This window comes from Anser anser (assembly GCF_964211835.1).
Source record: "Anser anser genome assembly, chromosome: 23".
NCBI classification, from domain to species: Eukaryota; Metazoa; Chordata; class Aves; order Anseriformes; family Anatidae; genus Anser; species Anser anser.
In genome coordinates, this window is record NC_139744.1 from 7,514,172 (window position 1) to 7,586,260 (window position 72,089).

A 72,089-nucleotide genomic window follows, 5' to 3' on the forward strand; every position below is an offset into this window, starting at 1 on the left:
GGGCACTGGCACCACTGGGGATGCACTGCAGTGAGTCCAGAGAGTGCACTGGCGCAAAAGGGGATGCAGTGCAGTGAGTCCAGAGAGTGCACTGGCACCACAGGGGATGTAGTGCATTGAGTTTAGAGAGTGCACTGGCACCACTGGTGATGCAGTCCAGTGAGTCCAGTGAATGCACTGGCACCACTGGGGATGCTGTGCAGTGAGTGCAGAGAGTGCACTGGCACCACTGGGGATGCAGTGCAGTCAGTCCAGTGAGTGCACTGGCACCACTGGTGATGCAGTGCAGTGAGTGCAGAGAGTGCAATGGCACCACTGGTGATGCACTTCAGTGAGTCCAGAGAGTGCACTGGCACCACTGGGGATGCAGTGCTGTGACTCCAGAGAGCGCACTGGCACCACTGTGGATGCAGTGCAGTGAGTGCAGAGAGCGCACTGGCACCACTGGGGATGCACTTCAGTGAGTCCAGAGAGTGCACTGGCACCACTGGGATGCACTGCAGTGAGTCCAGAGAGTGCACTGGCACCACTGGGGATGCACTGCAGTGAGTCCAGAGAGTGCACTGGCACCACTGGGGATGCACTGCAGTGAGTCCAGAGAGTGCACTGGCACCACTGGGGATGGGTTTCAAGCCAACTGCATTAACCGCTCATGCTTCTTTCTTATGAGACGTTAGTAAACCAATTACATAGCCTTGTCAAGACTAAATCACAGGTAAAAATCCTGTACATCTCATGTGGCCAACCACTCCCAACTAGGATTCCAAGAACCAGGAGGTTCGGTGAAAATAGGGCTAGTGCTATTAGAGGGGTGATTATTAGGGTAAGCCCTAAGCTGTCTTTAATGGAGAAATATGGGTGGAATGGGATTTTGTCTCAGTCTGATACGATTCCTAGTGGGTTATTTGAGCCTGATTCGTGTAGGAAGGTTAGGTGGACTAGGGTGATTCCTGCAATTAGGAAGGGCAGTAGGAAGTGGATGGCGAAGAATCGGGTTAAGGTTGGATTGTCTACTGAGAATCCTCCTCAGGCTCATTCTACTAGAGTTTGCCCAATGTACGGGATGGCTGAGAATAGGTTGGTGATTACGGTGGCCCCTCAGAATGACATTTGTCCTCATGGTAGGACATACCCTACGAAGGCAGTTGCTATTAGGGTGAGTAGGAGGATTACTCCTGTGTTTCAGGTTTCTTTGTATAGGTAGGAGCCGTAGTAGAGGCCTCGTCCGATGTGTAAGTAGATGCAGATAAAGAAGAGCGAAGCACCGTTGGCGTGGAGGTTGCGGATGAGCCATCCGTACTGGACGTCTCGGCATGTGTGAGCTACTGAGGAGAAGGCGAGTGAAGTGTCTGCGGTGTAGTGTATGGCTAGTAGCAGGCCTGTTAGGATTTGTGTGGCTAAGCAGATGGCTAGAAGGGAGCCGAAGTTTCATCAGGCAGAGATGTTGGAGGGGGCGGGTAGGTCGATTAGGGAGTTGTTGATTATTTTTAGTAGGGGATGGGATTTGCGGATGTTAGGGGCCATTAGTGAGTCTGTGTGTTATTAGGATTATTACCAGGATGGAGAGGGCGAAGGATCCTAGGTAGGCCTTAATTAGCCCTGTGTGTATTGAGGTTGCGGCTTTGCTTGCGGCTACTTGTAGTTCAGCAAGGCCCTCTGGCCCTATTTTTTTGAGTCAGGAGAGGTCGATCAAGTGTAGGGCAATGTTTTGTCCCTTTTCTAGTAGGTTTTTGGAGAAGAATCGGTGTACTAGGGGGTTGAAGTACCCTAATGCAGAGGAGAAGTTTATGAGGGGGTTTGGTTTGGGGTGAGTGAGGGTGTGTGTTATGTTCGATAGTTCTAGGGCTAGGATGATTCCTAGGATTGTTATGAGGATGGCAGCGGTTTTGGTGATAAGGGGTATGGTTATTGGGGGGGTTTTGGTTGGTGTGATGAAAGAGGTAATGATTATTCCTGCTGTAATGCTGCCTAGGGCGAGTCGGGTTAGGGGGGCGGTGATTAGTGGGTTGTTTTCGTTTATTGATACTATTGGGGGGATTCGGGTTTGTCCAGCTTGGACTAGGATGGTTATGCGGATGCTGTAGGTTGCGGTGAATGCTGTGGCTATAAGGGTTAGGAGTAGGGCTCAAGTATTTAGGTATGATGTGTTTAAGCTTTCGATGATGAGGTCTTTTGAGTAGAATCCGGCTAGGAATGGGGTTCCTATCAGCGCCAGGTTTCCGATGGTTAGGCAGGAAGTAGTGACTGGGAGTATTTTCTGTAGGCCTCCTATCTTTCGGATATCTTGTTCTCCGTTTAGGTTGTGGATGATAGACCCTGAGCATAGGAATAGTATGGCTTTAAAGAAGGCATGGGTTGAGATGTGTAGGAAGGCTAGTTGTGGGAGGTTTAGTCCGATAGTGACTATTATTAGTCCTAGTTGGCTGGATGTTGAGAAAGCAATGATTTTTTTGATGTCATTTTGGGTTAGGGCGCATGTGGCAGCGAATAGGGTTGATAGAGCACCTAGGCATAGGCAGGCAGTTAGGGCTGTCTGGTTGGTGGCTAGCAGGGGGTGCATGCGGATGAGCAGGAAGATTCCGGCTACTACTATGGTACTGGAGTGCAGTAGGGCTGATACTGGGGTGGGGCCTTCTATTGCTGCGGGCAGTCATGGGTGGAGTCCAAATTGGGCGGATTTTCCTGCGGCTGCGAGGATTAATCCTATGAGGGGGAGGATTGGGGTTTGGTGGGGGTGTACGGCTTGTTGGATCTCTCAGGTGTTGAATGTTGAAGCTAGTCATGCTATGCTCAGGATCAGTCCGATGTCTCCGATTCGGTTGTAGATTACGGCTCGTAGGGCGGCGGTGTTGGCATCTGCTCGGCCTTGTCATCAGCCGATGAGAAGGAAGGACATGATTCGTACTCCTTCCCAGCCTACGAATAGGAGGAATATGTTGTTTGCGGTTGTTAGGAGGAGTATGGCGACTAGGAATATCAGTAGGTAGGTGAAAAATTTTGTTACGTATGGCTCTGAGGCCATGTATCATATGGCGAATTGTAGGATTGATCATGTTACAAATAGGGCGATTGGAAGAAATGTTATTGAGTATTGGTCTATTTTTAGGCTCAGGGGGATTTTAAAGTTTATAATGAATTTTCACTCCCAGTGGCAGGTGACAGATTCTACTCCCGAGTAGATGAATGCGGTTGTAGGGGCTAGGCTAATTAGGAATGCGGTTTTAACAGCGCGGGTGGTGGCTTGTGGGGTGTTTTTAAAGTTTTTAAATAGAAATGGCAGGATGATTGGGGTTAGGAGGATTGTCAGCGTGAGTAGTGTGAGGGAGTTGATTAGTAGTGTGGGGTTCACTACTTTTACTTGGATTTGCACCCAGATGGGTGGTTCCTAAGACCAGTGGATTGCTGTTATCCTTTAAAAGTAAGGGGGCTGAGGTTTTAGGCTCAGATGTAAGAGTTAGCAGCTCTTGTTGGTTAAACCCTCCCCTCGGCAGGTAAGAAGGTTTGAACTTCTATTCTTAGAATCACAGTCTAATGTTTGGTTTAAACTATACTTGCATGAGGGGATTCCGGAGATCAGTTCGGGTTTGAGGATTAGGAGGAATATTGGGATAATGTGGAGTGTTATGAGCAGGTGTTCTCGCGTGGTTGAGTTTTGCATAGATGTGATGTGGGAGGGGATTGAGCCTCGTTGGGTCATTAGTAGTATGAATAAGGTGTAGGAGGCGGTTAGTAGGGTTGCGATTCCTGTTAGGATGATCGTGAAGGCAGATCAGTTGAATAAGGTGATTATAATGGTTAGCTCTGCTATGAGGTTTGTTGTTGGGGGTAAGGCTATGTTTGTTAGATTGGCCAGCAATCATCAGGTAGCTATGAGTGGTAGGAGAGGTTGTAGGCCTCGTGTGAGTAGTAGAATTCGGCTGTGCGTACGTTCATAGTTTGTGTTGGCTAGGCAGAATAGTATGGAGGAAGTTAGTCCATGGGAAATTATTAGGATCATTGCCCCTGAGAATGATCAGTGGGTTTGGATTATTCCTGCGGCGATAACTAGGCCTATGTGGCTAACGGATGAATAAGCGATTAGTGATTTTAGGTCTGTCTGTCGTAGGCAGATTGGGCTAGTCATTAGGGCGCCTCATAGGGCCAGGGTTAGGAAGGGGTAGTGCAGGAGGTTGGACAGTGGGCCCATAAATAGAGTGACTCGTATAATTCCGTATCCTCCTAGCTTTAGTAGTAGGGCGGCGAGGAGTATTGAGCCTGCGATGGGTGCTTCTACGTGGGCTTTTGGCAGTCAGAGGTGTAGGCCGTATAGTGGGGCTTTTACTATGAATGCTATGAGCAGTGCTAGACCTGATAGTATTCCTGTCCATGAGGTGGATAGGGTTGGGTGGGTTAGTTGTAGGGTTGGCAGGTGCAGGGTGCCAATTTTCACGTATAGGTGTATGATTGTGATTAGCAGGGGTAGAGAGCTTACTGGCGTGTAGAATAGCAGGTAGATGCCAGCGCTTAGGCGTTCTGGTTGGTTCCCCCATCGGGTGATTAAGATTAGGGTGGGAATGAGGGTTGCTTCAAATGAGATGTAAAATAGTGCTAGTTCTGTGGTGGAAAAGGCTAGTAGGATGAATGGCTGGACTGCGACTAAGGTTGAGATAAAGATTCGTTTGCGTTGTAGGGGTTCTTGTTGCAGGTGGTTTTGGCTTGCTATGATTATGAGTGGGAGTAGTCAGCAGGATAGTACTAGGAGGGGGGATGAGATTTGGTCAATTCCTGTTCAGTTGGATAAAAATTTGTAGGGGTAGTAGGTTGGGATTAATCACTGTAGGCTTAGGGCAGCGATTAGGAGGCTGTATAAGGTGGTGTTAGTCCATAGAAATTTTGGTGGAGACAGCAGGGCTGTTGGAAGAAGTATGATTGTGGGTAGGATGATTTTTAGCATTGCAGGAGGTTTAGGTTGTGTAGATGGTCGGAGCCATGTGTGCGGGTGGAGGCTACTAGGATGGCCAGGCCTGTGCCCGCCTCACACGCTGAGAAGGTTAGCATGAGAATTGGTACCATGGTGAATGAGGAGACTTGGTTTTCGATGGATCATATTGATAGGCCTACGAATATCGATAATATTATGCTTTCAAGGCATAGTAGGGCGGATACTAGGTGGGTTCGGTGGAAGGCTAGTCCTATTCCGCTGAAAATGAAGGCTGAGTAGAAGCTTAAATGTAGGGGCGACATAAGAAAGTTACAGGGTTGGCTGTAATCTGCTGGGTCGAAACCAGCTATCTTTTTGGTTAGACTAACTTTCTGTTATTCTGCTCATTCTAGGCCCCCTTGAATTCACTCGTAGGCCAGTCCGAGTGTTAGGAGAAGGAGGATCACTACAGTTCAGGTGAGGGTCATTAGGGGGGATTGGAGTTGGACGGCTCATGGCAGGGGGAGTAGGAGGGCGATTTCTAGGTCGAATAGGACGAACAGGATGGCTACTGAGGAAGAATCGGACTGAGAATGGTAATCGAGCAGATCCAAGTGGGTCGAATCCACATTCGTACGGTGAGAGTTTCTCTGAGTCGGGGTTTATTTGGGCGAGTCAGAAGTTTAATGCGGTTAGGGCGGCGCTTAGGATTGATGATAGGGCGAATATGAACATGAGTGCGTTCATTGCTCTCCTCTGGGTTTATACCAGATTCTAGAGATTGGAAGTCAATTGTAATTAATATACTAGAAGAGCAAGATCCTCATCAGTAGATGGTTATGTAGAGGAATAGTCAGATGACGTCTACGAAGTGTCAGTATCAGGCTGCTGCCTCGAATCCGAAGTGGTGGTCTGATGTAAAGTGGAACTTGATCAGTCGGAAGAGGCAGACGGTCAGGAAGGAGGATCCGATGATTACGTGGAGTCCGTGGAATCCAGTGGCAACGAAGAAGGTAGATCCGTAGACGCTATCGGCGATTGAGAATGGGGCTTCGTGGTATTCTATTGCTTGTAGGGCTGTGAAGTAGAATCCCAGGAGGATCGTTAGGGTTAGGGCGTGGATGGCGTGTTTTCGGTTTCCTTCTGTGATGCTGTGATGGGCTCACGTTACGGTAACGCCTGAGGCTAGTAGGATGGCTGTGTTTAGTAGGGGGACTTCTATCGGGTTGAGTGGTTTAATTCCTGTTGGGGGTCATTGGCCTCCTAGTTCTGGGGTTGGGGCCAGGCTCGAGTGGAAGAACGCTCAGAAGAACCCTAAGAAGAAGAATGCTTCGGATGTGATGAAAAGGATTATGCCGTATCGTAGGCCTTTTTGGACTGTGGGAGTGTGATGGCCTTGGAAGGTGCTTTCTCGTACAATGTCTCGTCATCATTGGAGTATTACTAGGAGTATTGAGATGAGGCCTAGGGTTAGTAGTATGGATGAGTTGTAGTGGAATCACATGATTAATCCTGAGGTTGTGAGTAGGGCGGCGGCTGCCCCGAAGATTGGTCAAGGGCTTGGGTCAACTATGTGGTATGAGTGTGCTTGGTGTGCCATTAGATGTTTTCTTGTAAGTATAGGCTTAGAAGGAGCACGAAGACGTAGGCCTGGATTATGGCTACTGCTACTTCTAGGATGGTTAGGAGTAGTAGGATGATTATTGTTAGGATGGATACTGCAGGAAGGGTGGGTATTAATGCAATGGAGGCTGTAGAGATGAGTTGGATGAGTAAGTGTCCTGCTGTAAGGTTGGCTGTAAGGCGGACTCCGAGGGCTAGGGGGCGGATTAGTAGGCTGGTTGTTTCGATCAGGATTAGTGCGGGGATTAGGGGTGTAGGGGTACCTTCGGGTAATAGGTGGGCTAAAGAGGCTGATGGTTGGTTTCGTAGGCCTGTTAGTAGTGTGGCGAGCCATAGTGGGAAGGCTAGGGCTATGTTCATAGATAGTTGGGTGGTTGGGGTGAATGTATATGGAAGGAGGCCTAGAAGGTTGATTGTAAGAAGTATGATTATTAGGGATGTAAATATTATGGCTCATTTGTGGCCATTTTTGTTGAGTGGGACTATTAGTTGTTTTGTGATTAGGTGAAGGAGTCATGTTTGGATAGTAGAAAGGCGGTTGTTGATTCATCGGTTGTTTGGGGACGGGAATAGTAGGGCTGGGAAGAGTAGGGATAGTAGGATTAAGGGGATGCCAAATAGATTGGGGCTGGAAAATTGGTCAAAGAAGCTTAGGTTCATGGTCAGGATCATGGTGTGGGTTTGGTAGTGAGGGAGGTCTTATTTGATGGGGGGTTGGTTGTGGTGAAGGCTAGTAGTTTTGGTTGGATGAGGAGTGCTAGGGTTAATCAGGTTATAATTATGATTGAAAATCATGGTGCGGGGTTAAGCTGTGGCATATCATTAAGGAGGGGGAAGTCCCTCTTTGGCTAGCTTAAAAGGCTAGTGCTGTTGCATAGCTTCTTAATGATTAGGATGATGATAGAAGGGACGATCAGGCCTCGAAATGTGGGAGTGGGGTTGATTCTACTACAATGGGTATGTAGCTGTGATTAGCCCCGCAAATTTCTGAGCATTGTCCGTAAAAAATCCCAGGCCGGGTGGTAATGAATGAAGTTTGGTTTAGTCGGCCTGGGATTGCGTCTGTTTTAACTCCGAGCGTTGGGACTGCTCAGGAGTGGAGTACGTCTCCTGCAGTAATGATCACGCGGATGGGGGATTCTATTGGGATAACTACGCGGTGGTCAACTTCTAGCAGTCGGAAGTGGCCGTTGGGTAAGTCTGGGGTGGGCACTATGTAGGAGTCGAATGATAGGTCTTTGAAGTCTGTGTATTCGTAGCTTCAGTATCATTGGTGGCCGATGGCTTTTAGGGTGAGGTCTGGTTCATCGATTTTGTCCATTATGTAGAGGATTTGTAGGGATGGGAGGGCGAGGAGTACCAGGACGATAGCAGGTAGGATTGTCCAGATCAGCTCTACTTCTTGGGCGTCTACAGCATTGGACGAGAGTTTTTCTGTTAGTATGTGGGCTAAAAGGTAGAGAACTAGGCTGCAGATAGCTAGGGCAACGATTAGGGCGTGGTCGTGGAATTCAACGAGTTCTTCTATGATGGGTGATGAGGCGTCTTGGAATCCTAGTTGGGAGTGGTTGGCCACATGAGATGTACAGGATTTTTACCTGTGATTTAGTCTTGACAAGGCTATGTAATTGGTTTACTAACGTCTCATAAGAAAGAAGCATGAGCGGTTAATGCAGTTGGCTTGAAACCAGCATGTGAGGGTTCGATTCCTTCCTTTCTTGTACTTGGACGAAGGCCGGTTCCTCGAAAGTATGGTATGGGGGAGGGCAGCCGTGGATTCATTCAACGTTTGTGGTAGTTAGTTCTGGTTGTAGGACTTTTCGTTTGGCCGGAAAGGCTTCTCAGATGATGAATATTAGTATGATTACGGCTACTATTGAGATTAGGGAGCCGATGGAGGAAATGGTGTTTCAGAGTGTGTAGGCGTCGGGATAGTCCGAGTATCGTCGGGGTATTCCTGCTAGGCCTAGGAAGTGCTGGGGGAAGAACGTTAGGTTTACTCCTGTAAATATTACCCCGAAGTGGGCTTTTGCTCATGTTTGGTGTAGGGTAAACCCAGTGAGTAGTGGGAATCAGTGAGTAAATCCTGCTAGAGGCCATCCTAGTATAGGTAGAAGGTAAGTAAGGCCAATTTGGGGCTGTAAACTAGGATGATGGCGATTCAGCCTAAGTGGGAGATGGACGAGAAGGCTAGGATTTTGCGTGTTTGTGTTTGGTTCAGTCCTATTCAGCCTCCTAGTGCTGTTGAGGCTAGGGCCATGGCGGTGAGTAGAGCTGGGTCGAGGGATTTGGATGTTAGTAGGAGCAGGGTTAGTGGGGGGAATTTTATGAGGGTCGAGAGTAGCAGGGCTGTTATTAGTGGCGATCCTTGTAGTACTTCTGGGAATCAGAAGTGAAATGGCACTAGGCCCAGTTTAATAGCGATTGCTGCTGTCAGTAGTAGACAGGAGGTTGGGTGGTTTATTTGTGTGATGTCTCATTGGCCGGTGACTCAGGCATTGGTTATGCTAGAGAATAGGACCAGGGCGGAAGCAGCTGCTTGGGTTAGGAAGTATTTCGTTGCGGCTTCTACTGCTCGTGGGTGGTGGGATTTGGCAATTAGGGGAATGATGGCTAGTGCGTTGATCTCCAGTCCTGTCCAGGCCAGAACTCAGTGGTTGCTGGAAATTGTGATTGTGGTGCCCAAGATGAGGCTGAAGGTTATGATTGGGGTCGCGTAAGGGTTCATTAGTAGAGGAGGGGGTTAAACCATCATTTTCGGGGTATGGGCCCGATAGCTTGATTAGCTGACTCTACTAGAAAATAATATAAGGGAAGTATGGAGAATTTTGATTTCTCTTGTGTGGGTTCAATTCCTACTTTTCTAAGGTCAACAGGAAATGAGAGGGCTGTTATACCTCTATGTTCACTTTATCATAGTGACCCTTTGTAGTTCAGGCACATTTCCTTATGTAAGGAGGTAGGCCTGCATAGCAGATAGGTATGCTGATGTGTCAGAGGCACAGAGCTAGTGTGAGGGGTAGGAAGTTTTTTCATAGTAGGTGCATTGGTTGGTCATATCGGAATCGTGGGTATGAAGCTCGGACCCATAAGAAACCAGAAGATAGTAGGAGGACTTTTGTGGCTAGGATGACGGGGAATAGTTCTGTCGGTGGCCCTAGGGCGCTTGGGTTTAGGAATATGATGGCTGTAAGTGTATTTATTAGCATAATGTTCGCATATTCAGCTAGGAAGAATAAGGCGAAGGGTCCTGCGGCGTATTCAACGTTAAACCCTGAGACTAGCTCAGATTCACCCTCTGTGAGGTCAAAAGGAGCTCGGTTTGTCTCTGCTAGGGTGGATACGTATCATATTATTGCTAGGGGTCATGAGGAGAAAATGAAGTATAGAGGCTCCTGTGCGACGGCAAAGGAGCTGAGTGTGTAGCTTCCGCTTAGTATGATTATTGATAGCAGGATTATGGCCAGTGTCACTTCGTATGAAATGGTCTGTGCTACTGCCCGTAGGGCTCCGATTAGTGCGTATTTTGAGTTCGAGGCTCAGCCTGATCATAGGACTGAGTAGACGGCTAGGCTTGACATGGCTATTAGGAAGAGAACTCCGAGGTTTAGATCTGCTAGGGGAAATGGGAGTGGTAGTGGTGCTCAAGTGGTGAGGGCTAGGACAAGGGCTAGTATTGGTATCAGAATGAATAGAAGTGGGGAAGAGGTAGAGGGTCGGATGGGCTCTTTGGTAAATAGTTTCAGTCCGTCCGCAAATGGTTGAAGTAGGCCAAAAGGCCCGACAACGTTAGGGCCTTTGCGGGATTGTATGTAGCTTAGGATTTTCCGTTCTACTAGGGTTAGGAAGGCTACGGCAATCAGGATTGGGATGATGTATAGGAGGGATATAACGAGGCAGCTTAGTGTTGTTATTTGAATCATGGGTGAAGCTAGGGAGAGGATTTGAACCTCTGGGGAAAGGGCTTAAGCCTTCTGCACTTGCCGGGCTCTGCCACTCTAGCTGGTCCTTTTCTAGGATTGAAAGTGGTGGGGGAAGGCCCTCTTCACGGTTTAGTTGGTTTCACTGCTTAGAGGGGGGGGGCGTGCTTGTGGTATTGGCCCCACTTTCCCGGTCCTTTCGTACTGGGGAGAGTGTGTCATAGATAGAAACCGACCTGGATTGCTCCGGTCTGAACTCAGATCACGTAGGACTGTTAATCGTTGAACAAACGAACCCTTAATAGCGGCTGCACCATTAGGATGTCCTGATCCAACATCGAGGTCGTAAACCCCCCTGTCGATATGGGCTCTTGAGGGGGATTGCGCTGTTATCCCTGGGGTAGCTTGGTCCATTAATCAATTATATTGGGTCTGGTCACTGTTAGCACTTTGAGGGGTAGCTCTAGGTAAAGAGGTATGGTCTTGTTTTTGGAGGATTTGTTCTCCTCCAAGGTCGCCCCAACCGAAAAATATCGACCAGGCTCTGCGATGGTAGTGGCCCCAGTGGGGTTGATTGAGGATTCGCGGTGGTCGTTGATTTTTAAGTTCCACAGGGTCTTCTCGTCTTATGTTCACATCCCCGCTTTTGCACGGGGAGATCAATTTCACTGATTATCTGTGAGAGACAGTTAAGACCTCGTTTAGCCATTCATACAAGTCTCGATTTATGGGACAATTGATTGCGCTACCTTTGCACGGTTAGGATACCGCGGCCGTTAAACCTAAGTCACCGGGCAGGCATCACCTTCAATACTTGTTTAATTTGCTGAAGGCTATGTTTTTGGTAAACAGTCGGGCCTTATTAATTTGCCGAGTTCCTTTCACAGATTTTAATCGCTCTTATAGGCGCTCCTGAGTCGGGTTAACAGGGTTAGTTAATACGTGGTCTTGTAGGGGTTTTTGTATCTGTCTAGGTCTGTTAATAATGTTTCTATGTAAGCTTGCGCCGTTAGAGGGGTGTGGCCCTGAGTTACTTATTTTAGCATTAATTCTCCTATATTCATAGGTTGACCTGTTTGTGATAAGGGAATCATCTTATTTTGGTATTTTTAGGTGGTGGAGCTTTGACGCACTCTTTTTTGATGGCTGCTTTAGGGCCCACGGTAGGATCAGTAGTAAGAATTATCCGCTAGTCGAGGTTGTGTCCTTTTTTAATGGAGCTGTCCCTCCATTAAATAGCTCTTAATCATCTCATTAGGGTTCAGGATGTCCGGTAGGGAGGATTAAGGGGGAACTTAGATTCGTTTCACAGGTAACCAGCTATCACCCAGCTCGGTTGGCTTTTCACCTCTACTGACAAGTCATCCCACTCTTTTGCAACAGAGACGGGTTCGCTCTCTTTAACTGCTTGAAAGTAGCTCGCTTGGGTTTCGGGGGGGCAAACTTTAGTTCACTTTGCTTGGTTGTTCTCGCTAAACCATGATGCAAAAGGTACAAGGGTTGATCTTTGCTGTCTGTCGCTTTGATTGTTTCACTGCTATTTCATCTTTCCCTTACGGTACTGGGGTCTCTATCGCGTCTAAGTGTCTTTTCTATCGCCTATACTAAGACTGTAAAATGCTTTAGTTTAATTAGTTTAGTAAATTCTTTAGTTTTGGTGTACTATTTGTGTGGTTGAGCTAGAGGGGGGGCTTCAAGACGATCCGGTCTAGTAGATATCTTTCAGGTGTAAGCTGAGTGCTTTGGTGTTATAGCTACGTCTTGATATTCTAAGTACACCTTCCGGTACACTTACCTTGTTACGACTTACCTCATCTTCAGCGTATTTATGGTATTAGTTATGTGGGATGTGGCTTTTGAGGAGGGTGACGGGCGGTATGTACGTGCCCCAGGGCCGGCTTAAAGTAGGCTCTATTGTCCCACTTTACTGCTAAATCCGCCTTCCAGAAGTGGTTTCACGCTTCTTTCCGTGTGCCCTATGAATAGGGAATGTAGCCCATTTCTTCCACTCCATAGGCTATACCTTGACCTGTCTTATTAGCGGGGTGCTATTGTGTCCACTGTTGTGCTCTCATTCGAGGTGGGCTGGCGACGGCGGTATGTAGGCTGTGTTGGCAAGGGGTGGTTGGGTTAATCGGGGATTATCGATTGTAGAACAGGCTCCTCTAGGTGGGTTTGGGGCACCGCCAAGTCCTTAGAGTTTTAAGCGTTTGTGCTCGTAGTTCTCTGGCGGATACTTCGGTAAAGTAAGTATCAAGATTTAGGGCCAGGCATAGTGGGGTATCTAATCCCAGTTTGGGCCCTGGCTTTCGTGGGTTTAAATCAGTCGTTAGTTCCTAAGATCATCTTAATGGTGTGTTTAGGTGCATCTTGGGCTTATGACAGCTCAGTTGCATTTTGATCTTAGTTAGCTAGGATAGGCATTTTACCACTCTTTACGCCGTGTCAATAGGACGGTTGATTTGGGTTTCTTGTATGACCGCGGTGGCTGGCACAAGATTTACCAACCCTTGAAGTTAGGCTGTTGCTATAACTAAGTCAAGTTTGCACTCATTGCTTAATGTTAATTACTGCTGAATACCCGTGGGGGCGTGGCTTAGCGAGGCGTCTTGGGCTACTACTTGGGTGTGCCTGATACCCGCTCCTCAAGGCCTGTATGGGGGTAGGTGGTCGAGGGCGTTTACACTGGGGCGCGGATACTTGCATGTATATATTTAGCAAAAACCAACCGTAAGGTTAGGACTAAGTCTTTTGTCCGCAGGCATGTTTTATGCCATCTTGGCAACTTCAGTGCCATGCTTTGTGTTAAGCTATGTGGACGGGGGTGTGGTTAGCTGATAGTTGAGTGGTGAGTGAGAGTGAAGTATATGAAATTATTGCTTGTGTTTACTATTTTTAGTACTGGAGTTTCTCTAAGTCCTAGGACTAGGAGGAAATGGTGTTTCATAGTGTGTAGGCGTCGGGATAGTCCGAGTATCGTCGGGGTATTCCTGCTAGGCCTAGGAAGTGCTGGGGGAAGAACGTTAGGTTTACTCCTGTAAATATTACCCCGAAGTGGGCTTTTGCTCATGTTTGGTGTAGGGTAAACCCAGTGAGTAGTGGGAATCAGTGAGTAAATCCTGCTAGAATGGCAAAGACGGCGCCTATGGATAGGACGTAGTGGAAGTGGACACTATTTGTCTGATCCGTACTAATTACCGCCATCCTACTCCTTCTATCACTCCCCGTACTCGCCGCCGGTATTACAATATTACTAACTGATCGAAACCTAAACACCACATTCTTCGACCCCGCTGGAGGAGGAGACCCAATCCTGTACCAACACCTATTCTGATTCTTCGGACACCCAGAAGTCTATATTCTGATCCTACCGGGGTTCGGAATCATCTCACACGTAGTCACGTACTACTCAGGCAAAAAGGAGCCCTTCGGCTACATGGGAATAGTCTGAGCCATACTATCCATCGGCTTCCTAGGATTCATCGTCTGAGCTCACCACATGTTTACAGTAGGAATAGACGTTGATACCCGAGCCTACTTTACATCAGCCACTATAATCATTGCCATCCCTACCGGAATCAAAGTATTTAGCTGACTAGCCACCCTGCACGGAGGAACAATCAAATGAGACCCCCCCAATACTATGAGCTCTAGGATTTATCTTCCTATTTACCATCGGAGGATTAACAGGAATCGTTCTTGCAAACTCTTCCCTAGACATCGCCCTGCACGACACGTACTACGTAGTTGCCCACTTCCACTACGTCCTATCCATAGGCGCCGTCTTTGCCATTCTAGCAGGATTTACTCACTGATTCCCACTACTCACTGGGTTTACCCTACACCAAACATGAGCAAAAGCCCACTTCGGGGTAATATTTACAGGAGTAAACCTAACGTTCTTCCCCCAGCACTTCCTAGGCCTAGCAGGAATACCCCGACGATACTCGGACTATCCCGACGCCTACACACTATGAAACACCATTTCCTCCATCGGCTCCCTAATCTCAATAGTAGCCGTAATCATACTAATATTCATCATCTGAGAAGCCTTTCCGGCCAAACGAAAAGTCCTACAACCAGAACTAACTACCACAAACGTTGAATGAATCCACGGCTGCCCTCCCCCATACCATACTTTCGAGGAACCGGCCTTCGTCCAAGTACAAGAAAGGAAGGAATCGAACCCTCACATGCTGGTTTCAAGCCAACTGCATTAACCGCTCATGCTTCTTTCTTATGAGACGTTAGTAAACCAATTACATAGCCTTGTCAAGACTAAATCACAGGTAAAAATCCTGTACATCTCATGTGGCCAACCACTCCCAACTAGGATTCCAAGACGCCTCATCACCCATCATAGAAGAACTCGTTGAATTCCACGACCACGCCCTAATCGTTGCCCTAGCTATCTGCAGCCTAGTTCTCTACCTTTTAGCCCACATACTAACAGAAAAACTCTCGTCCAATGCTGTAGACGCCCAAGAAGTAGAGCTGATCTGGACAATCCTACCTGCTATCGTCCTGGTACTCCTCGCCCTCCCATCCCTACAAATCCTCTACATAATGGACAAAATCGACGAACCAGACCTCACCCTAAAAGCCATCGACCACCAATGATACTGAAGCTACGAATACACAGACTTCAAAGACCTATCATTCGACTCCTACATAGTGCCCACCCCAGACTTACCCAACGGCCACTTCCGACTGCTAGAAGTTGACCACCGCGTAGTTATCCCAATAGAATCCCCCATCCGCGTGATCATTACTGCAGGAGACGTACTCCACTCCTGAGCAGTCCCAACGCTCGGAGTTAAAACAGACGCAATCCCAGGCCGACTAAACCAAACTTCATTCATTACCACCCGGCCTGGGATTTTTTACGGACAATGCTCAGAAATTTGCGGGGCTAATCACAGCTACATACCCATTGTAGTAGAATCAACCCCACTCCCACATTTCGAGGCCTGATCGTCCCTTCTATCATCATCCTAATCATTAAGAAGCTATGCAACAGCACTAGCCTTTTAAGCTAGCCAAAGAGGGACTTCCCCCTCCTTAATGATATGCCACAGCTTAACCCCGCACCATGATTTTCAATCATAATTATAACCTGATTAACCCTAGCACTCCTCATCCAACCAAAACTACTAGCCTTCACCACAACCAACCCCCCATCAAATAAGACCTCCCTCACTACCAAACCCACACCATGATCCTGACCATGAACCTAAGCTTCTTTGACCAATTTTCCAGCCCCAATCTATTTGGCATCCCCTTAATCCTACTATCCCTACTCTTCCCAGCCCTACTATTCCCGTCCCCAAACAACCGATGAATCAACAACCGCCTTTCTACTATCCAAACATGACTCCTTCACCTAATCACAAAACAACTAATAGTCCCACTCAACAAAAATGGCCACAAATGAGCCATAATATTTACATCCCTAATAATCATACTTCTTACAATCAACCTTCTAGGCCTCCTTCCATATACATTCACCCCAACCACCCAACTATCTATGAACATAGCCCTAGCCTTCCCACTATGGCTCGCCACACTACTAACAGGCCTACGAAACCAACCATCAGCCTCTTTAGCCCACCTATTACCCGAAGGTACCCCTACACCCCTAATCCCCGCACTAATCCTGATCGAAACAACCAGCCTACTAATCCGCCCCCTAGCCCTCGGAGTCCGCCTTACAGCCAACCTTACAGCAGGACACTTACTCATCCAACTCATCTCTACAGCCTCCATTGCATTAATACCCACCCTTCCTGCAGTATCCATCCTAACAATAATCATCCTACTACTCCTAACCATCCTAGAAGTAGCAGTAGCCATAATCCAGGCCTACGTCTTCGTGCTCCTTCTAAGCCTATACTTACAAGAAAACATCTAATGGCACACCAAGCACACTCATACCACATAGTTGACCCAAGCCCTTGACCAATCTTCGGGGCAGCCGCCGCCCTACTCACAACCTCAGGATTAATCATGTGATTCCACTACAACTCATCCATACTACTAACCCTAGGCCTCATCTCAATACTCCTAGTAATACTCCAATGATGACGAGACATTGTACGAGAAAGCACCTTCCAAGGCCATCACACTCCCACAGTCCAAAAAGGCCTACGATACGGCATAATCCTTTTCATCACATCCGAAGCATTCTTCTTCTTAGGGTTCTTCTGAGCGTTCTTCCACTCGAGCCTGGCCCCAACCCCAGAACTAGGAGGCCAATGACCCCCAACAGGAATTAAACCACTCAACCCGATAGAAGTCCCCCTACTAAACACAGCCATCCTACTAGCCTCAGGCGTTACCGTAACGTGAGCCCATCACAGCATCACAGAAGGAAACCGAAAACATGCCATCCACGCCCTAACCCTAACGATCCTCTTGGGATTCTACTTCACAGCCCTACAAGCAATAGAATACCACGAAGCCCCATTCTCAATCGCCGATAGCGTCTACGGATCTACCTTCTTCGTTGCCACTGGATTCCACGGACTCCACGTAATCATCGGATCCTCCTTCCTGACCGTCTGCCTCTTCCGACTGATCAAGTTCCACTTTACATCAGACCACCACTTCGGATTCGAGGCAGCAGCCTGATACTGACACTTCGTAGACGTCATCTGACTATTCCTCTACATAACCATCTACTGATGAGGATCTTGCTCTTCTAGTATATTAATTACAATTGACTTCCAATCTCTAGAATCTGGTATAAACCCAGAGGAGAGCAATGAACGCACTCATGTTCATATTCGCCCTATCATCAATCCTAAGCGCCGCCCTAACCGCATTAAACTTCTGACTCGCCCAAATAAACCCCGACTCAGAGAAACTCTCACCGTACGAATGTGGATTCGACCCACTTGGATCTGCTCGATTACCATTCTCAGTCCGATTCTTCCTCAGTAGCCATCCTGTTCCTCCTATTCGACCTAGAAATCGCCCTCCTACTCCCCCTGCCATGAGCCGTCCAACTCCAATCCCCCCTAATGACCCTCACCTGAACTGTAGTGATCCTCCTTCTCCTAACACTCGGACTGGCCTATGAGTGAATTCAAGGGGGCCTAGAATGAGCAGAATAACAGAAAGTTAGTCTAACCAAAAAGATAGCTGGTTTCGACCCAGCAGATTACAGCCAACCCTGTAACTTTCTTATGTCGCCCCTACATTTAAGCTTCTACTCAGCCTTCAGTTTCAGCGGACTAGGGCTAGCCTTCCACCGAACCCACCTAGTATCCGCCCTACTATGCCTTGAAAGCATAATATTATCGATATTCGTAGGCCTATCAATATGATCCATCGAAAACCAAGTCTCCTCATTCACCATGGTACCAATTCTCATGCTAACCTTCTCAGCGTGTGAGGCGGGCACAGGCCTGGCCATCCTAGTAGCCTCCACCCGCACACATGGCTCTGACCATCTACACAACCTAAACCTCCTGCAATGCTAAAAATCATCCTACCCACAATCATACTTCTTCCAACAGCCCTGCTGTCTCCACCAAAATTTCTATGGACTAACACCACCTTATACAGCCTCCTAATCGCTGCCCTAAGCCTACAGTGATTAATCCCAACCTACTACCCCTACAAATTTTTATCCAACTGAACAGGAATTGACCAAATCTCATCCCCCCTCCTAGTACTATCCTGCTGACTACTCCCACTCATAATCATAGCAAGCCAAAACCACCTGCAACAAGAACCCCTACAACGCAAACGAATCTTTATCTCAACCTTAGTCGCAGTCCAGCCATTCATCCTACTAGCCTTTTCCACCACAGAACTAGCACTATTTTACATCTCATTTGAAGCAACCCTCATTCCCACCCTAATCTTAATCACCCGATGGGGGAACCAACCAGAACGCCTAAGCGCTGGCATCTACCTGCTATTCTACACGCCAGTAAGCTCTCTACCCCTGCTAATCACAATCATACACCTATACGTGAAAATTGGCACCCTGCACCTGCCAACCCTACAACTAACCCACCCAACCCTATCCACCTCATGGACAGGAATACTATCAGGTCTAGCACTGCTCATAGCATTCATAGTAAAAGCCCCACTATACGGCCTACACCTCTGACTGCCAAAAGCCCACGTAGAAGCACCCATCGCAGGCTCAATACTCCTCGCCGCCCTACTACTAAAGCTAGGAGGATACGGAATTATACGAGTCACTCTATTTATGGGCCCACTGTCCAACCTCCTGCACTACCCCTTCCTAACCCTGGCCCTATGAGGCGCCCTAATGACTAGCTCAATCTGCCTACGACAGACAGACCTAAAATCACTAATCGCTTATTCATCCGTTAGCCACATAGGCCTAGTTATCGCCGCAGGAATAATCCAAACCCACTGATCATTCTCAGGGGCAATGATCCTAATAATTTCCCATGGACTAACTTCCTCCATACTATTCTGCCTAGCCAACACAAACTATGAACGTACGCACAGCCGAATTCTACTACTCACACGAGGCCTACAACCTCTCCTACCACTCATAGCTACCTGATGATTGCTGGCCAATCTAACAAACATAGCCTTACCCCCAACAACAAACCTCATAGCAGAGCTAACCATTATAATCACCTTATTCAACTGATCTGCCTTCACGATCATCCTAACAGGAATCGCAACCCTACTAACTGCCTCCTACACCTTATTCATACTACTAATGACCCAACGAGGCTCAATCCCCTCCCACATCACATCTATGCAAAACTCAACCACGCGAGAACACCTGCTCATAACACTCCACATTATCCCAATATTCCTCCTAATCCTCAAACCCGAACTGATCTCCGGAATCCCCTCATGCAAGTATAGTTTAAACCAAACATTAGACTGTGATTCTAAGAATAGAAGTTCAAACCTTCTTACCTGCCGAGGGGAGGGTTTAACCAACAAGAGCTGCTAACTCTTACATCTGAGCCTAAAACCTCAGCCCCCTTACTTTTAAAGGATAACAGCAATCCACTGGTCTTAGGAACCACCCATCTTGGTGCAAATCCAAGTAAAAGTAGTGAACCCCACACTACTAATCAACTCCCTCACACTACTCACGCTGACAATCCTCCTAACCCCAATCATCCTGCCATTTCTATTTAAAAACTTTAAAAACACCCCACAAGCCACCACCCGCGCTGTTAAAACCGCATTCCTAATTAGCCTAGCCCTTACAACCGCATTCATCTACTCGGGAGTAGAATCTGTCACCTGCCACTGGGAGTGAAAATTCATTATAAACTTTAAAATCCCCCTGAGCCTAAAAATAGACCAATACTCAATAACATTTCTTCCAATCGCCCTATTTGTAACATGATCAATCCTACAATTCGCCATATGATACATGGCCTCAGAGCCATACGTAACAAAATTTTTCACCTACCTACTGACATTCCTAGTCGCCATACTCCTCCTAACAACCGCAAACAACATATTCCTCCTATTCGTAGGCTGGGAAGGAGTACGAATCATGTCCTTCCTTCTCATCGGCTGATGACAAGGCCGAGCAGATGCCAACACCGCCACTCTACGAGCCGTAATCTACAACCGAATCGGAGACATCGGACTGATCCTGAGCATAGCATGACTAGCTTCAACATTCAACACCTGAGAGATCCAACAAGCCGTACACCCCCACCAAACCCCAATCCTCCCCCTCATAGGATTAATCCTCGCAGCCGCAGGAAAATCCGCCCAATTTGGACTCCACCCATGACTGCCCGCAGCAATAGAAGGCCCCACCCCAGTATCAGCCCTACTGCACTCCAGTACCATAGTAGTAGCCGGAATCTTCCTGCTCATCCGCATGCACCCCCTGCTAGCCACCAACCAGACAGCCCTAACTGCCTGCCTATGCCTAGGTGCTCTATCAACCCTATTCGCTGCCACATGCGCCCTAACCCAAAATGACATCAAAAAAATCATTGCTTTCTCAACATCCAGCCAACTAGGACTAATAATAGTCACTATCGGACTAAACCTCCCACAACTAGCCTTCCTACACATCTCAACCCATGCCTTCTTTAAAGCCATACTATTCCTATGCTCAGGGTCTATCATCCACAACCTAAACGGAGAACAAGATATCCGAAAGATAGGAGGCCTACAGAAAATACTCCCAGTCACTACTTCCTGCCTAACCATCGGAAACCTGGCGCTGATAGGAACCCCATTCCTAGCCGGATTCTACTCAAAAGACCTCATCATCGAAAGCTTAAACACATCATACCTAAATACTTGAGCCCTACTCCTAACCCTTATAGCCACAGCATTCACCGCAACCTACAGCATCCGCATAACCATCCTAGTCCAAGCTGGACAAACCCGAATCCCCCCAATAGTATCAATAAATGAAAACAACCCACTAATCACCGCCCCCCTAACCCGACTCGCCCTAGGCAGCATTACAGCAGGAATAATCATTACCTCTTTCATCACACCAACCAAAACCCCCCCAATAACCATACCCCTTATCACCAAAACTGCTGCCATCCTCATAACAATCCTAGGAATCATCCTAGGCCCCTCATGTACAGGGCCACACCCCTCTAACGGCGCAAGCTTACATAGAAACATTATTAACAGACCTAGACAGATACAAAAACCCCTACAAGACCACGTATTAACTAACCCTGTTAACCCGACTCAGGAGCGCCTATAAGAGCGATTAAAATCTGTGAAAGGAACTCGGCAAATTAATAAGGCCCGACTGTTTACCAAAAACATAGCCTTCAGCAAATTAAACAAGTATTGAAGGTGATGCCTGCCCGGTGACTTAGGTTTAACGGCCGCGGTATCCTAACCGTGCAAAGGTAGCGCAATCAATTGTCCCATAAATCGAGACTTGTATGAATGGCTAAACGAGGTCTTAACTGTCTCTCACAGATAATCAGTGAAATTGATCTCCCCGTGCAAAAGCGGGGATGTGAACATAAGACGAGAAGACCCTGTGGAACTTAAAAATCAACGACCACCGCGAATCCTCAATCAACCCCACTGGGGCCACTACCATCGCAGAGCCTGGTCGATATTTTTCGGTTGGGGCGACCTTGGAGGAGAACAAATCCTCCAAAAACAAGACCATACCTCTTTACCTAGAGCTACCCCTCAAAGTGCTAACAGTGACCAGACCCAATATAATTGATTAATGGACCAAGCTACCCCAGGGATAACAGCGCAATCCCCCTCAAGAGCCCATATCGACAGGGGGGTTTACGACCTCGATGTTGGATCAGGACATCCTAATGGTGCAGCCGCTATTAAGGGTTCGTTTGTTCAACGATTAACAGTCCTACGTGATCTGAGTTCAGACCGGAGCAATCCAGGTCGGTTTCTATCTATGACACACTCTCCCCAGTACGAAAGGACCGGGAAAGTGGGGCCAATACCACAAGCACGCCCCCCCCCTCTAAGCAGTGAAACCAACTAAACCGTGAAGAGGGCCTTCCCCCACCACTTTCAATCCTAGAAAAGGACCAGCTAGAGTGGCAGAGCCCGGCAAGTGCAGAAGGCTTAAGCCCTTTCCCCAGAGGTTCAAATCCTCTCCCTAGCTTCACCCATGATTCAAATAACAACACTAAGCTGCCTCGTTATATCCCTCCTATACATCATCCCAATCCTGATTGCCGTAGCCTTCCTAACCCTAGTAGAACGGAAAATCCTAAGCTACATACAATCCCGCAAAGGCCCTAACGTTGTCGGGCCTTTTGGCCTACTTCAACCATTTGCGGACGGACTGAAACTATTTACCAAAGAGCCCATCCGACCCTCTACCTCTTCCCCACTTCTATTCATTCTGATACCAATACTAGCCCTTGTCCTAGCCCTCACCACTTGAGCACCACTACCACTCCCATTTCCCCTAGCAGATCTAAACCTCGGAGTTCTCTTCCTAATAGCCATGTCAAGCCTAGCCGTCTACTCAGTCCTATGATCAGGCTGAGCCTCGAACTCAAAATACGCACTAATCGGAGCCCTACGGGCAGTAGCACAGACCATTTCATACGAAGTGACACTGGCCATAATCCTGCTATCAATAATCATACTAAGCGGAAGCTACACACTCAGCTCCTTTGCCGTCGCACAGGAGCCTCTATACTTCATTTTCTCCTCATGACCCCTAGCAATAATATGATACGTATCCACCCTAGCAGAGACAAACCGAGCTCCTTTTGACCTCACAGAGGGTGAATCTGAGCTAGTCTCAGGGTTTAACGTTGAATACGCCGCAGGACCCTTCGCCTTATTCTTCCTAGCTGAATATGCGAACATTATGCTAATAAATACACTTACAGCCATCATATTCCTAAACCCAAGCGCCCTAGGGCCACCCACAGAACTATTCCCCGTCATCCTAGCCACAAAAGTCCTCCTACTATCTTCTGGTTTCTTATGGGTCCGAGCTTCATACCCACGATTCCGATATGACCAACTAATGCACCTACTATGAAAAAACTTCCTACCCCTCACACTAGCTCTGTGCCTCTGACACATCAGCATACCTATCTGCTATGCAGGCCTACCTCCTTACATAAGGAAATGTGCCTGAACTACAAAGGGTCACTATGATAAAGTGAACATAGAGGTATAACAGCCCTCTCATTTCCTGTTGACCTTAGAAAAGTAGGAATTGAACCCACACAAGAGAAATCAAAATTCTCCATACTTCCCTTATATTATTTTCTAGTAGAGTCAGCTAATCAAGCTATCGGGCCCATACCCCGAAAATGATGGTTTAACCCCCTCCTCTACTAATGAACCCTTACGCGACCCCAATCATAACCTTCAGCCTCATCTTGGGCACCACAATCACAATTTCCAGCAACCACTGAGTTCTGGCCTGGACAGGACTGGAGATCAACGCACTAGCCATCATTCCCCTAATTGCCAAATCCCACCACCCACGAGCAGTAGAAGCCGCAACGAAATACTTCCTAACCCAAGCAGCTGCTTCCGCCCTGGTCCTATTCTCTAGCATAACCAATGCCTGAGTCACCGGCCAATGAGACATCACACAAATAAACCACCCAACCTCCTGTCTACTACTGACAGCAGCAATCGCTATTAAACTGGGCCTAGTGCCATTTCACTTCTGATTCCCAGAAGTACTACAAGGATCGCCACTAATAACAGCCCTGCTACTCTCGACCCTCATAAAATTCCCCCCACTAACCCTGCTCCTACTAACATCCAAATCCCTCGACCCAGCTCTACTCACCGCCATGGCCCTAGCCTCAACAGCACTAGGAGGCTGAATAGGACTGAACCAAACACAAACACGCAAAATCCTAGCCTTCTCGTCCATCTCCCACTTAGGCTGAATCGCCATCATCCTAGTTTACAGCCCCAAATTGGCCTTACTTACCTTCTACCTATACACAATCATAACATCAGCCGTATTCCTAGCCCTTAACAAAATCAAAGCCCTTAACCTATCCATGATCACAACCTCATGAACAAAAACCCCAGTGCTAAACGCCACCCTAATACTAGTACTTTTATCCCTAGCAGGCCTCCCCCCATTAACAGGCTTTATACCAAAGTGACTTATCATCCAAGAACTAACTAAACAGGAAATAACACCAGCAGCCATGGCAATTGCCATGCTATCACTGCTCAGCCTCTTCTTCTACCTACGCCTCGCATACCACTCAACAATTACCCTTCCCCCCAACTCCTCTAACCACATAAAACAATGATACACTAGCAAAGCCCCAAGCACACCTACTGCGGTCCTTGCCTCACTATCAATCCTCTTACTTCCCCTGTCCCCAATAATACATGCCATTGTCTAGAAACTTAGGATAACACCCCAAACCGAAGGCCTTCAAAGCCTTAAATAAGAGTTAAACCCTCTTAGTTTCTGCACATTAAGACTTACAGAATATTAACCTGTATCTTCTGAATGCAAGTCAGACGCTTTAATTAAGCTAAAGCCTCCCTAGACAGATGGGCTTCGATCCCACAAAACTCTAGTTAACAGCTAAATGCCTAAACCAATTGGCTTCTGCCTACAAAGACCCTGACGCACCCTAGTGCGCATCGATGAGCTTGCAACTCAACATGAATTTCACTACAGAGCCGATAAGAAGAGGAATTAAACCTCTGTAAAAAGGACTACAGCCTAACGCTTCAACACTCAGCCATCTTACCCGTCACCTTCATCAACCGATGACTATTTTCCACTAACCATAAGGATATTGGCACCCTGTACCTCATCTTCGGGGCATGAGCAGGAATAGTCGGCACCGCACTCAGCCTATTAATCCGCGCAGAACTAGGACAACCAGGAACTCTCCTAGGCGACGACCAAATTTACAATGTAATCGTTACCGCTCACGCCTTTGTAATAATCTTCTTTATAGTCATACCCATCATGATCGGAGGATTCGGCAACTGATTAGTCCCCCTCATAATCGGTGCCCCCGACATAGCATTCCCGCGAATAAACAACATAAGCTTTTGACTCCTCCCCCCATCATTCCTCCTCCTACTAGCCTCATCCACTGTAGAAGCTGGCGCCGGCACAGGCTGAACTGTCTACCCTCCCCTAGCAGGTAACCTTGCCCACGCCGGAGCTTCAGTAGACCTGGCTATCTTCTCACTCCACTTAGCCGGTATCTCCTCCATCCTTGGGGCCATCAACTTTATCACCACAGCCATCAACATAAAACCCCCCGCACTCTCACAATACCAAACCCCACTATTTGTCTGATCCGTACTAATTACCGCCATCCTACTCCTTCTATCACTCCCCGTACTCGCCGCCGGTATTACAATATTACTAACTGATTGAAACCTAAACACCACATTCTTCGACCCCGCTGGAGGAGGAGACCCAATCCTGTACCAACACCTATTCTGATTCTTCGGACACCCAGAAGTCTATATTCTGATCCTACCGGGGTTTGGAATCATCTCACACGTAGTCACGTACTACTCAGGCAAAAAGGAGCCCTTCGGCTACATGGGAATAGTCTGAGCCATACTATCCATCGGCTTCCTAGGATTCATCGTCTGAGCTCACCACATGTTTACAGTAGGAATAGACGTTGATACCCGAGCCTACTTTACATCAGCCACTATAATCATTGCCATCCCTACCGGAATCAAAGTATTTAGCTGACTAGCCACCCTGCACGGAGGAACAATCAAATGAGACCCCCCCAATACTATGAGCTCTAGGATTTATCTTCCTATTTACCATCGGAGGATTAACAGGAATCGTTCTTGCAAACTCTTCCCTAGACATCGCCCTGCACGACACGTACTACGTAGTTGCCCACTTCCACTACGTCCTATCCATAGGCGCCGTCTTTGCCATTCTAGCAGGATTTACTCACTGATTCCCACTACTCACTGGGTTTACCCTACACCAAACATGAGCAAAAGCCCACTTCGGGGTAATATTTACAGGAGTAAACCTAACGTTCTTCCCCCAGCACTTCCTAGGCCTAGCAGGAATACCCCGACGATACTCGGACTATCCCGACGCCTACACACTCTGAAACACCATTTCCTCCATCGGCTCCCTAATCTCAATAGTAGCCGTAATCATACTAATATTCATCATCTGAGAAGCCTTTCCGGCCAAACGAAAAGTCCTACAACCAGAACTAACTACCACAAACGTTGAATGAATCCACGGCTGCCCTCCCCCATACCATACTTTCGAGGAACCGGCCTTCGTCCAAGTACAAGAAAGGAAGGAATCGAACCCTCACATGCTGGTTTCAAGCCAACTGCATTAACCGCTCATGCTTCTTTCTTATGAGACGTTAGTAAACCAATTACATAGCCTTGTCAAGACTAAATCACAGGTAAAAATCCTGTACATCTCATGTGGCCAACCACTCCCAACTAGGATTCCAAGACGCCTCATCACCCATCATAGAAGAACTCATTGAATTCCACGACCACGCCCTAATCGTTGCCCTAGCTATCTGCAGCCTAGTTCTCTACCTTTTAGCCCACATACTAACAGAAAAACTCTCGTCCAATGCTGTAGACGCCCAAGAAGTAGAGCTGATCTGGACAATCCTACCTGCTATCGTCCTGGTACTCCTCGCCCTCCCATCCCTACAAATCCTCTACATAATGGACGAAATCGACGAACCAGACCTCACCCTAAAAGCCATCGGCCACCAATGATACTGAAGCTACGAATACACAGACTTCAAAGACCTATCATTCGACTCCTACATAGTGCCCACCCCAGACTTACCCAACGGCCACTTCCGACTGCTAGAAGTTGACCACCGCGTAGTTATCCCAATAGAATCCCCCATCCGCGTGATCATTACTGCAGGAGACGTACTCCACTCCTGAGCAGTCCCAACGCTCGGAGTTAAAACAGACGCAATCCCAGGCCGACTAAACCAAACTTCATTCATTACCACCCGGCCTGGGATTTTTTACGGACAATGCTCAGAAATTTGCGGGGCTAATCACAGCTACATACCCATTGTAGTAGAATCAACCCCACTCCCACATTTCGAGGCCTGATCGTCCCTTCTATCATCATCCTAATCATTAAGAAGCTATGCAACAGCACTAGCCTTTTAAGCTAGCCAAAGAGGGACTTCCCCCTCCTTAATGATATGCCACAGCTTAACCCCGCACCATGATTTTCAATCATAATTATAACCTGATTAACCCTAGCACTCCTCATCCAACCAAAACTACTAGCCTTCACCACAACCAACCCCCCATCAAATAAGACCTCCCTCACTACCAAACCCACACCATGATCCTGACCATGAACCTAAGCTTCTTTGACCAATTTTCCAGCCCCAATCTATTTGGCATCCCCTTAATCCTACTATCCCTACTCTTCCCAGCCCTACTATTCCCGTCCCCAAACAACCGATGAATCAACAACCGCCTTTCTACTATCCAAACATGACTCCTTCACCTAATCACAAAACAACTAATAGTCCCACTCAACAAAAATGGCCACAAATGAGCCATAATATTTACATCCCTAATAATCATACTTCTTACAATCAACCTTCTAGGCCTCCTTCCATATACATTCACCCCAACCACCCAACTATCTATGAACATAGCCCTAGCCTTCCCACTATGGCTCGCCACACTACTAACAGGCCTACGAAACCAACCATCAGCCTCTTTAGCCCACCTATTACCCGAAGGTACCCCTACACCCCTAATCCCCGCACTAATCCTGATCGAAACAACCAGCCTACTAATCCGCCCCCTAGCCCTCGGAGTCCGCCTTACAGCCAACCTTACAGCAGGACACTTACTCATCCAACTCATCTCTACAGCCTCCATTGCATTAATACCCACCCTTCCTGCAGTATCCATCCTAACAATAATCATCCTACTACTCCTAACCATCCTAGAAGTAGCAGTAGCCATAATCCAGGCCTACGTCTTCGTGCTCCTTCTAAGCCTATACTTACAAGAAAACATCTAATGGCACACCAAGCACACTCATACCACATAGTTGACCCAAGCCCTTGACCAATCTTCGGGGCAGCCGCCGCCCTACTCACAACCTCAGGATTAATCATGTGATTCCACTACAACTCATCCATACTACTAACCCTAGGCCTCATCTCAATACTCCTAGTAATACTCCAATGATGACGAGACATTGTACGAGAAAGCACCTTCCAAGGCCATCACACTCCCACAGTCCAAAAAGGCCTACGATACGGCATAATCCTTTTCATCACATCCGAAGCATTCTTCTTCTTAGGGTTCTTCTGAGCGTTCTTCCACTCGAGCCTGGCCCCAACCCCAGAACTAGGAGGCCAATGACCCCCAACAGGAATTAAACCACTCAGCCCGATAGAAGTCCCCCTACTAAACACAGCCATCCTACTAGCCTCAGGCGTTACCGTAACGTGAGCCCATCACAGCATCACAGAAGGAAACCGAAAACACGCCATCCACGCCCTAACCCTAACGATCCTCCTGGGATTCTACTTCACAGCCCTACAAGCAATAGAATACCACGAAGCCCCATTCTCAATCGCCGATAGCGTCTATGGATCTACCTTCTTCGTTGCCACTGGATTCCACGGACTCCACGTAATCATCGGATCCTCCTTCCTGACCGTCTGCCTCTTCCGACTGATCAAGTTCCACTTTACATCAGACCACCACTTCGGATTCGAGGCAGCAGCCTGATACTGACACTTCGTAGACGTCATCTGACTATTCCTCTACATAACCATCTACTGATGAGGATCTTGCTCTTCTAGTATATTAATTACAATTGACTTCCAATCTCTAGAATCTGGTATAAACCCAGAGGAGAGCAATGAACGCACTCATGTTCATATTCGCCCTATCATCAATCCTAAGCGCCGCCCTAACCGCATTAAACTTCTGACTCGCCCAAATAAACCCCGACTCAGAGAAACTCTCACCGTACGAATGTGGATTCGACCCACTTGGATCTGCTCGATTACCATTCTCAGTCCGATTCTTCCTCAGTAGCCATCCTGTTCGTCCTATTCGACCTAGAAATCGCCCTCCTACTCCCCCTGCCATGAGCCGTCCAACTCCAATCCCCCCTAATGACCCTCACCTGAACTGTAGTGATCCTCCTTCTCCTAACACTCGGACTGGCCTACGAGTGAATTCAAGGGGGCCTAGAATGAGCAGAATAACAGAAAGTTAGTCTAACCAAAAAGATAGCTGGTTTCGACCCAGCAGATTACAGCCAACCCTGTAACTTTCTTATGTCGCCCCTACATTTAAGCTTCTACTCAGCCTTCATTTTCAGCGGACTAGGGCTAGCCTTCCACCAAACCCACCTAGTATCCGCCCTACTATGCCTTGAAAGCATAATATTATCGATATTCGTAGGCCTATCAATATGATCCATCGAAAACCAAGTCTCCTCATTCACCATGGTACCAATTCTCATGCTAACCTTCTCAGCGTGTGAGGCGGGCACAGGCCTGGCCATCCTAGTAGCCTCCACCCGCACACATGGCTCTGACCATCTACACAACCTAAACCTCCTGCAATGCTAAAAATCATCCTACCCACAATCATACTTCTTCCAACAGCCCTGCTGTCTCCACCAAAATTTCTATGGACTAACACCACCTTATACAGCCTCCTAATCGCTGCCCTAAGCCTACAGTGATTAATCCCAACCTACTACCCCTACAAATTTTTATCCAACTGAACAGGAATTGACCAAATCTCATCCCCCCTCCTAGTACTATCCTGCTGACTACTCCCACTCATAATCATAGCAAGCCAAAACCACCTGCAACAAGAACCCCTACAACGCAAACGAATCTTTATCTCAACCTTAGTCGCAGTCCAGCCATTCATCCTACTAGCCTTTTCCACCACAGAACTAGCACTATTTTACATCTCATTTGAAGCAACCCTCATTCCCACCCTAATCTTAATCACCCGATGGGGGAACCAACCAGAACGCCTAAGCGCTGGCATCTACCTGCTATTCTACACGCCAGTAAGCTCTCTACCCCTGCTAATCACAATCATACACCTATACGTGAAAATTGGCACCCTGCACCTGCCAACCCTACAACTAACCCACCCAACCCTATCCACCTCATGGACAGGAATACTATCAGGTCTAGCACTGCTCATAGCATTCATAGTAAAAGCCCCACTATACGGCCTACACCTCTGACTGCCAAAAGCCCACGTAGAAGCACCCATCGCAGGCTCAATACTCCTCGCCGCCCTACTACTAAAGCTAGGAGGATACGGAATTATACGAGTCACTCTATTTATGGGCCCACTGTCCAACCTCCTGCACTACCCCTTCCTAACCCTGGCCCTATGAGGCGCCCTAATGACTAGCTCAATCTGCCTACGACAGACAGACCTAAAATCACTAATCGCTTATTCATCCGTTAGCCACATAGGCCTAGTTATCGCCGCAGGAATAATCCAAACCCACTGATCATTCTCAGGGGCAATGATCCTAATAATTTCCCATGGACTAACTTCCTCCATACTATTCTGCCTAGCCAACACAAACTATGAACGTACGCACAGCCGAATTCTACTACTCACACGAGGCCTACAACCTCTCCTACCACTCATAGCTACCTGATGATTGCTGGCCAATCTAACAAACATAGCCTTACCCCCAACAACAAACCTCATAGCAGAGCTAACCATTATAATCACCTTATTCAACTGATCTGCCTTCACGATCATCCTAACAGGAATCGCAACCCTACTAACCGCCTCCTACACCTTATTCATACTACTAATGACCCAACGAGGCTCAATCCCCTCCCACATCACATCTATGCAAAACTCAACCACGCGAGAACACCTGCTCATAACACTCCACATTATCCCAATATTCCTCCTAATCCTCAAACCCGAACTGATCTCCGGAATCCCCTCATGCAAGTATAGTTTAAACCAAACATTAGACTGTGATTCTAAGAATAGAAGTTCAAACCTTCTTACCTGCCGAGGGGAGGGTTTAACCAACAAGAGCTGCTAACTCTTACATCTGAGCCTAAAACCTCAGCCCCCTTACTTTTAAAGGATAACAGCAATCCACTGGTCTTAGGAACCACCCATCTGGGTGCAAATCCAAGTAAAAGTAGTGAACCCCACACTACTAATCAACTCCCTCACACTACTCACGCTGACAATCCTCCTAACCCCAATCATCCTGCCATTTCTATTTAAAAACTTTAAAAACACCCCACAAGCCACCACCCGCGCTGTTAAAACCGCATTCCTAATTAGCCTAGCCCCTACAACCGCATTCATCTACTCGGGAGTAGAATCTGTCACCTGCCACTGGGAGTGAAAATTCATTATAAACTTTAAAATCCCCCTGAGCCTAAAAATAGACCAATACTCAATAACATTTCTTCCAATCGCCCTATTTGTAACATGATCAATCCTACAATTCGCCATATGATACATGGCCTCAGAGCCATACGTAACAAAATTTTTCACCTACCTACTGACATTCCTAGTCGCCATACTCCTCCTAACAACCGCAAACAACATATTCCTCCTATTCGTAGGCTGGGAAGGAGTACGAATCATGTCCTTCCTTCTCATCGGCTGATGACAAGGCCGAGCAGATGCCAACACCGCCGCCCTACGAGCCGTAATCTACAACCGAATCGGAGACATCGGACTGATCCTGAGCATAGCATGACTAGCTTCAACATTCAACACCTGAGAGATCCAACAAGCCGTACACCCCCACCAAACCCCAATCCTCCCCCTCATAGGATTAATCCTCGCAGCCGCAGGAAAATCCGCCCAATTTGGACTCCACCCATGACTGCCCGCAGCAATAGAAGGCCCCACCCCAGTATCAGCCCTACTGCACTCCAGTGCCATAGTAGTAGCCGGAATCTTCCTGCTCATCCGCATGCACCCCCTGCTAGCCACCAACCAGACAGCCCTAACTGCCTGCCTATGCCTAGGTGCTCTATCAACCCTATTCGCTGCCACATGCGCCCTAACCCAAAATGACATCAAAAAAATCATTGCTTTCTCAACATCCAGCCAACTAGGACTAATAATAGTCACTATCGGACTAAACCTCCCACAACTAGCCTTCCTACACATCTCAACCCATGCCTTCTTTAAAGCCATACTATTCCTATGCTCAGGGTCTATCATCCACAACCTAAACGGAGAACAAGATATCCGAAAGATAGGAGGCCTACAGAAAATACTCCCAGTCACTACTTCCTGCCTAACCATCGGAAACCTGGCGCTGATAGGAACCCCATTCCTAGCCGGATTCTACTCAAAAGACCTCATCATCGAAAGCTTAAACACATCATACCTAAATACTTGAGCCCTACTCCTAACCCTTATAGCCACAGCATTCACCGCAACCTACAGCATCCGCATAACCATCCTAGTCCAAGCTGGACAAACCCGAATCCCCCCAATAGTATCAATAAACGAAAACAACCCACTAATCACCGCCCCCCTAACCCGACTCGCCCTAGGCAGCATTACAGCAGGAATAATCATTACCTCTTTCATCACACCAACCAAAACCCCCCCAATAACCATACCCCTTATCACCAAAACCACTGCCATCCTCATAACAATCCTAGGAATCATCCTAGGCCCCTCATGTACAGGGCCACACCCCTCTAACGGCGCAAGCTTACATAGAAACATTATTAACAGACCTAGACAGATACAAAAACCCCTACAAGACCACGTATTAACTAACCCTGTTAACCCGACTCAGGAGCGCCTATAAGAGCGATTAAAATCTGTGAAAGGAACTCGGCAAATTAATAAGGCCCGACTGTTTACCAAAAACATAGCCTTCAGCAAATTAAACAAGTATTGAAGGTGATGCCTGCCCGGTGACTTAGGTTTAACGGCCGCGGTATCCTAACCGTGCAAAGATAGCGCAATCAATTGTCCCATAAATCTTGTATGAATGGCTAAACGAGGTCTTAACTGTCTCTCACAGATAATCAGTGAAATTGATCTCCCCGTGCAAAAGCGGGGATGTGAACATAAGACGAGAAGACCCTGTGGAACTTAAAAATCAACGACCACCGCGAATCCTCAATCAACCCCACTGGGGCCACTACCATCGCAGAGCCTGGTCGATATTTTTCGGTTGGGGCGACCTTGGAGGAGAACAAATCCTCCAAAAACAAGACCATACCTCTTTACCTAGAGCTACCCCTCAAAGTGCTAACAGTGACCAGACCCAATATAATTGATTAATGGACCAAGCTACCCCAGGGATAACAGCGCAATCCCCCTCAAGAGCCCATATCGACAGGGGGGTTTACGACCTCGATGTTGGATCAGGACATCCTAATGGTGCAGCCGCTATTAAGGGTTCGTTTGTTCAACGATTAACAGTCCTACGTGATCTGAGTTCAGACCGGAGCAATCCAGGTCGGTTTCTATCTATGACACACTCTCCCCAGTACGAAAGGACCGGGAAAGTGGGGCCAATACCACAAGCACGCCCCCCCCCTCTAAGCAGTGAAACCAACTAAACCGTGAAGAGGGCCTTCCCCCACCACTTTCAATCCTAGAAAAGGACCAGCTAGAGTGGCAGAGCCCGGCAAGTGCAGAAGGCTTAAGCCCTTTCCCCAGAGGTTCAAATCCTCTCCCTAGCTTCACCCATGATTCAAATAACAACACTAAGCTGCCTCGTTATATCCCTCCTATACATCATCCCAATCCTGATTGCCGTAGCCTTCCTAACCCTAGTAGAACGGAAAATCCTAAGCTACATACAATCCCGCAAAGGCCCTAACGTTGTCGGGCCTTTTGGCCTACTTCAACCATTTGCGGACGGACTGAAACTATTTACCAAAGAGCCCATCCGACCCTCTACCTCTTCCCCACTTCTATTCATTCTGATACCAATACTAGCCCTTGTCCTAGCCCTCACCACTTGAGCACCACTACCACTCCCATTTCCCCTAGCAGATCTAAACCTCGGAGTTCTCTTCCTAATAGCCATGTCAAGCCTAGCCGTCTACTCAGTCCTATGATCAGGCTGAGCCTCGAACTCAAAATACGCACTAATCGGAGCCCTACGGGCAGTAGCACAGACCATTTCATACGAAGTGACACTGGCCATAATCCTGCTATCAATAATCATACTAAGCGGAAGCTACACACTCAGCTCCTTTGCCGTCGCACAGGAGCCTCTATACTTCATTTTCTCCTCATGACCCCTAGCAATAATATGATACGTATCCACCCTAGCAGAGACAAACCGAGCTCCTTTTGACCTCACAGAGGGTGAATCTGAGCTAGTCTCAGGGTTTAACGTTGAATACGCCGCAGGACCCTTCGCCTTATTCTTCCTAGCTGAATATGCGAACATTATGCTAATAAATACACTTACAGCCATCATATTCCTAAACCCAAGCGCCCTAGGGCCACCCACAGAACTATTCCCCGTCATCCTAGCCACAAAAGTCCTCCTACTATCTTCTGGTTTCTTATGGGTCCGAGCTTCATACCCACGATTCCGATATGACCAACCAATGCACCTACTATGAAAAAACTTCCTACCCCTCACACTAGCTCTGTGCCTCTGACACATCAGCATACCTATCTGCTATGCAGGCCTACCTCCTTACATAAGGAAATGTGCCTGAACTACAAAGGGTCACTATGATAAAGTGAACATAGAGGTATAACAGCCCTCTCATTTCCTGTTGACCTTAGAAAAGTAGGAATTGAACCCACACAAGAGAAATCAAAATTCTCCATACTTCCCTTATATTATTTTCTAGTAGAGTCAGCTAATCAAGCTATCGGGCCCATACCCCGAAAATGATGGTTTAACCCCCTCCTCTACTAATGAACCCTTACGCGACCCCAATCATAACCTTCAGCCTCATCTTGGGCACCACAATCACAATTTCCAGCAACCACTGAGTTCTGGCCTGGACAGGACTGGAGATCAACGCACTAGCCATCATTCCCCTAATTGCCAAATCCCACCACCCACGAGCAGTAGAAGCCGCAACGAAATACTTCCTAACCCAAGCAGCTGCTTCCGCCCTGGTCCTATTCTCTAGCATAACCAATGCCTGAGTCACCGGCCAATGAGACATCACACAAATAAACCACCCAACCTCCTGTCTACTACTGACAGCAGCAATCGCTATTAAACTGGGCCTAGTGCCATTTCACTTCTGATTCCCAGAAGTACTACAAGGATCGCCACTAATAACAGCCCTGCTACTCTCGACCCTCATAAAATTCCCCCCACTAACCCTGCTCCTACTAACATCCAAATCCCTCGACCCAGCTCTACTCACCGCCATGGCCCTAGCCTCAACAGCACTAGGAGGCTGAATAGGACTGAACCAAACACAAACACGCAAAATCCTAGCCTTCTCGTCCATCTCCCACTTAGGCTGAATCGCCATCATCCTAGTTTACAGCCCCAAATTGGCCTTACTTACCTTCTACCTATACTAGGATGGCCTCTAGCAGGATTTACTCACTGATTCCCACTACTCACTGGGTTTACCCTACACCAAACATGAGCAAAAGCCCACTTCGGGGTAATATTTACAGGAGTAAACCTAACGTTCTTCCCCCAGCACTTCCTAGGCCTAGCAGGAATACCCCGACGATACTCGGACTATCCCGACGCCTACACACTCTGAAACACCATTTCCTCCATCGGCTCCCTAATCTCAATAGTAGCCGTAATCATACTAATATTCATCATCTGAGAAGCCTTTCCGGCCAAACGAAAAGTCCTACAACCAGAACTAACTACCACAAACGTTGAATGAATCCACGGCTGCCCTCCCCCATACCATACTTTCGAGGAACCGGCCTTCGTCCAAGTACAAGAAAGGAAGGAATCGAACCCTCACATGCTGGTTTCAAGCCAACTGCATTAACCGCTCATGCTTCTTTCTTATGAGACGTTAGTAAACCAATTACATAGCCTTGTCAAGACTAAATCACAGGTAAAAATCCTGTACATCTCATGTGGCCAACCACTCCCAACTAGGATTCCAAGACGCCTCATCACCCATCATAGAAGAACTCGTTGAATTCCACGACCACGCCCTAATCGTTGCCCTAGCTATCTGCAGCCTAGTTCTCTACCTTTTAGCCCACATACTAACAGAAAAACTCTCGTCCAATGCTGTAGACGCCCAAGAAGTAGAGCTGATCTGGACAATCCTACCTGCTATCGTCCTGGTACTCCTCGCCCTCCCATCCCTACAAATCCTCTACATAATGGACAAAATCGATGAACCAGACCTCACCCTAAAAGCCATCGGCCACCAATGATACTGAAGCTACGAATACACAGACTTCAAAGACCTATCATTCGACTCCTACATAGTGCCCACCCCAGACTTACCCAACGGCCACTTCCGACTGCTAGAAGTTGACCACCGCGTAGTTATCCCAATAGAATCCCCCATCCGCGTGATCATTACTGCAGGAGACGTACTCCACTCCTGAGCAGTCCCAACGCTCGGAGTTAAAACAGACGCAATCCCAGGCCGACTAAACCAAACTTCATTCATTACCACCCGGCCTGGGATTTTTTACGGACAATGCTCAGAAATTTGCGGGGCTAATCACAGCTACATACCCATTGTAGTAGAATCAACCCCACTCCCACATTTCGAGGCCTGATCGTCCCTTCTATCATCATCCTAATCATTAAGAAGCTATGCAACAGCACTAGCCTTTTAAGCTAGCCAAAGAGGGACTTCCCCCTCCTTAATGATATGCCACAGCTTAACCCCGCACCATGATTTTCAATCATAATTATAACCTGATTAACCCTAGCACTCCTCATCCAACCAAAACTACTAGCCTTCACCACAACCAACCCCCCATCAAATAAGACCTCCCTCACTACCAAACCCACACCATGATCCTGACCATGAACCTAAGCTTCTTTGACCAATTTTCCAGCCCCAATCTATTTGGCATCCCCTTAATCCTACTATCCCTACTCTTCCCAGCCCTACTATTCCCGTCCCCAAACAACCGATGAATCAACAACCGCCTTTCTACTATCCAAACATGACTCCTTCACCTAATCACAAAACAACTAATAGTCCCACTCAACAAAAATGGCCACAAATGAGCCATAATATTTACATCCCTAATAATCATACTTCTTACAATCAACCTTCTAGGCCTCCTTCCATATACATTCACCCCAACCACCCAACTATCTATGAACATAGCCCTAGCCTTCCCACTATGGCTCGCCACACTACTAACAGGCCTACGAAACCAACCATCAGCCTCTTTAGCCCACCTATTACCCGAAGGTACCCCTACACCCCTAATCCCCGCACTAATCCTGATCGAAACAACCAGCCTACTAATCCGCCCCCTAGCCCTCGGAGTCCGCCTTACAGCCAACCTTACAGCAGGACACTTACTCATCCAACTCATCTCTACAGCCTCCATTGCATTAATACCCACCCTTCCTGCAGTATCCATCCTAACAATAATCATCCTACTACTCCTAACCATCCTAGAAGTAGCAGTAGCCATAATCCAGGCCTACGTCTTCGTGCTCCTTCTAAGCCTATACTTACAAGAAAACATCTAATGGCACACCAAGCACACTCATACCACATAGTTGACCCAAGCCCTTGACCAATCTTCGGGGCAGCCGCCGCCCTACTCACAACCTCAGGATTAATCATGTGATTCCACTACAACTCATCCATACTACTAACCCTAGGCCTCATCTCAATACTCCTAGTAATACTCCAATGATGACGAGACATTGTACGAGAAAGCACCTTCCAAGGCCATCACACTCCCACAGTCCAAAAAGGCCTACGATACGGCATAATCCTTTTCATCACATCCGAAGCATTCTTCTTCTTAGGGTTCTTCTGAGCGTTCTTCCACTCGAGCCTGGCCCCAACCCCAGAACTAGGAGGCCAATGACCCCCAACAGGAATTAAACCACTCAACCCGATAGAAGTCCCCCTACTAAACACAGCCATCCTACTAGCCTCAGGCGTTACCGTAACGTGAGCCCATCACAGCATCACAGAAGGAAACCGAAAACACGCCATCCACGCCCTAACCCTAACGATCCTCCTGGGATTCTACTTCACAGCCCTACAAGCAATAGAATACCACGAAGCCCCATTCTCAATCGCCGATAGCGTCTACGGATCTACCTTCTTCGTTGCCACTGGATTCCACGGACTCCACGTAATCATCGGATCCTCCTTCCTGACCGTCTGCCTCTTCCGACTGATCAAGTTCCACTTTACATCAGACCACCACTTCGGATTCGAGGCAGCAGCCTGATACTGACACTTCGTAGACGTCATCTGACTATTCCTCTACATAACCATCTACTGATGAGGATCTTGCTCTTCTAGTATATTAATTACAATTGACTTCCAATCTCTAGAATCTGGTATAAACCCAGAGGAGAGCAATGAACGCACTCATGTTCATATTCGCCCTATCATCAATCCTAAGCGCCGCCCTAACCGCATTAAACTTCTGACTCGCCCAAATAAACCCCGACTCAGAGAAACTCTCACCGTACGAATGTGGATTCGACCCACTTGGATCTGCTCGATTACCATTCTCAGTCCGATTCTTCCTCAGTAGCCATCCTGTTCGTCCTATTCGACCTAGAAATCGCCCTCCTACTCCCCCTGCCATGAGCCGTCCAACTCCAATCCCCCCTAATGACCCTCACCTGAACTGTAGTGATCCTCCTTCTCCTAACACTCGGACTGGCCTACGAGTGAATTCAAGGGGGCCTAGAATGAGCAGAATAACAGAAAGTTAGTCTAACCAAAAAGATAGCTGGTTTCGACCCAGCAGATTACAGCCAACCCTGTAACTTTCTTATGTCGCCCCTACATTTAAGCTTCTACTCAGCCTTCATTTTCAGCGGACTAGGACTAGCCTTCCACCGAACCCACCTAGTATCCGCCCTACTATGCCTTGAAAGCATAATATTATCGATATTCGTAGGCCTATCAATATGATCCATCGAAAACCAAGTCTCCTCATTCACCATGGTACCAATTCTCATGCTAACCTTCTCAGCGTGTGAGGCGGGCACAGGCCTGGCCATCCTAGTAGCCTCCACCCGCACACATGGCTCCGACCATCTACACAACCTAAACCTCCTGCAATGCTAAAAATCATCCTACCCACAATCATACTTCTTCCAACAGCCCTGCTGTCTCCACCAAAATTTCTATGGACTAACACCACCTTATACAGCCTCCTAATCGCTGCCCTAAGCCTACAGTGATTAATCCCAACCTACTACCCCTACAAATTTTTATCCAACTGAACAGGAATTGACCAAATCTCATCCCCCCTCCTAGTACTATCCTGCTGACTACTCCCACTCATAATCATAGCAAGCCAAAACCACCTGCAACAAGAACCCCTACAACGCAAACGAATCTTTATCTCAACCTTAGTCGCAGTCCAGCCATTCATCCTACTAGCCTTTTCCACCACAGAACTAGCACTATTTTACATCTCATTTGAAGCAACCCTCATTCCCACCCTAATCTTAATCACCCGATGGGGGAACCAACCAGAACGCCTAAGCGCTGGCATCTACCTGCTATTCTACACGCTAGTAAGCTCTCTACCCCTGCTAATCACAATCATACACCTATACGTGAAAATTGGCACCCTGCACCTGCCAACCCTACAACTAACCCACCCAACCCTATCCACCTCATGGACAGGAATACTATCAGGTCTAGCACTGCTCATAGCATTCATAGTAAAAGCCCCACTATACGGCCTACACCTCTGACTGCCAAAAGCCCACGTAGAAGCACCCATCGCAGGCTCAATACTCCTCGCCGCCCTACTACTAAAGCTAGGAGGATACGGAATTATACGAGTCACTCTATTTATGGGCCCACTGTCCAACCTCCTGCACTACCCCTTCCTAACCCTGGCCCTATGAGGCGCCCTAATGACTAGCCCAATCTGCCTACGACAGACAGACCTAAAATCACTAATCGCTTATTCATCCGTTAGCCACATAGGCCTAGTTATCGCCGCAGGAATAATCCAAACCCACTGATCATTCTCAGGGGCAATGATCCTAATAATTTCCCATGGACTAACTTCCTCCATACTATTCTGCCTAGCCAACACAAACTATGAACGTACGCACAGCCGAATTCTACTACTCACACGAGGCCTACAACCTCTCCTACCACTCATAGCTACCTGATGATTGCTGGCCAATCTAACAAACATAGCCTTACCCCCAACAACAAACCTCATAGCAGAGCTAACCATTATAATCACCTTATTCAACTGATCTGCCTTCACGATCATCCTAACAGGAATCGCAACCCTACTAACCGCCTCCTACACCTTATTCATACTACTAATGACCCAACGAGGCTCAATCCCCTCCCACATCACATCTATGCAAAACTCAACCACGCGAGAACACCTGCTCATAACACTCCACATTATCCCAATATTCCTCCTAATCCTCAAACCCGAACTGATCTCCGGAATCCCCTCATGCAAGTATAGTTTAAACCAAACATTAGACTGTGATTCTAAGAATAGAAGTTCAAACCTTCTTACCTGCCGAGGGGAGGGTTTAACCAACAAGAGCTGCTAACTCTTACATCTGAGCCTAAAACCTCAGCCCCCTTACTTTTAAAGGATAACAGCAATCCACTGGTCTTAGGAACCACCCATCTGGGTGCAAATCCAAGTAAAAGTAGTGAACCCCACACTACTAATCAACTCCCTCACACTACTCACGCTGACAATCCTCCTAACCCCAATCATCCTGCCATTTCTATTTAAAAACTTTAAAAACACCCCACAAGCCACCACCCGCGCTGTTAAAACCGCATTCCTAATTAGCCTAGCCCCTACAACCGCATTCATCTACTCGGGAGTAGAATCTGTCACCTGCCACTGGGAGTGAAAATTCATTATAAACTTTAAAATCCCCCTGAGCCTAAAAATAGACCAATACTCAATAACATTTCTTCCAATCGCCCTATTTGTAACATGATCAATCCTACAATTCGCCATATGATACATGGCCTCAGAGCCATACGTAACAAAATTTTTCACCTACCTACTGATATTCCTAGTCGCCATACTCCTCCTAACAACCGCAAACAACATATTCCTCCTATTCGTAGGCTGGGAAGGAGTACGAATCATGTCCTTCCTTCTCATCGGCTGATGACAAGGCCGAGCAGATGCCAACACCGCCGCCCTACGAGCCGTAATCTACAACCGAATCGGAGACATCGGACTGATCCTGAGCATAGCATGACTAGCTTCAACATTCAACACCTGAGAGATCCAACAAGCCGTACACCCCCACCAAACCCCAATCCTCCCCCTCATAGGATTAATCCTCGCAGCCGCAGGAAAATCCGCCCAATTTGGACTCCACCCATGACTGCCCGCAGCAATAGAAGGCCCCACCCCAGTATCAGCCCTACTGCACTCCAGTACCATAGTAGTAGCCGGAATCTTCCTGCTCATCCGCATGCACCCCCTGCTAGCCACCAACCAGACAGCCCTAACTGCCTGCCTATGCCTAGGTGCTCTATCAACCCTATTCGCTGCCACATGCGCCCTAACCCAAAATGACATCAAAAAAATCATTGCTTTCTCAACATCCAGCCAACTAGGACTAATAATAGTCACTATCGGACTAAACCTCCCACAACTAGCCTTCCTACACATCTCAACCCATGCCTTCTTTAAAGCCATACTATTCCTATGCTCAGGGTCTATCATCCACAACCTAAACGGAGAACAAGATATCCGAAAGATAGGAGGCCTACAGAAAATACTCCCAGTCACTACTTCCTGCCTAACCATCGGAAACCTGGCGCTGATAGGAACCCCATTCCTAGCCGGATTCTACTCAAAAGACCTCATCATCGAAAGCTTAAACACATCATACCTAAATACTTGAGCCCTACTCCTAACCCTTATAGCCACAGCATTCACCGCAACCTACAGCATCCGCATAACCATCCTAGTCCAAGCTGGACAAACCCGAATCCCCCCAATAGTATCAATAAACGAAAACAACCCACTAATCACCGCCCCCCTAACCCGACTCGCCCTAGGCAGCATTACAGCAGGAATAATCATTACCTCTTTCATCACACCAACCAAAACCCCCCCAATAACCATACCCCTTATCACCAAAACCGCTGCCATCCTCATAACAATCCTAGGAATCATCCTAGCCCTAGAACTATCGAACATAACACACACCCTCACTCACCCCAAACCAAACCCCCTCATAAACTTCTCCTCTGCATTAGGGTACTTCAACCCCCTAGTACACCGATTCTTCTCCAAAAACCTACTAGAAAAGGGACAAAACATTGCCCTACACTTGATCGACCTCTCCTGACTCAAAAAAATAGGGCCAGAGGGCCTTGCTGAACTACAAGTAGCCGCAAGCAAAGCCGCAACCTCAATACACACAGGGCTAATTAAGGCCTACCTAGGATCCTTCGCCCTCTCCATCCTGGTAATAATCCTAATAACACACAGACTCACTAATGGCCCCTAACATCCGCAAATCCCATCCCCTACTAAAAATAATCAACAACTCCCTAATCGACCTACCCGCCCCCTCCAACATCTCTGCCTGATGAAACTTCGGCTCCCTTCTAGCCATCTGCTTAGCCACACAAATCCTAACAGGCCTGCTACTAGCCATACACTACACCGCAGACACTTCACTCGCCTTCTCCTCAGTAGCTCACACATGCCGAGACGTCCAGTACGGATGGCTCATCCGCAACCTCCACGCCAACGGTGCTTCGCTCTTCTTTATCTGCATCTACTTACACATCGGACGAGGCCTCTACTACGGCTCCTACCTATACAAAGAAACCTGAAACACAGGAGTAATCCTCCTACTCACCCTAATAGCAACTGCCTTCGTAGGGTATGTCCTACCATGAGGACAAATGTCATTCTGAGGGGCCACCGTAATCACCAACCTATTCTCAGCCATCCCGTACATTGGGCAAACTCTAGTAGAATGAGCCTGAGGAGGATTCTCAGTAGACAATCCAACCTTAACCCGATTCTTCGCCATCCACTTCCTACTGCCCTTCCTAATTGCAGGAATCACCCTAGTCCACCTAACCTTCCTACACGAATCAGGCTCAAATAACCCACTAGGAATCGTATCAGACTGCGACAAAATCCCATTCCACCCATACTTCTCCATTAAAGACAGCTTAGGGCTTACCCTAATAATCACCCCTCTAATAGCACTAGCCCTATTTTCACCGAACCTCCTGGTTCTTGGAATCCTAGTTGGGAGTGGTTGGCCACATGAGATGTACAGGATTTTTACCTGTGATTTAGTCTTGACAAGGCTATGTAATTGGTTTACTAACGTCTCATAAGAAAGAAGCATGAGCGGTTAATGCAGTTGGCTTGAAACCCATCCCCAGTGGTGCCAGTGCACTCTCTGCACTCACTGCACTGCATCCCCAGTGGTGCCAGTGCAATCTCTGGACTCACTGCAGAGCATCCCCAGTGGTGCAAGTGCACTCTGTGGACTCACTGTAGTGCATCCCCAGTGGTGCCAGTGCACTCTCTGGACTCACTGCACTGCAGGCCCAGTGGTACCAGTGCACTCACTGGACTCACTGTACTGCATCCCCAGTGGTGCCAGTGCACTCTCTGGACTCACTGCACTGCAGGCCCAGTGGTACCAGGGCACTCACTGGACTCACTGTACTGCATCACCAGTGGTGCCAGTGCACTCTCTGGACTCACTGCAGTGCATCCCCAGTGGTGCCAGTGCACTCTCTGGACTCACTGAAGCGCATTCTCAGTGGTGCCAGTGCACTCTCTGGGCTCACTGAAGTGCATCCCCAGTGGTGCCAGTGCGCTCTCTGGAGTCACAGCACTGCATCCCCAGTGGTGCCAGTGCAATCTCTGGACTCACTGCAGTGCATCCCCAGTGGTGCCAGTGCACTCTCTGGACTCACTGAAGTGCATCCCCATTGGTGCCATTGCACTCTCTGCACTCACTGCACTGCATCCCCAGTGGTGCCTCTGCACTCACTGGACTGACTGCACTGCATCCCCAGTGGTGCCAGTGCGCTCTCCGGAGTCACAGCACTGCATCCCCAGTAGTGCCAGTGCACTCACTGGACACACTGTACTGCATCACAGGTGGTGCCAGAGCAGTCTCTGCACTCACTGCACAGCATCCCCAGTGGTGCCAGTGCATTCACTGGAGTCACTGGACTGCATCACCAGTGTTGCCAGTGCACTCTCTGGACTCACTGCACTGCATCCCCAGTGGTGCCAGTGCAGTCTCTGGACTCACTGCACTGCATCCCCAGTGGTGCCAGAGCACTCTCTGGACTCACTGCACTGCATCCCCAGTGGTGCCAGTGCACTCTCTGGACTCACTGCACCGCATCCCCAGTGGTGTCAGTACACTCTCTGGACTCACTGAAGTGCATCCCCAGTGGTGCCAGTGCACTCTCTGGACTCACTAAACTGCATCACCAGTGGTGCCAGTGCACTGTCTGGACTCACTGCACTGCATCCCCAGTGGTGCCAGTGCAATCTCTGGACTCACTGTAGTGCATCCCCAGTGGTGCCAGTGCACTCTCTGGAATCACTGCAGTGCATCCCCAGTGGTGCCAGTGCACTCTCTGGACTCACTGCAGTGCATCCCCAGTGGTGCCAGTGCACTCTCTGCAGTCACTGCACTGCATTCCCAGTGGTGCCAGTGAAGTCTCTGGACTCACTGCACCTCATCCCCAGTGGTGCCAGTGCACTCTCTGGACTCACTGCACTGCATCCCCAGTGGTGCCAGTGCACTCTCTGGACTCACTGCACTGCATCCCCAGTGGTGCCAGTGCACTCACTGGACTCACTGCACTGCATCCCCAGTGGTGCCAGTGCACTCTCTCGAGTCACTGCACTACATCCCCAGTAGTGCCAGTGCACTCACTGGACTCACTGTACTGCATCATCGGTGGTGCCAGTGCACTCTCTGGACTCACTTCACTGCATCCCCAGTGGTGCCAGTGCACTCTCTGGACTCACTGAAGTGCATCCCCAGTGGTACCAGTGCACTCACTGGACTCACTGTACTGCATCACCAGTGGTGCCAGTGCACTCTCTGGACTCACTGCACTGCATCCCCAGTGGTTCCAGTGCATTCACTGGGCTCACTGTACTGCATCTCCAGTGGTGCCAGTGCACTCTCTGGACTCACTGCACTGCATCCCCAGTGGTGCCAGGGAGCTCTCTGGTCTCACTGCTCTGCATCCCCAGTGGTGCCAGTGTACTCACAGGATTCACTGCACTGCATCCCCAGTGGTGCCAGTGCACTCTCTGGACTCACTGCACTGCATCCCCAGTGGAGCCAGTGCACTCTCTGGACTCACTGAAGTGCATTCTCAGTGGTGCCAGTGCACTCTCTGGGCTCACTGAAGTGCATCCCCAGTGGTGCCAGTACACTCACTGGACTCACTGCACTGCATCCCCAGTGGTGCCAGTGCACTCTCTGGACTCACTGCACTGCATCCCCAGTGGTGCCAGTGCACTCTCTGGACTCACTGCAGTGCATCCCCAGTGGTGCCAGTGCACTCTATGCACTCACTTCACTGCATCCCCAGTGGTGCCAGTGCATTCTCTGGACTCACTGCACTGCATCCACAGTGGTGCCAGTGAAGTCTTTGGACTCACTGCACTGCATCCCCAGTGTTGCCAGTGCACTCTGTGGAGTCACTCAAGTGCATCCCCAGTGGTGCCAGTGCACTCTGTGGACTCACTGCTGTGCATCCCCATTGGTGCCAGTGCACTCTCTGGACTCACTGAACTGCATGTCCAGTGGTGCCAGTGCACTCTCTGGACTCACTGTACTGCATCCCCACTGGTGCCAGTGCACTATGTGGACTCACTGTACTGCATCCCCAGTGGTGACAGTGCACTCTCTGGACTAACTGCAGTGCATCCCCAATGGTGCCAGTGCACTCTCTGGACTCACTGCACTGCATCCCCAGTGGTGCCAGTGCACTCTCTGGTCTCACTGCAGTGCATCCCCAGTGGTGCCAGTGCACTCTCTGGACTCACTGCACTGCATCCCCAGTGGTGCCAGTGCACTGTCTGGACTCACTGCAGTGCATCCCCAGTGGTGTCAGTGCACTCTCTGGACTCAATGTACTGCACCCCCAGTGGTGCCAGTGCACTCACTGGACTGACTGCACTGCATCCCCAGTGGTGCCAGTGCGCTCTCTGGAGTCACAGCACTGCATCCCCAGTGGTGCCAGTGCACTCACTGGACTCACTGCACTGCATCACAGGTGGTGCCAGTGCACTCTGTGGACTCACTGCAGTGAATCCCCGGTGGTGCCAGTGTACTCTCTGCAGTCACTGCACTGCATCCCCAGTGGTGCCAGTGCACTCACTGGACTCACTGGACTGCATCCCCAGTGGTGCCAGTGATTCTCTGGACTCACTGCACTGCATCCCCAGTGGTGCCAGTGTACTCTCTGGACTCACTGCAGTGCATCCCCAGTGGTGCCAGAGCACTCTCTGGACTCACTGCACTGCATCCCCAGTGGTGCCAGTGCACTCTCTGGACTCACTGCACTGCATCCCCAGTGGTGTCAGTGCACTCTCTGGACTCACTGAAGTGCATCCCCAGTTGTGCCAGTGCACTCTCTGGACTCACTGCACTGCATCCCCAGTGGTGCCAGTGCACTCTCTGGACTCAGTGCACTGCATCCCCAGTGGTGCCAGTGCAATCTCTGGACTCACTGTAGTGCATCCCCAGTGGTGCCAGTGCACTCTCTGGACTCACTGCAGTGCATCCCCAGTGGTGCCAGTGCACTCTCTGGACTCACTGCACTGCATCCCCAGTGGTGCCAGTGCACTCTCTGGACTCACTGCACTGCATCTCCAGTTTTGCCAGTGAAGTCTTTGGACTCACTGCACTGCATCCCCAGTGGTGCCAGTGCACTCTCTGGAGTCACTGAAGTGCATCCCCAGTGGTGCCAGTGCACTCTCTGGACTCACTGCACTGCATGCCCAGTGGTGCCACTGCACTCTCTGGACTCACTGTACTGCATCCCCACTGGTACCAGTGCACTCTGTGGACTCACTGTACTGCATCCCCAGTGGTGACAGTGCACTCTCTGGACTCACTGCACTGCATCCCCAGTGGTGCCAGTGCACTCTCTGGACTCACTGCAGTGCATCCCCAGTGGTGCCAGTGCACTCTCTGGACTCACTGCACTGCATCCCCAGTGGTGCCAGTGCACTCTCTGGACTCACTGCAGTGCATCCACAGTGGTGCCAGTGCACTCACTGGACTCACTGCAGTGCATTCCCTCTGGTGCCAGTGCACTCTCTGGACTCACTGCACTGCATCCCCAGTGGTGCCAGTGCACTCTCTGGACTCACTGCACTGCATCCCCAGTGGTGCCAGTGCATTCTCTGGACTCACTGCAGTGCATCCCCAGTGGTGCCAGTGCAATCTCTGGACTCACTGCAGTGCATCCCCAGTGGTGCCAGTGCACACTCTGGACTCACTGCACTGCATCCCCAGTGGTGCCAGTGCACTCTCTGGACTCACTGCACTGCATCCCCAGTGTTCACAGTGCACTCTCTGCACTCACTACACTGCATCCCCAGTGGTGCCAGTGCACTCTCTGGACTCACTGCACTGCATCCCCAGTGGTGCCAGTGCACTCTGTGGACTCACTGCAGTGCATCCCCAGTGGTGTCAGTGCACTCTCTGGACTCACTGCACTGCATCCCCAGTGGTGCCAGTGCACTCTCTGGACTCACTGCACTGCATCCCCAGTGGAGCCCGTGCACTCTCTGGACTCACTGAAGTGCATCCCCAGTAGTGCCAGTGCACTCTCTGGACTCACTGCAGTGCATCCCCGTTGGTGCCAGTGCACTCTCTGGACTCACTGCACTGCAACCCCAGTGGTGCCAGTGCACTCTCTGGACTCACTGAAGTGCATTCTCAGTGGTGCCAGTGCACTCTCTGGACTCACTGCACTGCATCCCCAGTGGTGCCAGTACACTCACAGGACTGACTGCACTGCATCCCCAGTGGAGCCAGTGCGCTCTCTGGACTCACTGCACTGCATCCCCATTGGTGCCAGTGTATTCTCTGGACTCACCGCACTGCACCCTGAGTGGTGCCAGTGCACTCTCTGGACTCACTGCAGTGCATCCCCAGTGGTGCCAGTGCACTCTCTGGACTCACTGTACTGCATCCCCAGTGTTGCCAGTGCACTCTCTGGAGTAACTGCAGTGCATCCCCAGTGGTGCCAAAGCACTCTCTGGACTCCCGGCACCGCATCCCCAGTGGTGCCAGTGCACTCTCTGGGCTCACTGCAGTGCATCCCCAGTGGTGCCAGTGCACTCTCTTGACTCACTGCACTGCATCCCCAGTGGTGCCAGTGTACTCACTGGACTCACTGCACTGCATTCCCCAGTGGTGCTAGTGCACTCTCTGGACTCACTGCAGTGCATCCCCAGTGGTGCCAGTGCACTCTCTGGACTCACTGAAGTGCATTCTCAGTGGTTCCAGTGCACTCTGTGGACTCACTGCAGTGCATCCCCAGTGGTGCCAGTGCGCTCTCTGGACTCACTGCAGTGCATCCCCAGTGGTGCCAGTGCACTCTCTGGACTCACTGCACTGCATCCCCAGTGCTGCCAGTGCACTCACTGGATTCACTGCACTGCATCCCCAGTGGTGCTAGTGCACTCTCTGGACTCACTGCAGTGCATCCCCAGTGGTACCAGTGCACTCTCTGGACTCACTGAAGTGCATTCTCCGTGGTGCCAGTGCACTCTGTGGACTCACTGCAGTGCATCCCCAGTGGTGCCAGTGCGCTCTCTGGACTCACTGCAGTGCATCCCCAGTGGTGCCAGTGCACTCTCCGGACTCACTGCACTGCATCCCCAGTGCTGCCAGTGCACTCTCTGGACTCACTGCACTGCATCCCCAGTGGTGCCAGTGCACTCTCTGGACTCACTGCACTGCATCCCCAGTGGTGCCAGTGCACTCTCTGGACTCACTGCAGTGCATCCCCAGTGGTGCCAGTGCACTCTCTGGACTCACTGCACTGCATCTCCACTGGTGTCAGTGCACTCTCTGGACTCACTGCAGTGCATCCCCAGTGGTGCCAGTGCACTCTCTGGACTCACTGCACTGCATCCCCAGTGGTGCCAATGCACTCTCTGGACTCACTGCACTGCATCCCCAGTGGTGCCAGTGCACTCTCTGGACTCACTGCACTGCATCTCAAGTGGTGCCAGTGCACTCTCTGGAGTCACTGCACTGCATCCCCAGTGGTGCCAGTGCACTCTCTCGACTCACTGCACTGCATCCCCAGTGATGCCAGTGCACTCTCTGGACTCACTGCAGTGCATCCCCAGTGGTGCCAGAGCACTCTCTGGACTCACTGCAGTGCATCCCCAGTGGTGCCAGTGCACTCTCTGGACTCACTGCACTGCATCCCCAGTGGTGCCAGTGCACTCTCTGGACTCACTGCACTGCATCCCCAGTGGTGCCAGTGCACTCTCTGGACTCCCGGCACCGCATCCCCAGTGGTGCCAGTGCACTCTCTGGGCTCACTGCAGTGCATCCCCAGTGGTGCCAGTGCACTCTCTTGACTCACTGCACTGCATCCCCAGTGGTGCCAGTGCACTCACTGGATTCACTGCACTGCATCCCCAGTGGTGCTAGTGCACTCTCTGGAGTCACTGCAGTGCATCCCCAGTGGTACCAGTGCACTCTCTGGACTCACTGAAGTGCATTCTCCGTGGTGCCAGTGCACTCTGTGGACTCACTGCAGTGCATCATCAGTGGTGCCAGTGCGCTCTCTGGACTCACTGCAGTGCATCCCCAGTGGTGCCAGTGCACTCTCTGGACTCACTGCACTGCATCCCCAGTGCTGCCAGTGCACTCTCTGGACTCACTGCACTGCATCCCCAGTGGTGCCAGTGCACTCTCTGGACTCACTGCACTGCATCCCCAGTGGTGCCAGTGCACTCTCTGGACTCACTGCAGTGCATCCCCAGTGGTGCCAGTGCACTCTCTGGACTCACTGCACTGCATCTCCACTGGTGTCAGTGCACTCTCTGGACTCACTGCAGTGCATCCCCAGTGGTGCCAGTGCACTCTCTGGACTCACTGCACTGCATCCCCAGTGGTGCCAATGCACTCTCTGGACTCACTGCACTGCATCCCCAGTGGTGCCAGTGCACTCTCTGGACTCACTGCACTGCATCCCAAGTGGTGCCAGTGCACTCTCTGGAGTCACTGCACTGCATCCCCAGTGGTGCCAGTGCACTCTCTCGAGTCACTGCACTACATCCCCAGTCGTGCCAGTGCACTCACTGGACTCACTGTACTGCATCATCAGTGGTGCCAGTGCACTCTCTGGACTCACTGCAGTGCATCCCCAGTGGTGGCAGTGCACTCTCTGGACTCACTGCACTGCATCCCCAGTGGTGCCAGTGCACTCACTGGACTCACTATACTGCATCACCAGTGGTGCCAGTGCACTCTCTGGACTCACTGCACTGCATCCCCAGTGGTGCCAGTGCACTCTCTGGACTCACTGCAGTGCATCCCCAGTGGTGCCAGTACACTCACTGGACTCACTGCACTGCATCCCCAGTGGTGCCAGTGCACTCTCTAGAGTAACTGCAGTGCATCACCAGTGGTGCCAAAGAACTCTCTGGACTCCCGGGACTGCATCCCCAGTGGTGCCAGTGCACTCTCTGGGCTCACTGCAGTGCATCCCCAGTGGTGCCAGTGCACTCTCTTGACTCACTGCACTGCATCCCCAGTGGTGCCAGTGTACTCACTGGACTCACTGCACTGCATTCCCCAGTGGTGCCAGTGCACTCTCTGGACTCACTGCAGTGCATCCCCAGTGGTGCCAGTGCACTCTCTGGACTCACTGAAGTGCATTCTCAGTGGTTCCAGTGCACTCTGTGGACTCACTGCAGTGCATCCCCAGTGGTGCCAGTGCACTCTCTGGACTCACTGCACTGTATCCCCAGTGGTGCCACTGCACTCTCTGGACTCACTGCAGTGCATCCCCAGTGGTGCCAGTGCACTCTCTGGACTCACTGCAGTGCATCCCCACTGCTGCCAGTGCACTCTCTGGACTCACAGCAATGCATCCCCAGTGGTGCCAGTGCACTCTCTGGACTCACTGCACTGCATCCCCAGTGGTGCCAATGCACTCTCTGGACTCACTGCACTGCATCCCCAGTGGTGCCAGTGCACTCTCTGGACTCACTGCACTGCATCCCAAGTGGTGCCAGTGCACTCTCTGGACTCACTGCACTGCATCCCCAGTGGTGCCAGTGCACTCTCTGGACTCACTGCACTACATCCCCAGTGGTGCCAGTGCGCTCACTGGACTCACTGTACTGCATCATCAGTGGTGCCAGTGCACTCTCTGGAGTGACTGCAGTGCATCCCCAGTGGTGCCAGTGCACTCTCTGGACTCACTGCACTGCATCCCCAGTGGTGCCAATGCACTCTCTGGACTCACTGCACTGCATCCCCAGTGGTGCCAGTGCACTCTCTCGAGTCACTGCACTACATCCCCAGTGGTGCCAGTGCACTCACTGGACTCACTGTACTGCATTCCCAGTGGTGCCAGTGCACTCTCTGGACTCACTGCAGTGCATCCCCAGTGGTGCCAGTGCACTCTTTGGACTCACTGAAGTGCATTCTCAGTGGTGCCAGTGCACTCTCTGGACTCACTGCACTGCATCCCCAGTGGTGCCAGTGCACTCTCTGGACTCACTGAAGTGCATTCTCAGTGGTGCCAGTGCATTCTCTGGACTCACTGCAGTGCATCCCCAGTGGTGCCAGTGCACTCACTGGACTCACTGCACTGCATCCCCAGTGGTGCCAGTGCACTCTCTGGACTCACTGCACTGCATCCCCAGTGGTGCCAGTGCACTCTCTGGACTCACTGCACTGCATCCCCAGTGCTGCCTGTGCACTCTCTGGACTCACTGCACTGCATCCCCAGTGGTGTCACTGCACTCTCTGGACTCACTGCACTGCATCCCCAGTTGTGCCAGTGCACTCTCTGCACTCACTGCACTGCATACCCAGTGGTGCCAGTGCACTCACTGGACTCACTGCACTGCATTCCCTCTGGTGCCAGTGCACTCTCTGGACTCACTGGACTGCATCCCCAGTGGTGCCAGTGCACTCTCTGGACTCACTGCACTGCATCCCCAGTGGTGCCAGTGCACTCTCTGGACTCACTGCAGTGCATCACCTGTGGTGCCAGTGCACTCTCTGGACTCACTGAAGTGCATCCCCAGTGGTGCCAGTGCAATCTCTGGACTCACTGCACTGCATTCCCAGTCGTGCCAGTGCACACTCTGGACTCACTGCAGTGCATCCCCAGTGGTGCCAGTGCACTCTCTGGACTCACTGCACTGCAACCCCAGTGTTGCCAGTGCACTCTCTGGACTCACTGCACTGCATCCCCAGTGGTGCCAGTGCACTCTCTGGACTCACTTCAGTGCATCCCCAGTGTTGCCAGTGCACTCTCTGGACTCACTGCACTGCATCCCCAGTATTGCCAGTGCACTCTCTGGACTCACTGCACTGCATCCCCAGTGGTGCCAGTGCACTCTCTGGACTCACTGCACTGCATCCCCAGTGGTGCCACTGCACTCTCTGGACTCACTGCACTGCATGTCCAGTGGTGCCAGTGCACTCTCTGCACTCACTGCACTGCATCCCCAGTGGTGCCAGTGCACTCACTGGACTCACTGCAGTGCATTCCCTCTTGAGCCAGTGCACTCTCTGGACTCACTGCACTGCATCCCCAGTGGTGCCAGTGCACTCTCTGGACTCACTGCAGTGCATCCCCAGTGGTGCCAGTGCACTCTCTGGTCTCACTGCACTGCATCACCAGTGGTGCCAGTGCACTCTCTGGACTCACTGAAGTGCATCCCCAGTGGTGCCAGTGCACTCTCTGGACTGACTGCACTGCATCCCCAGTGGTGCCAGTGCACTCTCTGGACTCACTGCACTGCATCCCCAGTGGTGCCAGAGCACTCTCTGGACTCACTGCACTGCATCCTCTGTGCTGCCAGTGCACTCTCTGGACTCAATGCACTGCATCCCCAGTGGTGCCAGTGCACTCTCTGGACTCACTGTACTCCATCCCCAGTGGAGCGCGTGCACTCTCTGGACTCACTGAAGTGCATCCCCAGTGGTGCCAGTGCACTCTCTGGACTCACTGCACTGCATCCCCAGTGGTGCTAGTGCACTCTGTGGACTCACTGCAGTGCATCCCCAGTGGTGCCAGTGCACTCTCTGGACCCACTGAAGGGCATTCTCAGTGGTGCCAGTGCACTCTCTGGACTCACTGCAGTGTTTCCCCAGTGGTGCCAGTACACTCACTGGACTGACTGCACTGCATCCCCAGTGGTGCCAGTGCACTCTCTGGACTCACTGAAGTGCATTCTCAGTGGTGCCAGTGCACTCTCTGGAGTAACTGCAGTGCATCACCAGTGGTGCCAGTGCACTCTCTGGACTCACTGCACTGCATCCCTAGTGGTGCCAGTGCACTCTCTGGACTCACTGCACTGCATCCCCAGTGGTGCCAGAGCACTCTCTGGACTCACTGCAGTGCATCCCCAGTGGTGCCAGTGCACTCTCTGGACTCACTGCACTGCATCCCCAGTGGTGCCAGTGCACTCTCTGGACTCACCGCAGTGCATCCCCAGTGGTGCCAGTGCACTCTCTGGACTCCCGGCACCGCATCCCCAGTGGTGCCAGTGCACTCTCTGGGCTCACTGCAGTGCATCCCCAGTGGTGCCAGTGCACTCTCTGGACTCACTGCAGTGCATCCCCAGTGGTGCCAGTGCACTCACTGGATTCACTGCACTGCATCCCCAGTGGTGCTAGTGCACTCTCTGGACTCACTGCAGTGCATCCCCAGTGGTACCAGTGCACTCTCTGGACTCACTGAAGTGCATTCTCAGTGGTGCCAGTGCACTCTGTGGACTCACTGCAGTGCATCCCCAGTGGTGCCAGTGCGCTCTCTGGACTTACTGCAGTGCATCCCCAGTGGTGCCAGTGCACTCTCTGGACTCACTGCACTGCATCCCCAGTGGTGCCAGTGCACTCTCTGGACTCACTGCACTGCATCCCCAGTGGTGCCAGTGCACTCTGTGGACTCACTGCACTGCATCCCCAGTGGTGCCAGTGCACTCTCTGGACTCACTGCAGTGCATCCCCAGTGGTGCCAGTGCACTCTCTGGACTCACTGCACTGCATCCCCAGTGGTACCAGTGCACTCTGTGGACTCACTGCAGTGCATCCCCAGTGGTGCCAGTGCACTCTCTGGACTCACTGCACTGCATCCCCAGTGGTGCCAATGCAATCTCTGGACTCACCGCACTGCATCCCCAGTGGTGCCACTGCACTCTCTGGACTCACTGAAGTGCGTCCCCAGTGGTGCCAGTGCACTCTCTGGACTCACTGCACTGCATCCCCAGTGGTGCCAGTGCACTCTCTGGACTCACTGAAGGGCATTCTCAGTGGTGCCAGTGCACTCTCTGGACTCACTGCAGTGCATCCCCAGTGGTGCCAGTACACTCACTGGACTGACTTCACTGCATCCCCAGTGGTGCCAGTGCACTCTCTGGACTCACCGCACCGCATCCCCAGTGGTGCCAGTGCACTCTCTGGAGTAACTGCAGTGCATCACCAGTGGTGCCAGTGCACTCTATGGACTCACTGCACTGCATCCCCAGTGATGCCAGTGCACTCTCTGGACTCACTGCAGTGCATCCCCAGTGGTGCCAGAGCACTCTCTGGACTCACTGCAGTGCATCCCCAGTGGTGCCAGTGCACTCTCTGGACTCACTGCACTGCATCCCCAGTGGTGCCAGTGCACTCTCTGGACTCCCGGCACCGCATCCCCAGTGGTGCCAGTGCACTCTCTGGGCTCACTGCAGTGCATCCCCAGTGGTGCCAGTGCACTCTCTTGACTCACTGCACTGCATCCCCAGTGGTGCCAGTGCACTCACTGGATTCACTGCACTGCATCCCCAGTGGTGCTAGTGCACTCTCTGGACTCACTGCAGTGCATCCCCAGTGGTACCAGTGCACTCTCTGGACTCACTGAAGTGCATTCTCCGTGGTGCCAGTGCACTCTGTGGACTCACTGCAGTGCATCCCCAGTGGTGCCAGTGCGCTCTCTGGACTCACTGCAGTGCATCCCCAGTGGTGCCAGTGCACTCTCTGGACTCACTGCACTGCATCCCCAGTGCTGCCAGTGCACTCTCTGGACTCACTGCACTGCATCCCCAGTGGTGCCAGTGCACTCTCTGGACTCACTGCACTGCATCCCCAGTGGTGCCAGTGCACTCTCTGGACTCACTGCAGTGCATCCCCAGTGGTGCCAGTGCACTCTCTGGACTCACTGCACTGCATCTCCACTGGTGTCAGTGCACTCTCTGGACTCACTGCAGTGCATCCCCAGTGGTGCCAGTGCGCTCTCTGGACTCACTGCACTGCATCCCCAGTGGTGCCAATGCACTCTCTGGACTCACTGCACTGCATCCCCAGTGGTGCCAGTGCACTCTCTGGACTCACTGCACTGCATCCCCAGTGGTGCCAGTGCACTCTCTGGAGTCACTGCACTGCATCCCCAGTGGTGCCAGTACACTCTCTCGAGTCACTGCACTACATCCCCAGTCGTGCCAGTGCACTCACTGGACTCACTGTACTGCATCATCAGTGGTGCCAGTGCACTCTCTGGACTCACTGCAGTGCATCCCCAGTGGTGCCAGTGCACTCTCTGGACTCACTATACTGCATCACCAGTGGTGCCAGTGCACTCTCTGGACTCACTGCACTGCATCCCCAGTGGTGCCAGTGCACTCTCTGGACTCACTGCAGTGCATCCCCAGTGGTGCCAGTACACTCACTGGACTCACTGCACTGCATCCCCAGTGGTGCCAGTGCACTCTCTAGAGTAACTGCAGTGCATCACCAGTGGTGCCAAAGAACTCTCTGGACTCCCGGGACCGCATCCCCAGTGGTGCCAGTGCACTCTCTGGGCTCACTGCAGTGCATCCCCAGTGGTGCCAGTGCACTCTCTTGACTCACTGCACTGCATCCCCAGTGGTGCCAGTGTACTCACTGGACTCACTGCACTGCATTCCCCAGTGGTGCCAGTGCACTCTCTGGACTCACTGCAGTGCATCCCCAGTGGTGCCAGTGCACTCTCTGGACTCACTGAAGTGCATTCTCAGTGGTTCCAGTGCACTCTGTGGACTCACTGCAGTGCATCCCCAGTGGTGCCAGTGCGCTCTCTGGACTCACTGCACTGCATCCCCAGTGGTGCCAGTGCACTCTCTGGACTCACTGCACTGCATCCCCAGTGCTGCCAGTGCACTCTCTGGACTCACTGCAGTGCATCCCCAGTGGTGCCAGTGCACTCTCTGGACTCACTGCACTGTATCCCCAGTGGTGCCACTGCACTCTCTGGACTCACTGCAGTGCATCCCCAGTGGTGCCAGTGCACTCTCTGGACTCACTGCAGTGCATCCCCACTGCTGCCAGTGCACTCTCTGGACTCACAGCAGTGCATCCCCAGTGGTGCCAGTGCACTCTCTGGACTCACTGCACTGCATCCCCAGTGGTGCCAATGCACTCTCTGGACTCACTGCACTGCATCCCCAGTGGTGCCAGTGCACTCTCTGGACTCACTGCACTGCATCCCAAGTGGTGCCAGTGCACTCTCTGGACTCACTGCACCGCATCCCCAGTGGTGTCAGTACACTCTCTGGACTCACTGAAGTGCATCCCCAGTGGTGCCAGTGCACTCTCTGGACTCACTAAACTGCATCACCAGTGGTGCCAGTGCACTGTCTGGACTCACTGCACTGCATCCCCAGTGGTGCCAGTGCAATCTCTGGACTCACTGTAGTGCATCCCCAGTGGTGCCAGTGCACTCTCTGGAATCACTGCAGTGCATCCCCAGTGGTGCCAGTGCACTCTCTGGACTCACTGCAGTGCATCCCCAGTGGTGCCAGTGCACTCTCTGCAGTCACTGCACTGCATTCCCAGTGGTGCCAGTGAAGTCTCTGGACTCACTGCACCTCATCCCCAGTGGTGCCAGTGCACTCTCTGGACTCACTGCACTGCATCCCCAGTGGTGCCAGTGCACTCTCTGGACTCACTGCACTGCATCCCCAGTGGTGCCAGTGCACTCACTGGACTCACTGCACTGCATCCCCAGTGGTGCCAGTGCACTCTCTCGAGTCACTGCACTACATCCCCAGTAGTGCCAGTGCACTCACTGGACTCACTGTACTGCATCATCGGTGGTGCCAGTGCACTCTCTGGACTCACTTCACTGCATCCCCAGTGGTGCCAGTGCACTCTCTGGACTCACTGCACTGCATCCCCAGTGGTACCAGTGCACTCACTGGACTCACTGTACTGCATCACCAGTGGTGCCAGTGCACTCTCTGGACTCACTGCACTGCATCCCCAGTGGTTCCAGTGCATTCACTGGGCTCACTGTACTGCATCTCCAGTGGTGCCAGTGCACTCTCTGGACTCACTGCACTGCATCCCCAGTGGTGCCAGGGAGCTCTCTGGTCTCACTGCTCTGCATCCCCAGTGGTGCCAGTGTACTCACAGGATTCACTGCACTGCATCCCCAGTGGTGCCAGTGCACTCTCTGGACTCACTGCACTGCATCCCCAGTGGAGCCAGTGCACTCTCTGGACTCACTGAAGTGCATTCTCAGTGGTGCCAGTGCACTCTCTGGGCTCACTGAAGTGCATCCCCAGTGGTGTCAGTACACTCACTGGACTCACTGCACTGCATCCCCAGTGGTGCCAGTGCACTCTCTGGACTCACTGCACTGCATCCCCAGTGGTGCCAGTGCACTCTCTGGACTCACTGTAGTGCATCCCCAGTGGTGCCAGTGCACTCTCTGGACTCACTGCAGTGCATCCCCAGTGGTGCCAGTGCACTCTATGCACTCACTTCACTGCATCCCCAGTGGTGCCAGTGCATTCTCTGGACTCACTGCACTGCATCCACAGTGGTGCCAGTGAAGTCTTTGGACTCACTGCACTGCATCCCCAGTGTTGCCAGTGCACTCTGTGGAGTCACTCAAGTGCATCCCCAGTGGTGCCAGTGCACTCTGTGGACTCACTGCTGTGCATCCCCATTGGTGCCAGTGCACTCTCTGGACTCACTGAACTGCATGTCCAGTGGTGCCAGTGCACTCTCTGGACTCACTGTACTGCATCCCCACTGGTGCCAGTGCACTATGTGGACTCACTGTACTGCATCCCCAGTGGTGACAGTGCACTCTCTGGACTAACTGCAGTGCATCCCCAATGGTGCCAGTGCACTCTCTGGACTCACTGCACTGCATCCCCAGTGGTGCCAGTGCACTCTCTGGTCTCACTGCAGTGCATCCCCAGTGGTGCCAGTGCACTCTCTGGACTCACTGCACTGCATCCCCAGTGGTGCCAGTGCACTGTCTGGACTCACTGCAGTGCATCCCCAGTGGTGTCAGTGCACTCTCTGGACTCAATGTACTGCACCCCCAGTGGTGCCAGTGCACTCACTGGACTGACTGCACTGCATCCCCAGTGGTGCCAGTGCGCTCTCTGGAGTCACAGCACTGCATCCCCAGTGGTGCCAGTGCACTCACTGGACTCACTGCACTGCATCACAGGTGGTGCCAGTGCACTCTGTGGACTCACTGCAGTGAATCCCCGGTGGTGCCAGTGTACTCTCTGCAGTCACTGCACTGCATCCCCAGTGGTGCCAGTGCACTCACTGGACTCACTGGACTGCATCCCCAGTGGTGCCAGTGATTCTCTGGACTCACTGCACTGCATCCCCAGTGGTGCCAGTGTACTCTCTGGACTCACTGCAGTGCATCCCCAGTGGTGCCAGAGCACTCTCTGGACTCACTGCACTGCATCCCCAGTGGTGCCAGTGCACTCTCTGGACTCACTGCACTGCATCCCCAGTGGTGTCAGTGCACTCTCTGGACTCACTGAAGTGCATCCCCAGTTGTGCCAGTGCACTCTCTGGACTCAATGCACTGCATCCCCAGTGGTGCCAGTGCACTCTCTGGACTCAGTGCACTGCATCCCCAGTGGTGCCAGTGCAATCTCTGGACTCACTGTAGTGCATCCCCAGTGGTGCCAGTGCACTCTCTGGACTCACTGCAGTGCATCCCCAGTGGTGCCAGTGCACTCTCTGGACTCACTGCACTGCATCTCCAGTTTTGCCAGTGAAGTCTTTGGACTCACTGCACTGCATCCCCAGTGGTGCCAGTGCACTCTCTGGAGTCACTGAAGTGCATCCCCAGTGGTGCCAGTGCACTCTCTGGACTCACTGCACTGCATGCCCAGTGGTGCCACTGCACTCTCTGGACTCACTGTACTGCATCCCCACTGGTACCAGTGCACTCTGTGGACTCACTGTACTGCATCCCCAGTGGTGACAGTGCACTCTCTGGACTCACTGCACTGCATCCCCAGTGGTGCCAGTGCACTCTCTGGACTCACTGCAGTGCATCCCCAGTGGTGCCAGTGCACTCTCTGGACTCACTGCACTGCATCCCCAGTGGTGCCAGTGCACTCTCTGGACTCACTGCAGTGCATCCACAGTGGTGCCAGTGCACTCACTGGACTCACTGCAGTGCATTCCCTCTGGTGCCAGTGCACTCTCTGGACTCACTGCACTGCATCCCCAGTGGTGCCAGTGCACTCTCTGGACTCACTGCACTGCATCCCCAGTGGTGCCAGTGCATTCTCTGGACTCACTGCAGTGCATCCCCAGTGGTGCCAGTGCAATCTCTGGACTCACTGCAGTGCATCCCCAGTGGTGCCAGTGCACACTCTGGACTCACTGCACTGCATCCCCAGTGGTGCCAGTGCACTCTCTGGACTCACTGCACTGCATCCCCAGTGTTCACAGTGCACTCTCTGCACTCACTACACTGCATCCCCAGTGGTGCCAGTGCACTCTCTGGACTCACTGCACTGCATCCCCAGTGGTGCCAGTGCACTCTGTGGACTCACTGCAGTGCATCCCCAGTGGTGTCAGTGCACTCTCTGGACTCACTGCACTGCATCCCCAGTGGTGCCAGTGCACTCTCTGGACTCACTGCACTGCATCCCCAGTGGAGCCCGTGCACTCTCTGGACTCACTGAAGTGCATCCCCAGTAGTGCCAGTGCACTCTCTGGACTCACTGCAGTGCATCCCCGTTGGTGCCAGTGCACTCTCTGGACTCACTGCACTGCAACCCCAGTGGTGCCAGTGCACTCTCTGGACTCACTGAAGTGCATTCTCAGTGGTGCCAGTGCACTCTCTGGACTCACTGCACTGCATCCCCAGTGGTGCCAGTACACTCACAGGACTGACTGCACTGCATCCCCAGTGGAGCCAGTGCGCTCTCTGGACTCACTGCACTGCATCCCCATTGGTGCCAGTGTATTCTCTGGACTCACCGCACTGCACCCTGAGTGGTGCCAGTGCACTCTCTGGACTCACTGCAGTGCATCCCCAGTGGTGCCAGTGCACTCTCTGGACTCACTGTACTGCATCCCCAGTGTTGCCAGTGCACTCTCTGGAGTAACTGCAGTGCATCCCCAGTGGTGCCAAAGCACTCTCTGGACTCCCGGCACCGCATCCCCAGTGGTGCCAGTGCACTCTCTGGGCTCACTGCAGTGCATCCCCAGTGGTGCCAGTGCACTCTCTTGACTCACTGCACTGCATCCCCAGTGGTGCCAGTGTACTCACTGGACTCACTGCACTGCATTCCCCAGTGGTGCTAGTGCACTCTCTGGACTCACTGCAGTGCATCCCCAGTGGTGCCAGTGCACTCTCTGGACTCACTGAAGTGCATTCTCAGTGGTTCCAGTGCACTCTGTGGACTCACTGCAGTGCATCCCCAGTGGTGCCAGTGCGCTCTCTGGACTCACTGCAGTGCATCCCCAGTGGTGCCAGTGCACTCTCTGGACTCACTGCACTGCATCCCCAGTGCTGCCAGTGCACTCACTGGATTCACTGCACTGCATCCCCAGTGGTGCTAGTGCACTCTCTGGACTCACTGCAGTGCATCCCCAGTGGTACCAGTGCACTCTCTGGACTCACTGAAGTGCATTCTCCGTGGTGCCAGTGCACTCTGTGGACTCACTGCAGTGCATCCCCAGTGGTGCCAGTGCGCTCTCTGGACTCACTGCAGTGCATCCCCAGTGGTGCCAGTGCACTCTCCGGACTCACTGCACTGCATCCCCAGTGCTGCCAGTGCACTCTCTGGACTCACTGCACTGCATCCCCAGTGGTGCCAGTGCACTCTCTGGACTCACTGCACTGCATCCCCAGTGGTGCCAGTGCACTCTCTGGACTCACTGCAGTGCATCCCCAGTGGTGCCAGTGCACTCTCTGGACTCACTGCACTGCATCTCCACTGGTGTCAGTGCACTCTGTGGACTCACTGCAGTGCATCCCCAGTGGTGCCAGTGCACTCTCTGGACTCACTGCACTGCATCCCCAGTGGTGCCAATGCACTCTCTGGACTCACTGCACTGCATCCCCAGTGGTGCCAGTGCACTCTCTGGACTCACTGCACTGCATCTCAAGTGGTGCCAGTGCACTCTCTGGAGTCACTGCACTGCATCCCCAGTGGTGCCAGTGCACTCTCTCGACTCACTGCACTGCATCCCCAGTGATGCCAGTGCACTCTCTGGACTCACTGCAGTGCATCCCCAGTGGTGCCAGAGCACTCTCTGGACTCACTGCAGTGCATCCCCAGTGGTGCCAGTGCACTCTCTGGACTCACTGCACTGCATCCCCAGTGGTGCCAGTGCACTCTCTGGACTCACTGCACTGCATCCCCAGTGGTGCCAGTGCACTCTCTGGACTCACTGCACTGCATCCCCAGTGGTGCCAGTGCACTCTCTGGACTCACTGCACTGCATCCCCAGTGGTGCCAGTGCACTCTCTGGACTCACTGCACTGCATCCCCAGTGCTGCCTGTGCACTCTCTGGACTCACTGCACTGCATCCCCAGTGGTGTCACTGCACTCTCTGGACTCACTGCACTGCATCCCCAGTGGTGCCAGTGCACTCTCTGGAGTAACTGCAGTGCATCACCAGTGGTGCCAGTGCACTCTATGGACTCACTGCACTGCATCCCCAGTGATGCCAGTGCACTCTCTGGACTCACTGCAGTGCATCCCCAGTGGTGCCAGTGCACTCTCTGGGCTCACTGCAGTGCATCCCCAGTGGTGCCAGTGCACTCTCTTGACTCACTGCACTGCATCCCCAGTGGTGCCAGTGCACTCACTGGATTCACTGCACTGCATCCCCAGTGGTGCTAGTGCACTCTCTGGAGTCACTGCAGTGCATCCCCAGTGGTACCAGTGCACTCTCTGGACTCACTGAAGTGCATTCTCCGTGGTGCCAGTGCACTCTGTGGACTCACTGCAGTGCATCATCAGTGGTGCCAGTGCGCTCTCTGGACTCACTGCAGTGCATCCCCAGTGGTGCCAGTGCACTCTCTGGACTCACTGCACTGCATCCCCAGTGCTGCCAGTGCACTCTCTGGACTCACTGCACTGCATCCCCAGTGGTGCCAGTGCACTCTCTGGACTCACTGCACTGCATCCCCAGTGGTGCCAGTGCACTCTCTGGACTCACTGCAGTGCATCCCCAGTGGTGCCAGTGCACTCTCTGGACTCACTGCACTGCATCTCCACTGGTGTCAGTGCACTCTCTGGACTCACTGCAGTGCATCCCCAGTGGTGCCAGTGCACTCTCTGGACTCACTGCACTGCATCCCCAGTGGTGCCAATGCACTCTCTGGACTCACTGCACTGCATCCCCAGTGGTGCCAGTGCACTCTCTGGACTCACTGCACTGCATCCCAAGTGGTGCCAGTGCACTCTCTGGAGTCACTGCACTGCATCCCCAGTGGTGCCAGTGCACTCTCTCGAGTCACTGCACTACATCCCCAGTCGTGCCAGTGCACTCACTGGACTCACTGTACTGCATCATCAGTGGTGCCAGTGCACTCTCTGGACTCACTGCAGTGCATCCCCAGTGGTGGCAGTGCACTCTCTGGACTCACTGCACTGCATCCCCAGTGGTGCCAGTGCACTCACTGGACTCACTATACTGCATCACCAGTGGTGCCAGTGCACTCTCTGGACTCACTGCACTGCATCCCCAGTGGTGCCAGTGCACTCTCTGGACTCACTGCAGTGCATCCCCAGTGGTGCCAGTACACTCACTGGACTCACTGCACTGCATCCCCAGTGGTGCCAGTGCACTCTCTAGAGTAACTGCAGTGCATCACCAGTGGTGCCAAAGAACTCTCTGGACTCCCGGGACTGCATCCCCAGTGGTGCCAGTGCACTCTCTGGGCTCACTGCAGTGCATCCCCAGTGGTGCCAGTGCACTCTCTTGACTCACTGCACTGCATCCCCAGTGGTGCCAGTGTACTCACTGGACTCACTGCACTGCATTCCCCAGTGGTGCCAGTGCACTCTCTGGACTCACTGCAGTGCATCCCCAGTGGTGCCAGTGCACTCTCTGGACTCACTGAAGTGCATTCTCAGTGGTTCCAGTGCACTCTGTGGACTCACTGCAGTGCATCCCCAGTGGTGCCAGTGCACTCTCTGGACTCACTGCACTGTATCCCCAGTGGTGCCACTGCACTCTCTGGACTCACTGCAGTGCATCCCCAGTGGTGCCAGTGCACTCTCTGGACTCACTGCAGTGCATCCCCACTGCTGCCAGTGCACTCTCTGGACTCACAGCAGTGCATCCCCAGTGGTGCCAGTGCACTCTCTGGACTCACTGCACTGCATCCCCAGTGGTGCCAATGCACTCTCTGGACTCACTGCACTGCATCCCCAGTGGTGCCAGTGCACTCTCTGGACTCACTGCACTGCATCCCAAGTGGTGCCAGTGCACTCTCTGGACTCACTGCACTGCATCCCCAGTGGTGCCAGTGCACTCTCTCGAGTCACTGCACTACATCCCCAGTGGTGCCAGTGCGCTCACTGGACTCACTGTACTGCATCATCAGTGGTGCCAGTGCACTCTCTGGAGTGACTGCAGTGCATCCCCAGTGGTGCCAGTGCACTCTCTGGACTCACTGCACTGCATCCCCAGTGGTGCCAATGCACTCTCTGGACTCACTGCACTGCATCCCCAGTGGTGCCAGTGCACTCTCTCGAGTCACTGCACTACATCCCCAGTGGTGCCAGTGCACTCACTGGACTCACTGTACTGCATTCCCAGTGGTGCTAGTGCACTCTCTGGACTCACTGCAGTGCATCCCCAGTGGTGCCAGTGCACTCTTTGGACTCACTGAAGTGCATTCTCAGTGGTGCCAGTGCACTCTCTGGACTCACTGCACTGCATCCCCAGTGGTGCCAGTGCACTCTCTGGACTCACTGAAGTGCATTCTCAGTGGTGCCAGTGCATTCTCTGGACTCACTGCAGTGCATCCCCAGTGGTGCCAGTGCACTCACTGGACTCACTGCACTGCATCCCCAGTGGTGCCAGTGCACTCTCTGGACTCACTGCACTGCATCCCCAGTGGTGCCAGTGCACTCTCTGGACTCACTGCACTGCATCCCCAGTGCTGCCTGTGCACTCTCTGGACTCACTGCACTGCATCCCCAGTGGTGTCACTGCACTCTCTGGACTCACTGCACTGCATCCCCAGTTGTGCCAGTGCACTCTCTGCACTCACTGCACTGCATACCCAGTGGTGCCAGTGCACTCACTGGACTCACTGCACTGCATTCCCTCTGGTGCCAGTGCACTCTCTGGACTCACTGGACTGCATCCCCAGTGGTGCCAGTGCACTCTCTGGACTCACTGCACTGCATCCCCAGTGGTGCCAGTGCACTCTCTGGACTCACTGCAGTGCATCACCTGTGGTGCCAGTGCACTCTCTGGACTCACTGAAGTGCATCCCCAGTGGTGCCAGTGCAATCTCTGGACTCACTGCACTGCATTCCCAGTCGTGCCAGTGCACACTCTGGACTCACTGCAGTGCATCCCCAGTGGTGCCAGTGCACTCTCTGGACTCACTGCACTGCAACCCCAGTGTTGCCAGTGCACTCTCTGGACTCACTGCACTGCATCCCCAGTGGTGCCAGTGCACTCTCTGGACTCACTTCAGTGCATCCCCAGTGGTGCCAGAGCACTCTCTGGACTCACTGCACTGCATCCCCAGTGGTGCCAGTGAACTCTCTGGACTCACTGCAGTGCATCCCCAGTGGTGCCAGTGCACTCTCTGGACTCACTGCACTGCATCCCCAGTATTGCCAGTGCACTCTCTGGACTCACTGCACTGCATCCCCAGTGGTGCCAGTGCACTCTCTGGACTCACTGCACTGCATCCCCAGTGGTGCCACTGCACTCTCTGGACTCACTGCACTGCATGTCCAGTGGTGCCAGTGCACTCTCTGCACTCACTGCACTGCATCCCCAGTGGTGCCAGTGCACTCACTGGACTCACTGCAGTGCATTCCCTCTTGAGCCAGTGCACTCTCTGGACTCACTGCACTGCATCCCCAGTGGTGCCAGTGCACTCTCTGGACTCACTGCAGTGCATCCCCAGTGGTGCCAGTGCACTCTCTGGTCTCACTGCACTGCATCACCAGTGGTGCCAGTGCACTCTCTGGACTCACTGAAGTGCATCCCCAGTGGTGCCAGTGCACTCTCTGGACTGACTGCACTGCATCCCCAGTGGTGCCAGTGCACTCTCTGGACTCACTGCACTGCATCCCCAGTGGTGCCAGAGCACTCTCTGGACTCACTGCACTGCATCCTCTGTGCTGCCAGTGCACTCTCTGGACTCACTGCACTGCATCCCCAGTGGTGCCAGTGCACTCTCTGGACTCACTGTACTCCATCCCCAGTGGAGCGCGTGCACTCTCTGGACTCACTGAAGTGCATCCCCAGTGGTGCCAGTGCACTCTCTGGACTCACTGCACTGCATCCCCAGTGGTGCTAGTGCACTCTGTGGACTCACTGCAGTGCATCCCCAGTGGTGCCAGTGCACTCTCTGGACCCACTGAAGGGCATTCTCAGTGGTGCCAGTGCACTCTCTGGACTCACTGCAGTGTTTCCCCAGTGGTGCCAGTACACTCACTGGACTGACTGCACTGCATCCCCAGTGGTGCCAGTGCACTCTCTGGACTCACTGAAGTGCATTCTCAGTGGTGCCAGTGCACTCTCTGGAGTAACTGCAGTGCATCACCAGTGGTGCCAGTGCACTCTCTGGACTCACTGCACTGCATCCCTAGTGGTGCCAGTGCACTCTCTGGACTCACTGCACTGCATCCCCAGTGGTGCCAGAGCACTCTCTGGACTCACTGCAGTGCATCCCCAGTGGTGCCAGTGCACTCTCTGGACTCACTGCACTGCATCCCCAGTGGTGCCAGTGCACTCTCTGGACTCACCGCAGTGCATCCCCAGTGGTGCCAGTGCACTCTCTGGACTCCCGGCACCGCATCCCCAGTGGTGCCAGTGCACTCTCTGGGCTCACTGCAGTGCATCCCCAGTGGTGCCAGTGCACTCTCTGGACTCACTGCAGTGCATCCCCAGTGGTGCCAGTGCACTCACTGGATTCACTGCACTGCATCCCCAGTGGTGCTAGTGCACTCTCTGGACTCACTGCAGTGCATCCCCAGTGGTACCAGTGCACTCTCTGGACTCACTGAAGTGCATTCTCAGTGGTGCCAGTGCACTCTGTGGACTCACTGCAGTGCATCCCCAGTGGTGCCAGTGCGCTCTCTGGACTTACTGCAGTGCATCCCCAGTGGTGCCAGTGCACTCTCTGGACTCACTGCACTGCATCCCCAGTGGTGCCAGTGCACTCTCTGGACTCACTGCACTGCATCCCCAGTGGTGCCAGTGCACTCTGTGGACTCACTGCACTGCATCCCCAGTGGTGCCAGTGCACTCTCTGGACTCACTGCAGTGCATCCCCAGTGGTGCCAGTGCACTCTCTGGACTCACTGCACTGCATCCCCAGTGGTACCAGTGCACTCTGTGGACTCACTGCAGTGCATCCCCAGTGGTGCCAGTGCACTCTCTGGACTCACTGCACTGCATCCCCAGTGGTGCCAATGCAATCTCTGGACTCACCGCACTGCATCCCCAGTGGTGCCACTGCACTCTCTGGACTCACTGAAGTGCGTCCCCAGTGGTGCCAGTGCACTCTCTGGACTCACTGCACTGCATCCCCAGTGGTGCCAGTGCACTCTCTGGACTCACTGAAGGGCATTCTCAGTGGTGCCAGTGCACTCTCTGGACTCACTGCAGTGCATCCCCAGTGGTGCCAGTACACTCACTGGACTGACTTCACTGCATCCCCAGTGGTGCCAGTGCACTCTCTGGACTCACCGCACCGCATCCCCAGTGGTGCCAGTGCACTCTCTGGAGTAACTGCAGTGCATCACCAGTGGTGCCAGTGCACTCTATGGACTCACTGCACTGCATCCCCAGTGATGCCAGTGCACTCTCTGGACTCACTGCAGTGCATCCCCAGTGGTGCCAGAGCACTCTCTGGACTCACTGCAGTGCATCCCCAGTGGTGCCAGTGCACTCTCTGGACTCACTGCACTGCATCCCCAGTGGTGCCAGTGCACTCTCTGGACTCACTGCACTGCATCCCCAGTGGTGCCAGTGCACTCTCTGGACTCCCGGCACCGCATCCCCAGTGGTGCCAGTGCACTCACTGGATTCACTGCACTGCATCCCCAGTGGTGCTAGTGCACTCTCTGGACTCACTGCAGTGCATCCCCAGTGGTACCAGTGCACTCTCTGGACTCACTGAAGTGCATTCTCCGTGGTGCCAGTGCACTCTGTGGACTCACTGCAGTGCATCCCCAGTGGTGCCAGTGCGCTCTCTGGACTCACTGCAGTGCATCCCCAGTGGTGCCAGTGCACTCTCTGGACTCACTGCACTGCATCCCCAGTGCTGCCAGTGCACTCTCTGGACTCACTGCACTGCATCCCCAGTGGTGCCAGTGCACTCTCTGGACTCACTGCACTGCATCCCCAGTGGTGCCAGTGCACTCTCTGGACTCACTGCAGTGCATCCCCAGTGGTGCCAGTGCACTCTCTGGACTCACTGCACTGCATCTCCACTGGTGTCAGTGCACTCTCTGGACTCACTGCAGTGCATCCCCAGTGGTGCCAGTGCGCTCTCTGGACTCACTGCACTGCATCCCCAGTGGTGCCAATGCACTCTCTGGACTCACTGCACTGCATCCCCAGTGGTGCCAGTGCACTCTCTGGACTCACTGCACTGCATCCCCAGTGGTGCCAGTGCACTCTCTGGAGTCACTGCACTGCATCCCCAGTGGTGCCAGTACACTCTCTCGAGTCACTGCACTACATCCCCAGTCGTGCCAGTGCACTCACTGGACTCACTGTACTGCATCATCAGTGGTGCCAGTGCACTCTCTGGACTCACTGCAGTGCATCCCCAGTGGTGGCAGTGCACTCTCTGGACTCACTGCACTGCATCCCCAGTGGTGCCAGTGCACTCACTGGACTCACTATACTGCATCCCCAGTGGTGCCAGTGCACTCTCTGGACTCACTGCACTGCATCCCCAGTGGTGCCAGTGCACTCTCTAGAGTAACTGCAGTGCATCACCAGTGGTGCCAAAGAACTCTCTGGACTCCCGGGACCGCATCCCCAGTGGTGCCAGTGCACTCTCTGGGCTCACTGCAGTGCATCCCCAGTGGTGCCAGTGCACTCTCTTGACTCACTGCACTGCATCCCCAGTGGTGCCAGTGTACTCACTGGACTCACTGCACTGCATTCCCCAGTGGTGCCAGTGCACTCTCTGGACTCACTGCAGTGCATCCCCAGTGGTGCCAGTGCACTCTCTGGACTCACTGAAGTGCATTCTCAGTGGTTCCAGTGCACTCTGTGGACTCACTGCAGTGCATCCCCAGTGGTGCCAGTGCGCTCTCTGGACTCACTGCACTGCATCCCCAGTGGTGCCAGTGCACTCTCTGGACTCACTGCACTGCATCCCCAGTGCTGCCAGTGCACTCTCTGGACTCACTGCAGTGCATCCCCAGTGGTGCCAGTGCACTCTCTGGACTCACTGCACTGTATCCCCAGTGGTGCCACTGCACTCTCTGGACTCACTGCAGTGCATCCCCAGTGGTGCCAGTGCACTCTCTGGACTCACTGCAGTGCATCCCCACTGCTGCCAGTGCACTCTCTGGACTCACAGCAGTGCATCCCCAGTGGTGCCAGTGCACTCTCTGGACTCACTGCACTGCATCCCCAGTGGTGCCAATGCACTCTCTGGACTCACTGCACTGCATCCCCAGTGGTGCCAGTGCACTCTCTGGACTCACTGCACTGCATCCCAAGTGGTGCCAGTGCACTCTCTGGACTCACTGCACTGCATCCCCAGTGGTGCCAGTGCACTCTCTCGAGTCACTGCACTACATCCCCAGTGGTGCCAGTGCGCTCACTGGACTCACTGTACTGCATCATCAGTGGTGCCAGTGCACTCTCTGGAGTGACTGCAGTGCATCCCCAGTGGTGCCAGTGCACTCTCTGGACTCACTGCACTGCATCCCCAGTGGTGCCAATGCACTCTCTGGACTCACTGCACTGCATCCCCAGTGGTGCCAGTGCACTCTCTCGAGTCACTGCACTACATCCCCAGTGGTGCCAGTGCACTCACTGGACTCACTGTACTGCATTCCCAGTGGTGCTAGTGCACTCTCTGGACTCACTGCAGTGCATCCCCAGTGGTGCCAGTGCACTCTTTGGACTCACTGAAGTGCATTCTCAGTGGTGCCAGTGCACTCTCTGGACTCACTGCACTGCATCCCCAGTGGTGCCAGTGCACTCTCTGGACTCACTGAAGTGCATTCTCAGTGGTGCCAGTGCATTCTCTGGACTCACTGCAGTGCATCCCCAGTGGTGCCAGTGCACTCACTGGACTCACTGCACTACATCCCCAGTGGTGCCAGTGCACTCTCTGGACTCACTGCACTGCATCCCCAGTGGTGCCAGTGCACTCTCTGGACTCACTGCACTGCATCCCCAGTGCTGCCTGTGCACTCTCTGGACTCACTGCACTGCATCCCCAGTGGTGTCACTGCACTCTCTGGACTCACTGCACTGCATCCCCAGTTGTGCCAGTGCACTCTCTGCACTCACTGCACTGCATACCCAGTGGTGCCAGTGCACTCACTGGACTCACTGCACTGCATCCCCAGTGGTGCCAGTGCACTCTCTGGACTCACTGCAGTGCATCACCTGTGGTGCCAGTGCACTCTCTGGATTCACTGAAGTGCATCCCCAGTGGTGCCAGTGCAATCTCTGGACTCACTGCACTGCATTCCCAGTCGTGCCAGTGCACACTCTGGACTCATTGCAGTGCATCCCCAGTGGTGCCAGTGCACTCTCTGGACTCACTGCACTGCAACCCCAGTGTTGCCAGTGCACTCTCTGGACTCACTGCACTGCATCCCCAGTGGTGCCAGTGCACTCTCTGGACTCACTTCAGTGCATCCCCAGTGGTGAATGAGCACTCTCTGGACTCACTGCACTGCATCCCCAGTGGTGCCAGTGAACTCTCTGGACTCACTGCAGTGCATCCCCAGTGGTGCCAGTGCACTCTCTGGACTCACTGCACTGCATCCCCAGTATTGCCAGTGCACTCTCTGGACTCACTGCACTGCATCCCCAGTGGTGCCAGTGCACTCTCTGGACTCACTGCACTGCATCCCCAGTGGTGCCACTGCACTCTCTGGACTCACTGCACTGCATGTCCAGTGGTGCCAGTGCACTCTCTGCACTCACTGCACTGCATCCCCAGTGGTGCCAGTGCACTCTCTCGAGTCACTGCACTACATCCCCAGTTGTGCCAGTGCACTCTCTGGACTCACTGCACTGCATCCCCAGTGGTGCCAGTGCACTCTCTGGACTCACTGCAGTGCATCCCCAGTGGTGCCAGTGCACTCTCTGGACCCACTGAAGGGCATTCTCAGTGGTGCCAGTGCACTCTCTGGACTCACTGCAGTGTTTCCCCAGTGGTGCCAGTACACTCACTGGACTGACTGCACTGCATCCCCAGTGGTGCCAGTGCACTCTCTGGACTCACCGCACCGCATCCCCAGTGGTGCCAGTGCACTCTCTGGAGTAACTGCAGTGCATCACCAGTGGTGCCAGTGCACTCTCTGGACTCACTGCACTGCATCCCCAGTGATGCCAGTGCACTCTCTGGACTCACTGCAGTGCATCCCCAGTGGTGCCAGAGCACTCTCTGGACTCACTGCACTGCATCCCCAGTGGTGCCAGTGCACTCTCTGGGCTCACTGCAGTGCATCCCCAGTGGTGCCAGTGCACTCTCTTGACTCACTGCACTGCATCCCCAGTGGTGCCAGTGCACTCACTGGATTCACTGCACTGCATCCCCAGTGGTGCTAGTGCACTCTCTGGACTCACTGCAGTGCATCCCCAGTGGTACCAGTGCACTCTCTGGACTCACTGAAGTGCATTCTCCGTGGTGCCAGTGCACTCTGTGGACTCACTGCAGTGCATCCCCAGTGGTGCCAGTGCGCTCTCTGGACTCACTGCAGTGCATCCCCAGTGGTGCCAGTGCACTCTCTGGACTCACTGCACTGCATCCCCAGTGCTGCCAGTGCACTCTCTGGACTCACTGCACTGCATCCCCAGTGGTGCCAGTGCACTCTCTGGACTCACTGCACTGCATCCCCAGTGGTGCCAGTGCACTCTCTGGACTCACTGCAGTGCATCCCCAGTGGTGCCAGTGCACTCTCTGGACTCACTGCACTGCATCTCCACTGGTGTCAGTGCACTCTCTGGACTCACTGCAGTGCATCCCCAGTGGTGCCAGTGCACTCTCTGGACTCACTGCACTGCATCCCCAGTGGTGCCAATGCACTCTCTGGACTCACTGCACTGCATCCCCAGTGGTGCCAGTGCACTCTCTGGACTCACTGCACTGCATCCCAAGTG

General features: G+C 52.0%; 2 long non-coding RNA genes across 2 annotated transcripts; one reads left to right on the forward strand and one right to left on the reverse strand.

Annotated features, from left to right (window-relative positions):
• Positions 1–1,523: 1,523 nt before the first annotated feature.
• LOC310885455 lies at positions 1,524–23,172 on the reverse strand. Its single transcript, XR_014574806.1, has 2 exons — positions 22,979–23,172; positions 1,524–9,488 (listed from the first exon to the last, which is right to left on the reverse strand). It is a non-coding gene; the product is annotated as an uncharacterized lncRNA (long non-coding RNA).
• A 537-nt stretch (positions 23,173–23,709) lies between these two features.
• On the forward strand, positions 23,710–40,505 carry LOC310885474. The gene is made up of 2 exons (XR_014574830.1): positions 23,710–23,802; positions 35,306–40,505. It is a non-coding gene; the product is annotated as an uncharacterized lncRNA (long non-coding RNA).
• Positions 40,506–72,089: the final 31,584 nt, after the last annotated feature.